The 57,617-nt window shown below is 41.1% G+C and overlaps 1 long non-coding RNA gene across 1 annotated transcript; it reads right to left on the bottom strand.

The window, feature by feature from the left end:
* Window positions 1-15,317: 15,317 nt before the first annotated feature.
* Window positions 15,318-28,075, bottom strand: LOC138763401 (uncharacterized). Its single transcript, XR_011357529.1, has 2 exons — window positions 27,008-28,075; window positions 15,318-17,409 (listed from the first exon to the last, which is right to left on the bottom strand). It is a non-coding gene; the product is annotated as an uncharacterized lncRNA (long non-coding RNA).
* Between the last annotated feature and the right edge of the window lie 29,542 nt (window positions 28,076-57,617).

Below are 57,617 nucleotides of genomic sequence, written 5' to 3'. Positions count from 1 at the left end.
TGTTTGTCAGGCAAGATTTTCCTTCAGAAAACCATGCTGAATTTGGCCTATCTTGTCAATAAGGTTAAAACAGTGCAGAGGAGATTTACAAGGATGTTGCCAGTACTTGAACTGAGTTGTAGGAAAGGTTAAACAGGATAGTACTTAATTTCCTGGTGTGATATCTGATGTTGAATTGCAGTGGGAGTCCCTCTCCCAACTGATGTTGGGCTTGAGACTTCATCCAAAACTTGCTGGAAGGTGAGTGACACTTGGTATGATTAATGGGTATGCCCAACAGCCAATCATAACATCAGCTCCAAGTATCCACAACTTTTTGGTCAATGTATGCTACTTCCCCATTTGAATTTTTACCCAAGAATATTTCTTGCAATTGTTTTTAAGACCATTTAAATTTGAGCATTACTGCAAAAACTAGTACACAAGACCTCTTGTAAGCTTTTTTTGAAGGGACTGTAGAAAGGGATGAACCAAACACTGGTGCAATTTATCCAGTGGGTAGAAGTTTGAATCAAGTCTCTAACCCAGTAGAAAACAGTGTTTTACTTCATTTTAATGTTTTAATTCTTTGTCAGCATTTCAATTTTTTTCATTGACATGATTGTTAATTTTATTAATTCTCCAAGAATAATTTTTAAATGTCTCTGACCATTGAGCTCTTTGGAAGACTGTGTTTGGTGGGGCAGGGGGATAGCATGGTCCCAGGAAACACTCTGAGGGCTGTGCACCTCCTAGAGGTCTACTACCCACTGACTATGGGGAGACAGCTCACTGGTTCTTTGCATCTAGGAGAAATCCAGATGTGTGGATGGGTACCAGGTAAGGAACAAGGTCAAGCACAGAACAAGCAAATCACTGCAGAGGTTGAACAGAAAAGAAACCAGAAAAATATCAGGGGTACTCAGCAGGCCAAACAGAAAGAGATTCAACTTTGCAAGTTAAAGGCCTTTCATCTTACTAGAAAAAGTGAGAAAATTAGCACATTTTATATTGCAGATAGGAATGCAACAGGGATTGGTCTGTGATTGAATCAAGATTAGAATAGTTTAGGCAAAATAAACATGATGCAATCAAAGAGAGGTCACTGACTGCTTCTTCATTACAGTTAATCCATGGGAATGAGTGTAAGTAGGAGATGAATGAAGAAAGTATTTCTTATTTCCACCCTTTCCTGCCATCTCAGATACTCTTTATGTCCAATCCATTCCTCTCTCCACCTTGTGTGAAAGTTAAGACTCCACAGAAACATTGTGTTCCCAGGAGCAGTGCTTTAGGATATCCTTTCAACTTTAAGCCTGTGAGAGAAAATGCAGCACAAACCCTCTCGGCTCTTTCTGTCACGCTGGGATAGAAGGTTCAATCATCCATTGTCCAAAATTATGATTTGCATGAGTTATATAATTCTTGCCAAGGATAAAAAGATGACAGACGGAGAAATGTCGTCCTGCAATAAATGCTACAATAAAATTCCATGTTTTAGTTGGTGTTTAAAGCAGTCTAGGTATTTATAATGAGAATCACAGAACACTAAGCACAGAAACAGGCTATTCAGCCCTTCTCGTCTGTCCAAAACTATTTTTCTGCCTTGACCCAGTGACTTGCACCCAGACCTTATCCCGCCATACCCCTCCCATCCATGAACCTGTCCAAATATTTATTAAATGTCAAAATTGAGCCTGCATTTACCAATTCAGCTGACAACTTGCTCCCCACTCCAACCACTCTGTGTGAAGAAATTCCCCTGAACGTTCCCTTTAAACTTTTCCCCTTTCACTCTTAACCTTCCTTTCATTTTTATCTCACCTAACCCATTGAGAAAAGTGTGCTCGCATTTGCTCTATCTCTACCCATCTTAATTTTGTATACCTCTATCAAATTGCCCTTAATTTCTCTACTCTCCAGGGAATAAAATCCTAACATTAAAAAAAAATTTAAACATACAGCGCTGTAACAGGCCAATTCGGCCCTATGAGTTCGTGCTGCTCAATTTACACCCCATTAACTTACACCTTCGGTACATTTTGAAGGATGGGAGGAAACCAGATAACCTGGAGAAAACCCACACAGATCAAAGAGAACATACAAACTCCTTACAGACAGCGCAGGTTTCGAACCCAGATCTGGTTCCGATCACTGTTGCTGTAAAGGCATTACGCTAACTGCTACACCAACCGTGACACCATTTCTAGGGAGTTAAGCATCTGTATTCCTAAATCCTTCTGTTCTAGCACACTCCTCAGTACCCTATCTTTCACTGTGCAATTCCTACTCTGGTTATGTCCTGCCAAAGAGCATCATCTCACACTTGTCTATGTTAAATTCCATCTGCCATTTTGGAACCCATTTTTCCAGGTGGTTCAGATCCCTCTGCAAGCTATGAATGCCTTCATTGCTGTCCATTACACCTCAAATCTTGTGTCCTCTGCAAACTTGCTGATCTTATTTACAATATTATCATCCAGATCACTGATGAACAACAATGGGCCCAATCCTTGAAGTACATCATTAGTTACAGGCCTCCAGTCAAAGAAGCAATAATCCACTACCAGTCTTTGGCTTCTCCTTCTACTTCCTCACCATGAGCCCCAAGTGACTGAACGTTCCTGACTAATATCCCATAGGGGACCTTGCCTTTCCTTCATCAACTTTCCTGGTAATCTCCTCGTAAAGCTCCACATGATTGGTTAAACATTACCTACCATGCACAAAGCCCTGATGCCATCACAGAGTTGTAGCTAAAGGTTGAATGTAATTGGGAGCTAAGGATATAGAGTGTATTGATAGGATAGGCAGATAAGCAGAGGGAGTGGTGTGGCTCTGTTGGTAAGGAACAACATTCATTCATTAGAAAGAGGTGACATAGGATCAGAAGATGGAATCAGTATGGGTGAAGTTAAGGGTAAAATGACACTGCTGGTAGTTGTATATAAGCCTCCAAACATTAGCTGGATGTGAGCAACAAATTACAACAGTAAGTAGAAGGGTAAAGTTACGATTGTCGTGGGGGATTTTGACATGGAAGCAGATTGGGAAAACTAGGTTGGGACGGAATCTCAAGAGAGAAAATTTGTAGTAACTCGATAAGATGGCTTTTTAGAGCAGCTTTTTGATGAGCCCACTAGCCATGAAATTGGTGTTGTGCAATACACTAGAGGTGATTAGAGCCCTTAGAGTAAAGGGACCACGAGGGGGCAGTGATCACAATATGATCGAGTTCAATTTGAGATTTAACAAAGAGAAACTAAAGTTAGATATAATAGCAAATGTTAGGGCATAAAAGGAGCCAAACATTAGTGGAAAGATAGAGGATTGAGAATGTTTTTTTTAAATTGCAGGAGATAACTAAAATAACTCATAAGGAGGGAAAAGATGAAGTATGAATGTAGTCTATGAAATAATATCAAAGAGGATACATGAAGTTCTTCAAGTACATGAGATAAAGAGAGGTTGGAATAAATATAGGACCAGTAGAAAATGACACTGGAGAAATAATAATGGAAGACAAGGAGATGGCGGAGGAATAAATGAGTATTTTGCATCAACTTTCCATTGTGGAAGACATCAGCAGTATGCCAGATGTTGAAGTGTATCAGAAATGGGAAATTGCTTTTTTAAGAGAGAAGGTGCTCAGAAAGCTAAATGGCCTAAGGATGGATAAATCTCCTGGACCAGATGGATTTTACCCTCTGGTTCTGAAATAAATAACAGTAGAGATTGTGGAGTCATCCTCCTAATTATTCTGCCCTTCTGCAGCCTCCCTGTTTCCTCAACACTACCTGCTCCTCTACTTAACTTTGTTTCATCTACAAACATTAAGGGGGATCTTATTGAAATTTTTTTTAATGTTTAAAGGTCATAGCTAGTGGGCTCATCAAAAAAGCTGCTCTAAAAAGCCATCTTATCGGGTTACTACAAATTTTCTCTCTTGAGATTCAGTCCCAACCTAGTTTTCCCAATCTGCTTCCATGTTAAAAGACAGAGTAGATGTAGAAAGGTTCTTTTCGTGGTGGGAGAGGTCACAGCTTCAGGATTGAAGGGCGTCCATTTAGAACAGTGGTGCCTAGCAATTTCTTCAGCCATGCGGTGGAAAATCTGTGGAATTTGTTTCCACAGGCTTTTAAGGAGGCCAGGTCATTGGATGTATTCAAGGGAGAGATTTATACATTCCTGATTAGCCAGGGCATCAAAGGTTATAGCAAGAAGGACAAGCTGTGGAGCTGAGTGGGAAAACATATCAGGTTATGATTAAATGGTGGGGCAGTGGCTGATATGTTGATGTGCGATAGAAACAGATTAGTGAGGTGTGAGTATTAAGACAGCTTAGGTCTCATGAATAATGTTGACTGTCGAGGAAAAATGATACGTGTTGGACTAGTTCTCTGAAATTAGCTTTCTGTTTTCACTCCATCACAAATTTTATTCCACGGGCCTTCTCCTAGTGATACTGCATAGTGGAAGACACTTGGCTTTACTTGATAATCCATATGCAGCTGGATGAGCAGAAAAAGAGAATGGAAATATGAGAACAAAATATGCAGGCACTCTCTTTTCCTGAACACCTTGGAGAAATTGTATTCATATTCAATCCACTGATAATTATAGCACTGCTCAAAAAAAAATCAGTTGAATCCAAATCTCATCAGCTGTGGCATTATCTTTGAAATATGTAATCACAGGTTTTGCAAACTGAAGCTTTAGGATGCTATTTTTTCCTTTTCCTGTGGATATTAATTATCACAGACCTTTGCAAATCCTGATATTTTCTCACACTTATCAAAATGATTCTGTAATAAATCTCTGAGAAGGCTACCTCAAGGAAGAGAAGCTTTAAGGATATCACAGTAATACCATGGTGAAGGTTACATCAACTTCTGATCTGCAATGGTCAAATTGATGCAAACAACTGTTATCATTCTCTACATGCATTTGCATTAAAGCCTGACTATCAGTCAGTAGCATAAGCCTTTGCACGCCCTCTGAACATTTTGCCTGTTTGTTATATTTCTCTTGTTCTTGAATTACAACAGTGAAAACACTTCAAAACTAAAGCACTTGGTGAATTCTGACATTGTGAAAGATACCATATAAATGAACATTTTCTTTCCCATTATTTTATTTATCCTCCAGATCTGCCTCCCTTTGTCATTTTTTCCCTCAATCTATTCTTTCTTTTTTCGTGAAAATGAAGAGGAAGTGTTTAAATGGAATCGAAAGAGAGAGAAATGATAATATGGCTGGAGAGAAATAAATGAGGGAAATTATTGGAAAAGGACTGGGATGAGGAAGACAGTGGGAAACACTGAGAGAAGCCATGATAGTAATTAATTGAATTGTTTATTGTCACATCAACAAATAATGTGTCTAAAGCTTTGTTTTGCATGTAATCCAGGCAAGTCAACCCATAATTAAGTGCAATAAGTCCAAAAAGTGCAGGGTATAATACTGCTAGAACAAAGTGCAGGATATGAAGAAAAGTTTAATCAAGCAGTGCAGGGCCATCATCTTTTACCAATGAAGGTTCCATTTAAGAGCCTGACAACTGCCTTGAACAACTATTTACTGCGCCTTGAGAAGTGCCAGCACCTTATCAATTGAAGGTAGTGCTACATCTTCTCAATCGAAGCTAGTACCAGCACCATATCAATTGAAAATAACTAGGTTGGAGCAGCATATGGCAGCACTGACTCGCAGGACCAGGCTTTGAACATGCAACAGAATTCCTTCCGTTGACCTGGTTAGAATCGTGGTGGTCGAGGATGTGGCAGAGGTGATGGACAGTGTATTTGTTGGAAGCATTGGGGATTAATTTGGTGCTGCTGCCTGGTCTTGTCAGCCACCTTGTGACTTCTACAAATGGTAGCTGGGAAATGACCAGGCCCAGCAGTAGAGGCAACTGCTGCCTATGGGCACATCAGCTGCCAACTTTTTCTCAAAGACCATCTCTCAGGTGATCAATTTCTTGTTGATTTCGATGCAGAGATTTCTGTGGTCCCTCCAGCTAAGGAGGAACACAGACACCCCAATATGTCATGTGTTCTTTCAGCCACAAATAATTCTCATATTCAAACATATGGCCAGAGGTCACTCACATTGGATTTCAGTCTCAAGAAAGCTTTTCCGAGGGTTTTCACAATTGCAAACGTGGCAAATTCCATTTTTGGAGCAGATTTCTTGTTAAATTTTTCTTTTTTGGTGGATTTGAGCACTCAGTAGCACAAGGACAGCTTCTTCCCCACTGCCATCAAATTCCTGAGTAGTCAATGAACCAGACACTGCCCTACTTTTTGTGCACTATTATTTTTATCATTTTATAGTAATGTTGTAAGATGGTTATAATAAGTGACGCTGCTGTAAAACATCAAATTTCATGACTTGTTCATGACAATAAATTCTGATTCTATCACTGGTGATAAGTATTGAAGAAGTGCAGGAACAAGGGAACTGTTAAAGTGGGGGAATGAAGCAGTTGCTGCTCCAAGCAGGTTTGCAGATGCTAGGGCTGATGTAGAATTATCTGTTTTTGTCAAGCTGTGTCAGCTTCAATAAAACAGGAGAGCACCTTTGGCTATTAGTCCAGGTTGGCAGATGTGCTGCCAGTTCAGACAGGTAGAGACATATGATGTCTCATGCTGGATTCAATAGAAATGATTGTTTATTCCTTTCACACCATCCTGAATATTGGAACATTTTCCATACAGACAATCTCATGTAGTCATAGGGCATCAGAGCATGAATGCAAGCACTCATCCACTGCACCCATGCTAACCAACAACTTGGCATTTTGTGAACATGAATAGACTTTTCATTTTATGTTGTGATTTGAACTCCGTTTAGATCCTTGCCATTTCTGATGCCATTTTTCCATATATTTCACTGCAATCAATTATGTTGCATCAACCTTGCCATTAAGCAGTACCTTGTTGATGTTTCTTAAGCATTTACATGAAAAAAAAATGATGACACAGTTTGCGTAGCAGTTATCCCATTATTACAGTGACCCGGAATGAAACCTTCGTACTCTTAAGATGTCTTTTAGTTCTCCCTATGTTTGCATGATTTACTCTGGGTGCTTCGGTTTCCTCCCACCCTTTAAAAATATACAGGGCTTGTAGGTTATTTGGTGTATTTGAAGGAGGGGGGGCACAGGCTTGTGGGTCGCAAGGGCTTACTACCGTGGTATATGCCTGAGTTTACATTTAAATTGTTTAATTTTGTTCCTCGGATATTAATTTGTAAGAATTAATCTACTTAGATGAACCCAAAAATCTGCCTTTGTCTTCAGAATATTTAGAGCATGCAGGACTTTGTTAATCATCTTCTCAGGTGATACAAAGGAAGTGAGTTGATTTAGTTCCAGTGTGGAGAAATTAATTTTGTGTGGCCTAGCAGAGAGTTTCACAGAGTGAGGGCTTGATTTATTGGCAATAGGGATGGAGAACAGACTCTGTGGAAGATTGGATCAGTCGCATCTGAAAACTAGGCAAGCCACTTTTTCCTGAAATGCATGAATATAATCTTGGTGATCATGGTAATCGCACAATGATGTGGGAAAAACATAATCCAGAATCTGGCTGATAATAGAGTAGAACATGGTACATAAAGCAATGCTGCACTGGAACAGACCCTTTGGCATATACTGTATGTCTGCACTGAACATGATGTCCAAATGAAAATCAATCTCCAAGGCTTTTACTTGATTCATACCCCTCAGTTCCCTGCATATCCATGTGCCAATCTTGAAGCCTCTCAGGTTTCATAATCTGCCAATATGTAGGAAATGTAAATTCAGCAATCCCAAAATAGATTATTAGATCACCAAGATGGGCACTGAATAGCCTCTCGTCACTATAATTCATACTGCCTGTGTGACAAAGGACTCTATTATCCAAGGGGTGTTCTCAGGGCTCATACAGAGACAAAAATCATCTTCTGGTGGAAACTCCTCACTTGGTGAAAGGCTGAGACTTGTTGGTCTTCCAGTGGTTGGAGATGCCCACAAACAAATACTGCCAAATGACTCATTCCAGGATGTAAGAGAATGCATTGAGAGATGCACTAAAGCTTAGTGCAGCCAATGCAAAGGACCTGTGGGGAAGGAGCCCAGTCCAGCGTCCATTGACGGGCTGGACCCCTGTTTAACAACCTATCAAACACTTCAGAGGTTGATTGTTCAAGTAGAAAACACGAGTAGATTGGTGCATTGTAAGAAAATTAGTTGATGGTACAATTAATATAAAGAAGGATATATACTAATTGCATTATTATGAATAAAGTGTATTTTTGAAATGAAGTAAAATGATGCTATCTGCTCATGATAAATATTTGTCTGTAGTCAGCAATAATTGGCTGTACAGATCAGCTTGCACTTCGAAAAGTTAGCCTGCCTTTCTTAAAAGGGAGGATTGTGGCTAAAGCAGGTGATGCAAGTTTCTCTGCATTGAATTGGACCAAGGTAAGAGATAGGAATAGCAGAGCATGGGAGAGGTCCTTGAGATGCTGCATGGGAAGATCTCTGTGGTGAAGGTGAAAGGTAGAAGAGGTGACCTTTACACTTAGGGAGTAGAGTTGTCGAGATTTATTCTGCCACTTCACCTCACACCACTCTGGACTGGGGGGGTGGGAGATGGGAGAGACCATTTCAACACAGATGCAACTGTACTAGTGGATGAGTGAGTAGAATGATCCTAACTAATCAATTGTTTCAAATCTGTCTGGTTGAAGGTGTACCCTGAGCATGCATAACCTTTGACCCACGCCTTGTCTCATTCATCGCCAGGAAATTCTATTTGATTCAAGGAGAAATATTCTTTCTATATCCACCTGATCAAGCATCCCCCAGGTCTTCTACATTTACTCAAATCACCCAAACTCCATGAATACAAGCCCAGCCTATCCAACCTTTCTTCAGTAGATAACCAACTTAAATTGGGCAGATCTCTGATCAGCTTCCAATTCATAAACATCCTTCTTTTAATATGAAGGCCAATACTGTACAGTTCTCCGAGAGTGGTCTCATCTATTCTCTCCATTACTGAAACACACCCCTTTCTTTTGGGTTCAATTCCTTTTCCATTAAATCTTGCAAATTTTCCTAAATCTTTGCTGTGTTTGCATATCAGTCTTTTGCATATCTTGGTCCTAGATCCCTCCTGCTCTCAAAGCTTTGCAGACTCTCACCATTTGGCTAAAGTTATCCTTTAAATTTTTCCTGACAAAATGGACAATTTCATATTTTTTTATCCTATTTGCATCTTTGTTCCTTCGAAGCCTCCTTTACCTTGCATACAGAACATATAATCCAATCAATAGTTGTGCCGTTGATAAATTTAACAACCACATCCTCAACCACATAATTTCTACAAGGAACTAAAAGATAATGCCCAGAACCCTGTGACCAGCACAGTTGGTGTAGCAGTTAGCGTCATGCTTTTACAGAGGTGCTGGCGCTGTGTGTCCATGTGGGTTTTCCCCGGGGGCTCCAGTTTCTTTCCACTGTTCAAAACGTACCAGGGGTGTAGGCTAATTTAGTGTAATTTTGGCAGCACGGACTCATAGCTAAAATGGCCTGTAATTATGCAGTATGTCCACATTTAAAGGCCATTAATGCAGCACATCTTCCAAAAATTGAAGTATAGAGCATCCAGTAATTTTGCTTTTACCACCTCAGATGTTACTTTTTCAAAGAATTCCAATCAGTTAATCAAACATAATTTCCTTTTCACAAAGCCATGCTGACTTTGCCTGATTAACCTTGAATTTTTGAAATACCCAGCTGAAATGTATTTAATAATTGCTTCCAAAATTTTCCCAATGACAGATTTTTAGCTGACAAAGCAGGTTCCAGCTTGGTGGATGGGGCGACAGTGATCATGGACTTGTGGTTGATCATAGAAGGAATGGGCTGAACAGATCAAAGACGGTGCAAAAGACCATCTTTTCAAAGTGAGGTAGAAATTTAAAGCACATCCAGTAAAAGTTCAGATCTCATTAATGAAGCTTCCTTAATAGCTGTTACCAAAGGCTTGTAGTTTTCTGCTCCCTCCCTATCTCCTCTTTTGGATAAAGTTACATGTCTAACTTCCAATTTAAGAAAAAAATCTTTCCCTAATATAGGGAATTTTGAAATTAAAATTAACATATCAATCCATCTAAATTAAAAATAAAATTACATTAAATTAAATAAATCAATCCCTTTCTGGCCACTTCTTTTAAGACCAAACTGCACAATTATATTTTTTACCCTTGAGTTTGATCTACTCCTTAGTGCTCCACTGCAGATATGACTATATTGAAAAGCCATGTCCACTTTCTTTCCCTCCCTCTTCCAGCTGCATCTGCTGATCCATGTGTCTTCTGTTTATTCTCCCTGTAATGCTCAGTGTCAAGTTGAAGCCCCACTGGGGGACACAAGTTCAAAAGGAACCAATTTGTGTACTGGCTATTCTGGTTGAAAAAAAGTGTTCATTTCCTGCTAGAGTGAATTCTGTAAATTAATAGCTATAATTTATATATACACCACAGTAACAGTCATTTTCGGCCCATGTGTTTGTGCCTCCCAATTTACAGCCAATTAACTTACATCCCTGGTACTTTCAAACAGTGGGAGGAAACAGGAGCTCCTGGGGAAAGCACATGCAGACGTGAGGAGAATGTACAAACTCCCTACAGACAGCACAGGGTTCAAGCCCTCATCCCGATTGCTGGCACTGTAAAGGCATTGCGCTAACCGTTTCATCAACTGTGCCGCCCAAATATATGGAAACATTTTAAGTGTAGAATTGCAGCAACTTTCATAGAGAAGTCATCCAACTACTCAACTCTAGGCAGTTGATAATCCCTTGTGGTTTGTGTTGAGGGGATATCATGCCTTTGAAAGCATGTTCAGAAGAAGAATCAGAATTTATTGTCATGAACAAGTCAAAAAATATGTTGTTTGGTGGCAGCGTCACAGTGCAAACCTTCATATAGAACCAGAGAACATTACAGCACAGAAACAGGCCACTTCAGCCCATCTAGTCTGTGCCAAACAATTTATTTTTGCCAAGTCCCAGTGACCTGCACCCAATCCATATCCCTCCATACCTCTCCCATCCATGTATCTGTCCAAATTCTTCTTAAATGTTACATTTGAGTTCACATTCATCACTTCAACTGGCAGCTCATTCCACACTCCTACCATGCTCTGTGTGAAGAATTTCCCCCTAAACTTTTCCCCTTTCAATCTTAACCCATGTCCTCTGGTTTGTATCTCAACTACCCTCAGTGGAAAAAGCCTATCTACATTTACTCTGTCTATCCCCTCATAATTTTATATACCTCTATTAAATCTCCCAACATTCTTCTACACTCCAGGGATTAAAGTTCTAACCTGTTTAACCTTTCCCCTTAACTCAGTTACTGAAGTCCAGGCAACATCCTAGTAAATCTTCTCTGTACTCTTTCTATCTTATTCATATCTTTCTTGTAGTTAGATAACCAATACTACATACCATACTTAAAATTTGACCTCACCAATATCTTATGTAACTTTTCCATAACATTGCATCTCCTATACTCATTACATTAATTTATGAAAGCCAATATGCCAAAAACTCCCGTTACAACCCTATCCACACATGATGCCACTTTCAGGGAATTATGTATCTGGATTCCCAGATCCCTCTGTTCTACTACACTCCTCAGTGCCCTACCATCTACCGTGCAAGTCCTTTCTTGGTTTGTCCTTCCAAAATGCAACACTTCACATTGTCTGCATTAAATTCAATCTGCCATTTTGCATTCCATTTTTCCAGGTGGTCAAGATACCTCTACAAGCTTTGTAAACCTTCTTTGCTGTCCACAATGCCTCCAATCTCGGTGTTATCTGATCCAATTTACACATTATCACCCAGATCATTGATATAGGTGACAAACAACAGTAGTCCCAGCACCGATTGCTGAGGCACACCACTAGTCATGGTCTCCAGTCTGAGAAGCAATCATCCACTACCACTCTCTGGCTTTTACTCTGTTGAATGCAGTTCACTACTTCACCATGAATACCGAGCATCTGAACTTTTCTGACTAACCTGCCATATGGGACCTTGTCAAAGACCTTACTAAATTCCAAGTAGTCAACATCCACAGTCTTTCCTTCATCAACATTCCTGGTAACCTCCTTGATAAACTCTATAAGATTGGTTAAACATGACCAACCACGCACTAAGCCATGTTGACTATCACTGATCAGATTCTGACTATCCAAGTAATTATATATCTAATCTCTTAGATCACCTTCCAATAATTTACTGACTACTGACATCAGGCTCAGCTGCCTATAATTTCCAGGCTACTTTTGGAGCTCTTTTAAAACAACAAGATAATGTGAGCTAACCTCCAATCTTCTGACACCACACCCATAACTCAGGACATTTTAAATATTTCTGCCAGAACCCCTGCAATGTCTACATTAGCCTCCCTCATGGTCCAGAGGGAATATCTTGTTAGGCCCTGGGGATTTACCAACCCTTATTTGCTTTATGACAGAAAGTGCTTCCCCCTTTTTAATCTGTATAGGTTCCGTGACCTCACCGCTTGTTTTCATTACTTCCTATGACTGTGTCCATTTCTTGAGTGAATGCTGTTGAAAAAAAAAATGATCTTCCCCCATCTCTTTTGGTCCCATACATTGCTGACCATTCTGATCTTCAGTGGGACCAGTTTTGTCCCTTACTATCCTTTGGTCTTAATATACCTGTGCACCAATAAACCATCTCATAAAAATAAATAAAAATAGTGGATGAAATGTCAAAGTAAGACAGTGTCTTTGGTTCATTGATCATTCAGGAATCTGATGGAAATGAGAAAGAAGGTCTCCTTGTGCCACTGAGGGCTTGTCTTTAGGCTCCTGTACCTTTTCTCAATGGTAGCAGAGTGAAGAGGACATGGCCTGGGTGATGGGTAACCTTGAGGATAGAGGCTGCTTTCTTCAGGTGCCACCTCTTGTAGATGTCCTTGATGGAGTGAAGCCTGGTGCCCATATGTTGCAGGCCAAATTAACAATCCTCTGGAAGTTCTTCTTGTCCTGAGCATTGATACTTCCATACCAGGCAGTGATGCAACTAGCCATAATGTTCTCCACGGTACACACCTGTAGAAGTTTTTGAGAGTTTTCGCGAACATACCTAATGTCCTTAAACACTTCTGATTAGTAGCCCTCAATGGGCTACTAATACTTCACAAAGTATAGCCGCTGATGAGCCATTTTCATGATTGCATTGATTATGGAGACTCCAGGACAGATCCTCAGAGATGTTAACACCCAGGAATTTGGAGTAGTTGACCCTCTCCACTACTGAGCCCTCAATGAGGACTGGATCATGTTCTCCACAATCATCCCCATCTAAAAAAAAAATGTTGAGCACAAAGTTGCTGGCATGACACCACTTAACGAGCTGATCTTTCTACCTTATGTTCGCTTCCTCAGTGCATATGGTGGGAGAATTGAACTCTAAACATCAACTCAGCACTGTTATATAAAAATGTACTGGAGGAATTCACAGTTCATGCAACATCCAAAGCAAGGAAAAGGTAACCATCATTTGTGACTGATAAAGGTCTCAATAAAGGATCCAGACTGGAAGTGATGAGCGACCATTTCTACCCATGTTGATGCTTGACCTGCTGATCTCTTCCAGCAGCTCTTTTTGTAAAAAAAACTCAGTAGTTGGACATGACCAGATAATTTTCTTGATGCAGAATGATGAAAAAGGTGTGAGCACTGATAGTCTTCTTCAAAAGCTTTCCTGAAATAATATACATCCATGTGAACAGGGTGCCATCTAAAACTACATTTTCTATCATATTATCCAATATTATTGAATGGATGTGTATCATGGTTTCTAATCATGTTTGAACTACCATTACCTAGAAAATCATCCCTGGTTAACCAGCAAAACCTTCTGTACTATATCATTATTACCACGAATATTATAGTTTGGAAATTCACACTATTGACTTCCATGAAACTGAATTTACGAGAAAGAACACAAGATATTGCCACAGTCACGTGGCCCATCGAGGGCTACTAATCAGAAGTTGCTCCACACAAGGCATCATGATTTAGATTGCGTTCTTTCATAAACATATCTGGAGAATAGATAGCAAAATGAAATACTGTTCCACTTCGACTGAGCTAAGCAAGAAGGTTTGCAGATGTTGTGATGGTAGTAATTAAAAGTGCTGGAGAAACTCTTAAGACCTGCAGCAAACCAACTTTTCAGGCCTGAGCCCTTTAAATTTATTTAAATTTAGACATACAGCACGGTTACAGTCCATTTTGGCCCACGAGTCTGTTCCGCCCATTTACACCCAATTAACCTACACCCCCTGTACATTTTGAACTTTGGGAGGAAATTAGAGCCCCCAGAGAAAGCCCACACAAACATGAAGAATACGTACAAACGTCTTACAGACAGTACGAGATTAAAATCCCAGTCCTGATCACTGGCGGTGAAAAGGCATTAGGCTAACTGCTACGCCCACCGGGCCACTTTGTTAAAATATGAGCAAAAAGCAGGCAAGTGCTCAAATCAAAAGGTGGGGGAGGAAAGAAGAAGGGATGGGGGGGGGGAAAGAACACAAGTCAACAGCTAAGGTGGACATGGCTAGGAGGGCAGGAGAGAAAAATTGAGAATTGATCAGAGGAGAGGGTAGCTCTGTGAGCGAGAGAGCAAGAGGATAGCTAGGGAGTTAGAGGAAAGAAGACATGCCGAGTTTCATTCATGCTTCCAAAACATTTCCATATTTAATTCGCATTGAATTTTAAGTTTGCCACCTGTTGTGGGAGACAATTTTCTCTGCAGGATTATAGAGGATTTGACTACCATACCCAGTGTCAGGGCCAACAGCAGCTGCAGGCCAACATGCTTTGGCATGTCTGAAACATTTTCCCTCTGAATAATAAGAGATTATTCTCAACATTTAATTTCAACCGACAGGATTTTCTTTTGCTCTTGCTAAATACAAGATGTATTATTCATTCCATTTGTTGCAGCAGTCTGAGCTCTCCAGCAAATGCTGCAATTTACATGGACTGCGCAAGAAGACTGCAGGCTGTATTTCATGAATTTAACATGGCTAATTAAAGAAAAGATCATTTCTGTTTCACCGTGTTCTGAAATCAAAGCCATTAAGGTGCAGACAAGGCGAGCTTGCAGGTGGAGGTGGATTCTCTTGAGGATAGTTCTGAGAGTTGGCTGAGAATTCTCCACACCTGATTGGATGATAATTGGGGTATAATGCAAAATGTATTAATGGCCAATGCACAGACAGTTGGCTAAAGCATCATCTTGTGTTTAATCAATACTTTATATTGTGACGGGTTGTTGAAAAGAGCCAGAATTTGTGATTCATCTGAACTACAAAGTCAATGTTTGTAGACATCAGCTGCAGGCCTTATTGATGGCAAACAGTTAGATGATGGACCAGCAGAATGGACAACAGTTTTGTTGCTTATTTATTGTATGAAAGATCAGAATTCTCACTGTATTTTTTGTTTCATTGCTGGTGTGTGGTATGAAACATCAGAAACCCATAGGTTTTTTTTATCATCTTGGACTATCAAACGGAACCGTGCCACAGCGGGGATATGGATGGAAAGTATTGCCTTCATTAAACCATGGATCACTACATGTTTCTTCACGTTCCACCTGACATCTCACTAACTTGATTCATGCTTGGTATATTCATCAGCAGACGTTAATGTTTCAAATCTTCTGAGTAACCATTGGTCCCCCTCCATATCATTTGTTACCACATTTCAACTCCTTTGCTGAATTTATGCCATATTACACTTTCATCACTTCCCTCAGAATGTTCAAATTTCACCTCAGCTCCACCTGCCAAAACATTTCTCTGATCATGCAAGTCCATCCCTTGTTTCTTCTGCTGAGGTCTTCCCAGTGGAAGTATATTAGCTTGTTGTTGAGAAGTTCTTCATATTCTTTTTGGAACCTTGCCAAAGGATTTCCTGTGACTTTCCCTACACAATTTTTTCTCAGTACCATGGAAGTAACCATCAGATACTGCTCATACAACATCTCTCCTTTAAGGTGTTGCTTTGTCTAAGATCCTGAGATAAAACTAAGAACTTTATCTCCTTACTCCAATTTGTTATTTTCAATCACCTGCATAGCTGATGAATGCAAAATATGTACTGTTCTTTTAGATACAACCCATTTTTGTGATTTCCTGTCCTTCAAGCATGCAAAACCATGAAACGCAACATCATTGAAAATCCATTTTATGCATTCGCACTTGGACTTTTTCCCTGCTGATCATGGTGCAGTCAGTGATGAACATGGTGAAAAGTTTCACCAGGACATTGTAACCATGGAAAAGCAGTATCAGGACAACTGGAATCCATCAATGCTAGCCAACTGTTGTTGAATCATTGACATGAGAGGCATCAGATGCTGAGTACAAACAAAAATCAGCATCAAAATATTTTTAGGTTTGTTGAACAATATGTCGGCATCATTATACAATTAAACATGTTAAATTCAATAATAGATAATTTAATGTTTCTCCAACTTCCTACAGTATCCAACAAATCTAAAATTATTTTTGTGTACAGCTTAATCCTTAATTATTTTTCTTGAACAAAACACTGAAAAAAATGTTGAGTGTTATCCATGTTCATTGGAAATAATGGGAGGAATATTTTTCCCAAGTGCTGCAGTCACACATAATCATACACCAATGTTTACTGAGTATCATTTTGTTGATACTTCGGGCATAGTTTTCCCAGTAGCTCAGCCAGCTACAATGGTGAATAATTGAAATACTTGGAGATTGATGGTTGCTTGGTCAATTCTCAGTGGGTAGTGAGTTGATTTATTTTAGCTGGTCAGGGTGACTACATTTTACCAACATGTCCCACTAAGAAAGATTGAACTTGGCTCTCGGTTGCAATTCCAAGTTTTAAACATAAACATCCTCAGGTGTAGACATTAGAAGAGGAATTAAAAGCGGCATTCTCAGAAAGAAATACTGCTGCGAAAGGTAGATATATATTCTTTGGCATTTAGGGGCCATGATAGTGTAGAACTTGACATTTTTCCACAAATGGGAGGGCCTCAAATGAGGGTGCATGGTTACAAATAAGAGGGCGATCATTTAAAATTGAAGTGTGTATGAACTACTTCTCAGAGTGTGGTGATCTTCTGGATTTCCATATACTTGTTGATTATTAAGGCTGGAGCTCTTTAAAGAGGAGGTGGATACATTTTTTGAAAGATCATGTACTCAGGGCTCTGTGAAAATGGCACAGGTGACACAATAGTCACAATCTTTTTGAATGGTGGGGCAGGTTTAAAGGGTGGAGCCCTCTTCTCCTGTTCTTGTATGCTCGCACATCAAAGATGGCCCCTGAGTGGAGAAAAGTAAAGAGAGGCAATATGAAATATTCACAATTAATATTTGACGCCCCACTGTACCGTTAAAACACATTTTTTTCCAGAATTGTTTATAATTCTCACAGATTGTAAAATTTGCTGAAATTAAACACTTATCCCATGAAACCTGGTCAACATTGTCTTTTCTGAAATCCAGTTAACCCCTAACTGCAGTTCCAGTGCCAGCATCTGAAGTACTGTTGTGACTGTATCACCACATTTAGATCAGCTCATTATCAAGGAAATCCAAAGAATTGCTGCTTATATTTGACTGGGTGTCTTAAATTACAGACAGGCTAGGTGTCTTTGATTTAAAACAATTCAAGCAGCTAGAAGTTTCTCAACACAGGAAAACCGAGATGAAGAAACTTATCCTTTCCCTCAAGAATTTAATTTGCTGGACCCTGGAGCATGTGCACTGAATTCGTGCAGAAAGAAAACATTAATCACCAAACATTGGAGTGCTCTTAATTATTTATATTTTGCTTTCACAGCAGACTATTGGATGTTAAATATCCATTAAATTGAAGTTTATTTGTCTCGTAAACTTTTACCACAGGTATTATTAATATTGTAGAGGGTACTATACCTAATATTAATAAGCCAGCTTTTGTTCGATCTGAGCCGTTATAGCAGCTCTAAACACTTGCCTCATGCCAGCAGTTCTCATGAACAAACAATTCCCAAGCACGATGATGAATAATCGCCTTTCAACTCCCATCTCACAATGCCGCAACGGCCCCTTCACAATGCAATCTGTACACTCATGCCTGGTCAGAAATTCAATTGGCTTTCGGAAAAGAGTCCATGCTTTGCTAAATAAATCAGCGTGGATCCTTAGAGTTTCTCCACTGTTTCAAATTGAAACCAAAGTCTTCTTATTTAAATTTAGACATACAGCATGGCTGCATCCCCATTCCCCCCCAACGACACCAACTAACCTACAATCCCAGTATGATTTTTGAAGGAGCACCTGGATGAAACTGGAGCAATTAAAAGAAAAATAAGCTATAAAAATAAATAATCAATTGACCTGATACGATACTGTTACTGGGTTCTTGAGTATTCTTATGTATATTCATGACATACAGATGGTGGTGAGATACAAACTAGAGGACATGAGTGAAAGGGGAAATGTTGAGAGGGAACATGATGGGGAACTTCTTTACACAGAGAGCAGTGGGGGAACGAGCTGCCAGCTGAGGTAATGAATGCAGGGTCATTTTTAAATTTTAAGAAGAATTTGGACAGGTACATGGATAGGAGATGTATGGACTGGGTGCAGGTCAGTTGAGGCAAGAAAATGGTTCAGCACAGACTAGAAGGGCCCAAAGAGCCTGTTTCTATGCTGTAGTATTCTATAGTTGTGGAGCACTGTTAGTCAGAATCAGACACACACAGGGTAAAGACTGTACAACAGGCTTTGATCCACAAAGACTTCCACAGAGTCAGGCTGGCTGTAGTTGCAGTAACTTTGAGTGAGCTTCGGGAGGCCGGAGGGTGATTGACACCCGACCAGGTGGGGTTTGATCCCTTCAGGTCGACTGATTGGCAGCCGGCCAGGTGTCCTGTCTCCTTACTCTCCTACAGGTACAGAGGATGCCCCCTGCAGTAGGCTGGCGGTACACTCCTGCAGGTACAGGTGTTTCCTCCTGCAGTAGGCCGGTGATGTACCACCACATTCACTTCTTCTTTAAAATTGTCCCGGCGAGGGGGGGGAGGTGCAGTACATATAGTGTACCCCCTATACACATACATGTACAATATTTACAGGTTGAGACAATCCGGCAGCCGCTGGGGTCTTTGTGACCATCGTAGGACTGGCTCCTGGTCACTGGTCAGAGGGGAAGTGGGGGGTGTGCTGGCGGCAGGGGTCTGTGTTACTGGTGTGGTGCCACATGGAGGTGTGGTTGGGTGGGCCGGGGTCGACGTATGAGGGTCAAATAGGATGGGTTGGGAGACAGATTCGTCTCCCAGGACTGAAGCAGGCCTCTGGTGGTCAAGGAGGTCCTGTGTGCCCCATAGCTGCCTGGGAACAGGGATGTATGCCCAGTCAGCGTCATCCTGGGCTGGATGATGGCATGGTGTGGTGGGTGCTCCTGCTGGTGCCAGGTCTCTGGATGAGACTGTGTCCTCCCTGCCACTACCGAACCTAACGTACGCGTAGTTGTGGTTTGCATGTAGGTGGAAGACCTGCTCGACCAGGGCTTCAGCCTTGTGTGTCCGTACATGCTTACACAGGAGCACTGGTCCCGGGGACGTGAGCCATGCTGGGAGGAACATTCCAGTTGCCAACTTCCTGGGGAATGAGAACAGACATTCATGAGGGGTCTCGTTGGTAGCTGTGCACAGCAGCGACCGAATAGCATAGAATGCCTCAGGCAGGGCATCCTGCCAGTACTTAACGGCCCACCTTTTGACCTGAGAGTAAAGAAGATTGCCTTCCAGACCACCCCATTTTCGCGTTCCACTTGCCCATTGCCTCTTGGGTTATAGCTCGTCGTGCAACTGGTCGCGATGCCCCTCGCTGTCAGGTACTGGCGGAGATTGTCACTCATGAAACTAGACCCCTGGTCACTGTGGATGAAGGCGGGGTAGCCAAACATGGTGAAGATTTTCCCCAAGGCCCTGATGACGTTGGCCGTGGAGGTGTCCGGGTAAGCGATGGTGAAAAGGAAGCATGAGTACTCTTCCACTACTGTGAGAAAGTAGATATTTCTGTTCATGGAAGGCAGTGGCCCTTTGAAGTCCATGCCACGACGCTCAAAAGGCTGAGTAGTTTTTACAACATGGGCCCGAGGCGGGCAGAAGAAACAGGGTTTACACTCCGTGCAGACCCGATAGACCTCGGTCATGTCCCTGATGGTGTACGGCAGGTTTCGGGACTTAATGAAGTCGTACAACCTGGTGACACCCGGATGGCAGAGGGACTCATGCAATGCCTGCAGCCTGTCATCGTGCAAAGACATGCAGGTGCGAGAGAGGCCATCGGGGGAGTTGTTAAACTTCCCGGGGCGGTACCTGATGTCATAGCTGTAGGTTGCCAGCTCTCCAGGATTTTGTCATTCTTGATCTTGCTCTTGTGGGTAGTGTTAAACATGAACGCAACGTCCTGCTGGTCTGTGAGGAGGGTGAATCGCCTGCCGGCCAGATAGTGGTGCCAGTGGTGGACCACTTCCACAATTGCCTAGGCCTCCTTTTCAATTGCGGAATGCCCTAGCTCGAAGCCATGAAGGGCCTTGGAGAAGAAAGTGACAGGGTTCCTCCCTTGGTTGAGGGTAGCAGCGAGGGCCACCTCGGAGGCATCGCTTTCCACCTGAAGGGGGGAGTCCTCATCCACGGCCTGCATCGTGGCGTCTGCGATGTCTTGCCTGATGCAGATGAAAGCTGCCTGCACCTCAAGTGGGAGAGGAAAAGTTGTAGCTTGGTTCAGTGGGCGGACTTTGTCCGAGAAACGAGGAACCCACTGCGAGTAATAAGAGAAAAGGCCAAGGCACCTGTGGAGGGCCTTTAGCGTGAGGGGGAGAGGTAACTCCATTAATGGGCGCATCCTTTCTGGATCTGGGCCGACGACTCCATGGGCCACAATGTACCCCAGGATGGTGAGGCGGATTGTGCTAAATACACACAGTGAGGTTTAGCTCCCCGGCCGTCTGGAAGAATTTCTCCAGGTTAACATCATGGTCCTGCTGGTCACGGCTGTAGATAGTGACATTATCCAGATACGGGAACATCGCCTTCAGCTTGTGCGATCCATCTCCCGCTGGAAAATGGAGACCCCGTTTGTGACCCCAAAGGGAACTCAGCGGAACTGGTACAGGCACTCGTCCACCTCAAAGGCGGTGTAGGGCTTGTCCTTCGGGTGGATGGAGATTTGGTGATATGCCATTTCAGGTCAATCGTGGAGGAAACTCGGTAGCGGCCTATCTCGTTGACAATGTCGGTGATCCTCAGCAGGGGGTAGGCATCCAGCTGGGTGTACCGGTTAATGGTCTGGCTGTAATCCACTACCATCCTCAGCTTACTTCCCCCTTTTACCACCAGGACTTGGGCTCTCCAAGGGCTGTTACTGGGCTCTATGACATCTTCCGCCAGGAGTTGCCACCCCTCCGCCTTGATGAAGTCTCTGTCTGTGGTGCAATAGTGCCTCCTTCTGATGGTGATCGGCTTGCAGCCTAGCGCAAGATGTGGGAAGAGCGCTGGTGGGGTGAGGCACAGAGTAGAGAGGCCGCAGGTTGGCCGGGGCTGGTTGGTTGGTGTACTGTGTAACGTGAGTTGAGGTTGGGGCCCCCCGAAGGCAAGGGTGACACTCTGCAGGTTACTCTGGAAATCTAGGCCCAGGAAGACTGGGACACAGAGTTTAGGCATGACCAGGAGCCTGAACTCTGTGTAAGTCTCCCCTCCCACAGTTATATTGGCCGAGCAGCACTCGAGGGTACCATAAGTCTTATCCTTGGTGGTGAGGGCAATCGAGCAGGTTGTGGGGTGGACTTTTAATCTCAGGAAGTGGGCCACACTCAGGTGTATGAAGCTCTCGGTGCTGCCACTGTCGAACAGGCACTTAATTACCTGCCTGTTGACTTGCACGTCCATCATAGAGTGGCCGAGGTCATGAGGGATGTCCTTGGTCAGCGTGATGGCAGCCAGGACAGTCTTGGAGTCAGAGTCATCACGCTCCGGTTGTGCGCAGCGATTTATGGCATCTGGAGGTGTGGGGAGCGTTGGTAGGGAGGCCTGGTCATCACTTGTGTTGACCACGTTGACATCGGTCGTGGGGTGTGGTGTGCGGTAGCCGATGGCATCTGGAGGTATGGGAAGCGTCGGTAGAGCAGCTTGATCATCGCCCATGTTGACCACATCGACATCAGTCATGGGGTGTGGTGTGTGGTAGCCGATGGCATCCGGAGGTGTGGGAAGCGTCGGTAGGGTAGCCTGATCATCGCCCATGTTGACCACATCAACATCGGTCATGGGGTGTGGTGTGTGGTAGCCGATGGCATCCGGAGGTGTGAGAAGCGTCGGTAGGGCAGCCTGGTCATTGCCTGTGTTGACCACATCGACATCGGTCGTGGGGTGCGGCATGTGGCAGCCGTTGGCACCCAGAGGCTTGGGGAGCATTTGTAGGGCGACCTGGTCACTGCCCGTGTTGATAACATCATTCTCAACATCATTGGGGGCCCTCTGTGTTGGCCACTGCCTGGACCAAGATGGCGGCGGCACGTGGGGCCTTCTGCTTGGCTGGCCTCCTTCCCCAGCCATGTTCATTGTGCTGGGGGAAGTGACATCATTGGAGCTGGCGGCAGTGATGTCATTACATCAGCTGGAAGTGACATCATGCCATGAGCCGGAAGTGATGTCGCTGTAGTTCTCGGTGAGTGGTGCTGGCAAGGGTGGGGGCTGGTCCAGGTGCTTGGGTCAAACGCTGCGACAGTCGCTGGCATGTTGGATGTTGCACCGTTGAGGTTGGGGAAGATGGAAGTCATAGCGGGGACAATGGTGCTGCACGACATGCGCATGTGGAGTGGTCCGTGGGTAAGTGGGGAGGTCATAGAGAGCCTCTGAGCTGCCGGCTGGTTTTGAGAGGAACACTTTAGTGAAGTGGCCTTTCTGGCCACATCGGGAACAATACTGGTTCCTAGCCATGCAGTTTTGACACGATCGTCGGTCTGACCCACACCAGGATCCAGAGAACTTACAGGGGTGCCAGGCGCCTACCGCAGTGATGTTTTCCTCTCCAGCTCAGTCTGGGGCTGCAGCTGCAGTGTGAGAGGGCCATGAGGGAGCTTGGGGGAACCTGGAATCGAAGGCTTTGATGTGCAGGGCTACTGCTTCCAGGGTTTGGACCACTTCCTTGTCTTTGTCTTCCTTGACCTTGTCTTAGTTAGGGCATAGATATTGTCTTGCAGTAGCTTGTGTCGGATGGCCCTTGAGCATAGCCCTCAGATGAAGGCTTCCCGGATCAGCCTCTCACCCTCCACTGCACCTACCGTGGGTTCAGCCAGACACGGTCAGGCCAACTCTCGCAGGTATCCCAGGTAAGACTCAGCCGTCTCCCCGGGTTGCTGGGCTCGGGTGTTGAGGAAGTACCTTGCACAGATCACATTCATGGGGGGTTTTTACAAGTTCTCAAGAGTGCTCTTGTACGTGGAGCAGCCTTTGGTTGCCTGGAAGGTGTGGGGACCAACTTCTTCTGATCTGAGTCCAGGATTCTATCTTCGTGTGCCTTGATGATTGCCTCGACAGCGTGCTGCCAGATCTCAAAGAGTGTCTGGGCTTCCGGGTGGCGTGGGTCGACTTTGAGGCTCCCTGTCCTCAGGAGTTTTTCCATGGCAGCCGTAGGAAAATTTTGTGGATTAAATTGTGGTGCGCTGTTAGCCAGAATCAGACACACACAGGTAAAGACTGTACAACAGGCTTTAATCCACAAAGACTTCCACAGAGCCAGGCTGGCTGTAGCTGCAGTAACTCTCAGTGAGCTTCAGGAGGCCGGCGTAGGCTTATATCCCGGAGGGTGATTGACATCCGACTGGGTGGGGCTTGATCCCTTCAGGCTGACTGATTGACAGCTGGCCAGGTGTTGTCCTGTACCTCTCCTGCAGGTACAGGTGTTGCCCCCTGCAGTAGGCCAGTGGTGTACCACCACAATAGTTCTTTGGTTCTATGTCAGAATCAGGTCAGCATTTATTGTCTATCCCTGATTGATCTAAACTGATGAAGCAGTAAAGACACAAGGAAACCTGACTTAAAGCTCCAGTTTCCACAAGTGGGAGAGTCATGAACAAGGGGTCATAATTACAAAATAAGGAGCTGCTCATTTCAAACTGGGGTGGTAGAAGCTACATCTCTCAGAGATGACTGTATCTCTGGAATTCTCTTCCCCCAAGGGAAGTGGAGGTCAGATCATTGGACATACTTCAGGCGGTTAAGGTAATGTTTGAAAGAATGAAGAACAGTGTTAAAAACAAAGTGATCTGATGGGGGAATTCTGGGGGACAAGAGCATCTGTTGAGAGAAAAAGAATGGTTAACATTTTGGGCCAGAACCCTCTATCAAGACTGATGGGAGGCTGAGGAACATCATCTTCCCACAGGCAGTGAGAATGTTGAACGAGCAAAGGAACTTCTCACACTAACCATCCGAGACTCTCATTTGTACAAAACAAAATCTATTTATCTATTTATTTTTAGAGCTATATTTGTCCTGCGTATGTATTATTTGTCTGTCTGCGTGTCACACCTGGTTGTATGTTTTGCACCCAGGACCCGAGAACAGTTTCATCTGGTTGAATTTGTACATTCAGACGACAATAAACTTGACTTGAATGCTATTGATAATTAGTGTGTAGGATTACCATTTGTGATCACTACCTGTTATTACTGCCTGCATTATTTTTTTCTATTTATTGCATACAATTAAGTCTTTAATTACTTTTTTTTGATTGGCATTAACTATTAAAGAATTATTGTCTTTAACTACAGGTCTCCTGAGTAATTTCAAATACTGTATAGGATCACTTTTTATTGTGATTATTCATGCCAACTATTGTTGAATAGTGTGGCCATTAGAACATAAAACATTACAGCAAGCTGCAGAGCCTTTGGCTCACGATATATCTACCAAAAAAACTAAACCATCCCTATCTCATTACCCTCTATTTTTCTTTAATCTATGTATTTCTCTCTTAAATGTTCCTATTGTTCCAACCACCACTACCACCCCTGGCAATGCCAGGCACCCACAACTCTCTGTGTAAAAACTTACCATGATAGAGGTCTACAAGATTATGAAAGGCATAGAAAGGGTGGACAGCCAGCCCGTTTCCCAGGGCAGAAATAGCAAACACCAGAGGACATGTGTAGAAGGTTAAGGGAGGGAAATTTAGGGGAGACATCATGGGTAATTTTAAAAAAATATATTTATTTATTTTTTACACACACACACACACACACACACACACACACACACACACACACACACACACACACACACACACACACACACACACACACACACACACACACACACACACACACACACACACACACAGGGTTGTGGGTCCCTGGAATGCCTTGTTGGGATGGTGGTGGAAACTGAAAAATTGGGGGCATTTAAGAGACTCTTTGACAGACACATGGATGAAATAAAAATAGAGGATTCCAGCATCTGGAGTTTTTGATTTTGCCATGTGATGGTTATATTCAATTGTAAGTTGTGATGTGACAGCTTGTTGCCTGTTCGGTCTCTGTCACCCTTTGGTTATGGTGTTGTGCGGTTGGTGGGAGTTTTCCACCAAGTCATCCTGTGATGGGAATGGGAGGCAAAGTGCAACCAACCCTTTCAAAGCATATAAACATTCCAACCCCATGGAAGTTGGAGAAATTAAAGCCTTCTAACAAAAGCTGTTGGCATTAGGTAAGCAGCTGGCAGAGAAATGTTTGGCAGAGATGGCATTTGACAGTTCCAACTCAGCATCTGTTTTGTAAGGACTGTTTTGGGTTACTTTGATTATCTGTCCTGGTGAGTAACAGCAGCACATACAGATGTTTCCCTGCATACCATTGACCCCTGGCTCTTGCCTTTCTCCACAGAAATAATACATGAAGAAAATTTGAATAATAAAAATACTTCACCAGGGCTTGTTAATCATGCAATAACCTTTGGGGCCATTTGGTTCCACAGCAATCTGAAGCTCTTCTTTCTGCTATCTTGGGAAATCAACCTTTCATTTTACCACAGCCTGAAGCCTTAAACAGCTGAATCCTTCTACTCAAAAATCTATTTTTTTTTTGGTTTGCATATTTCAGTACCTGACAATCCCATCAATTACTTACTGAAGATGATGCCCAGTCATTTTGCTGGACAGTCATGGATTGAAGTTCAAAAGACCTTGTGTATTCTACTTGAACTGCAAAAGGCAATTGTAATTCAATTGCTGTCTCAACTTGATGACAGAACAGTTCAGAAATTGTCCAAAACACTCACATCTTTGCAGTCCCATATCACATCTGCCAAATTGACAGGTTACAAAATAGGAGAGATAATATTACAAACTAGATTGAGAGAAAGTTTACACCTCAAAGGCTGACATTTTATCTTTGCCAAAATGTTGTCTGTAAGTTGGAAAGGATTGGAACCTTTTCTGATTGACAAGAATCACTTCATAATCTACATAGAGAAATGTAGACGAAATGTCCAAGGCATAGTAAATGTATGTAAGAGATTTGCGACAGTATATTCAGTTGAAAAAGAAACATTGAGCAAAGTAGAGAATTGGGGGTGAGCAATAAATATTGAGCTTACCCCTTAAGGCCACACCCTGGAAAATAAATAACATAAAGGCAATTAGCACATAGTCCCTTACAGCTATCTCACACATGCCCAGTCACCAGAAAGTCTGCTGTTTTTACCAATCCAATATAAATTCTTTCATCAATTAGTACAACAATTCTTTGCCCATTTAGCCACTGAGTCATTTCACAAGCAGGCACATCAAAGCATTTACAGTCAACACACCAGGTCCTTCACCAAGATAGTCCTTTACATCAGTTAACATAGATCCTCTCAACACATACCTGGGCTCTTTTACCAAATTGCATGTGAAAACATGTGCCCCTTCACCAATTGATACACAGATATTTTCATCACTGAGTATGTCTACTCATTGATGTAGTCAGCCATGCCTCCACTAATTTACAATTAGTGGCACCAGCCATTCCATCAGTTTGCACATCATTCTTCTCCCACTGTTGGTTCATTCACCATGGAACTCGCAGACTTTTGCACACAATTAATTTCACCAATCAGTGTGCCACACCGTCAGTGGTTCACATTCTGATTCTTTCACAGAAAGTGTGTTCCTTTTTCACAATTTGTCCACTAGTCCTTTCATGAGCTTCAGCACTATTTTCTTCATTAATTAGCACATCGAAGTCAGCAATCCTCACGCACATCTCTTCGATGATTTGCACATGTCTTCGCAGAATCAAGCTTTTCATCTGTTGCTGAATATTATTTGGACTGATAACGACAAAGCACAGTTTGAGTCTCTTTAATGTGGGGCAATATCCATGTTAAATGATAGTTCCTTGTTTAACAAGCCTTGGGGTAAGAAGCCTTACCTCTGCCTTCAAAGGAGTGAACCAATTCAATGACTTGGAGATTTGAATCTTTGGCAGTAAAATGGTTCATTCACTGCTGAATACAGCTGATGCATCAGGAGAATGAAACAGGCAGTCTCTAGGTTATTCTCTTGTCATACAAAATTATTCAAACTTTATGCTGGTTGTTGAGTTTCATGTCACTATCATATCACAAACATATGACTCACTTAATTTCCTCAAATATAGTATGTAGGAATAATAACCACAAGCCCACATCACATTATCAAGCCCACATGATCTCGTCAACTCGACTTAACCTCATCAATTGTGACCTCGTCAATCATTTGTGACCTTATCAATCGTTTGTGACCTCATCGATTGTGACCTCGTCAATCATTTGTTTGTGACCTCATCAATTGTTTGTGACCTCGTCAAGCTCTCATCGTTAATGTGACCTCATAAAGTCCATGTGACCTCATTAAGCCCATCTGATCTTATTAAACCCATGCAACTTTGTTAAGCCCATGGGACCTCATCAAGCCCATATGAACTTGTTAAGCCCACGACCTTGTCAATGCTATGTGATATCATCAGCTTCGCATTACCTCATCAAGTCTATGTGACCTCATCAAGCACTTGTCAAGCTCATGTGACCTTGTTAATCTCTTATAACCTTGGTTAACGTAGCAGTTAGTGCAATGCTGTTACAGTCCCAGCGACCTGGATTTGAATCCCACACTCTCTGTAAGACATTTGTGCATTCTCCCTGTGTCTGCTTGGGTTTCCTCTGGGTGCTCTAGTTTACTCCCACCATTCAAAACATACCAGGGTGTAGGTCAGTTGGATGTAATTGGGCAGCATGGGATGGTGGGCTGAAAGGGTCCATTGCCGTGTTGTATATCTGAAGTTAATAAAAAATCTTTGTCAAGTCCATCTGAACTCATCAAGTTCTTGTTAACTTCATATAACCTTGTAAAGCTCATATAACTTTGTCAAGCCGTCATCAAGTCCGAGAAACCTTCTCAAGCCAAAATAACCTCATAAAGTTCTCATCAAATCTATGTGATTTTGTCATGCCCACGTGACCTTGTCAAGTCTATGTGACCTCGAAAAGACCATAACCTCATCAACCCTTTATCAAACCCACATAATCACGTCAAGTTCAAGTTATTGTAGTTCAATAGTGGGTCAAAATATTATTTATTTGAACCAGTCATATGAGTGTAGAACATTGTGACCCACTTAGAAAATCAGCAAGCTAACCTGACCCTTACCTCTGCTGTGGCTCTCCGATCAGAGTTCCTAACTCTCCATTTCAGCCTTCAGTTTCCTCACCAAGGTAAATATAGAAAATGCTGGGTACACTATGCAGGTCAGAGAGAGTGGAGAGAGAAAAATGGTTAACATATCTGATTGAGTTTTAATGAATTCATTCAAGCCTTTCCCCAGCTGAACCAATATAATGCACTTTATTCACTCAGCATGAACCCTAATGTTTTTCATCAACAAAAAATCCCTTCACCATGAGAATGAGTTTAATCAAGTGAAGGGGAGAGGAGGGGAACTGATTGAACTTCTGTTTTAGGATGAAGCTGAAGGCCTTCAGCTGTCATGATGGACAAGGCATTTGTAAATGGATCAAATATTTATGAGAGGTTGGGGGCAAAGGACACAAGGCTGTGGAAGTCAGGAGTGTAGTAAATGCTATGAGGAAGAGATTGGACTCGATAAAGAATGTTCTGAGTACCTTAAAGACAGTAACAGTTGTGTCAAGTAAGACTGACTTCCAAGAAGATCATTTCAAAGGTGTATGGCTGTGAGATGGGAGGTTGTGGAAGGAAAGTATCTAGAGGAGATTAGATCAATAAATGGGAAATAGTGTTCTGATTTCTGGTTGATGGGGTTCATGGTCCACTTGGAATTATGAAGCATGAATTTTGCCATTCAGCCTCCACAGGATAGGAGTTAGTGTGTCAAATAGCAAAGCACTACTCTGTAACATGTTATTCAAGATTATTTTATTATCATTAATAAAACAAAAAAGTGATATTACATGAAATTTCCTTTAGCTACACTAAAGCAAAAATTCACTATCAGCACAAATTGCTTGGCGCCACTTAAAGTCAGAAAAAGAGAAGCAAATGAGAGTCCCCTGAGAGTCACTGAGTGTCCATGGATTTGCCTCCAAAGCTCCTGCAGTCTCCACAGCCACACAGCCTTCAGTCCAAATCATCAGCCACTCGAGTTCCAGATCCAAACCTCTAACATGATCAGGAAGCCCTCCACGCCCTTGGCATCCTCTCACATCTCGGTTCCAATAGCTGATGCCCAGTCTTGAGCCAGTTTTCAGGCTGGTGTGAGTTCCTTGACTACAGACACCAACAGACTGCATGGGTTCTTTGCCTTGAGTTACCAACAACTCACCGCCTTTGTGTTCTTCAACTTGAGAGCCCCTCACTTGGTTGCTGCAGTTGGCTCCATCCCATGGGTTGACTCCTCTGCTTCTCCTTCTTAAATGGGGTGGGGGGGGGTGGTTTGCAATACTGGTAGACCCTGACTTATGATCGCAAAGGGGACCAAAGTATCGATTGCATCTTGGAATGAATGTAAGTCAGAATTGTGCCCATGCACATGGAGTACCGAAGTCTTAAAGTAAAATTTTACTTAAATCTTCTTTTTCATCAAACATCTAATGATAACAACTTAAAGCTTCCTGAATTTGTCAATCAATCTTGGTGAATCTTTCCACCTTCTGGTCCATGTCTACTTTGCTAGTCGTCGTTCTGCGGTCCCAGGGCTGGGCATGACCATCTTGATTCCTGTGCGCAAGTGTGAGCCTTGGTGGTTTCGCATATTGGAGTTTGGTTGGCATATGCGCGAGAGTTAAGCTCACTGATGATATTGAATTCGTACCCTTAACTCTCGTGCTTGCATCAACTGAACTCCAATACATGAACCCATTGCGCAGGCACCTACCAAAAACTTGTGCGTTCGCACAAGAATCAAGATGGCTGTGCCCAGTCCTTGGACCCTGGAATGCCGACTAACGACGTATGTATGCACATTTTGGATCTAACATGCCTTGTATCCCTGCTATAGTTTGTGAAATACAGCATAAACAGCGTAAATTTTATATATTTATATATATATTTTTTTAAAAATTGGTTGCAGTGTGGATGGTTGTAAGTTGCATAGGTTGTAAGTTGGGGACTATCTGTAATCTATAGGCTTGATGGTGACCATCAATGTGACCATTTAATAATGAAATTCCCCAGCTACCAACAAGCAATATAGATCACCAGCAGGCACACAGGAGACTGCAGATGCTGGAATGTGAAGCTAAACACAATCTGCTGGAGGAACATTTTGGGTTGGAGCCCTTCGCCTAGATTAATGACGTCTAGTTGAAGGGATCTAACCCAAAATATTGACCACTCTTCGCCCTCTCTAATGCTGCTCAGTCCATTGAGTTCCTCCAGCAGATTATGTCCTGATCAAAAGCTTTGGTTATGGGATTTTTGTCCAGCAACTTAATCATTAGGCCTCCTTATCCAAGACTCTGTGGCTTTGTAAGTATTTTGATTAAGGGGTGGGGGGGGGGGGATGGGAGAGAGAGAGAGAGAGCCTTGATTAGAACAGAAAATAAGGAAAAGAAAAAAAAAATCTTTGGACTTGATTGTTGGAGCAAAGAGCTGGTAAAACCTCAATGGGCTGAACTGACTCATTTGCTAATATAATGGACAACAACATTTTTCATAAGATTTGCTTCCTTAAAAATATTGGGGATTATGACAGACAGTTCAATCTGAACACAAGTTGGAAAAATATTAAATGATTTTTTATAGAATTTAGCATATTTAATTGCAAAATAATGCTGACACATTGCATTAGTTCAACAGACCTAAAATGCTTTCACTCTGATTTTCATTTGTACTCAGCATCTGTTGCCTCTCATGTTAGTGTCCAAAAATAGTCAGCCCGTATTGATGGATTCCAGTTGCCCTGATATGGGTTTTCCATGGTTGCAGTGTCCTGGTGAAACCTTTAACCATGTTCGCCACTGACTGCACCAAGATCAGCAGAGAACAACTCCAAGTGCGAATGTAGAAAAGGTTATTTTCAATTACATGTTGCACTTCATGGTTTTGAAGGAGACTTAAAATATGACAGGGAATCACAAAAATAGTTTATATCTTCTAAATGTTATGTGGTAGGAACATTTTAATGTGATTTTTGTGATCAGCAGCTTAAAATCTATAAAATACACCAAAAATGTTCAGGAAGCAAAATCTTTGTTGTCCAGTGTTATTAATGTCTAATCTGATATTTGAAAATTTCTATAAAGGCAACTGATGATAACTTCACACAATCTAATCAGTGGGAAACAGAAGCAAAGGTAAATACTTAATGTATTATTAGTGCACTGATATAATGTTATCGGTCTTCAGTTTGACCGCATCATCACTGGCCACAAAACTGACATGAATAAATCTGTTTTATGAAGTTAACGAGACATTTCATGGTAAATCACAAGCATCACTTTTACTTTATCTGTCTAAACCATTCTTCCATACATTTTGAAATTATGGGCAAGGACATGGGGAATCAAAGGATTTTAGTTATTTTACCAGTTCATTATTCTTTTAATTATAACTTGAGAATTGCCATGCTAATTTAGGGAAATGGAAAGAAAGAAATTTCTAATTCAATCTAGAATTTAAGTCTCTCCTACACACAATGAAAGTGTGCCTGTGTATTGGATGATAAATAAAACCTGACAGGTCTGACTATACATGAGTGCACAGTTGCTTTGTTGATACTAAAATATGTGTGTAATATGTTTGCTTCTTTGGAGTTGATCAATAATCTTGAGACTTTTGAGCAGAAGATGGATTGTACTAACCTGTTAGGACTAATTGAGAATGTCAAATCTGTTGAAAAGGAGGGACATAATGGACGTTCACTGATAACGGCAAAACATCCAGACAGGAGATGCATTGTGCAAGCAGACTGAAGTAATCTCTAAGATACAGCATGTTCCTTGCTTCCTCTGGAAAATAAGAGCAGTGAACACTCAGCTGTTCACATATCTCCAAATAACAAAATAAAAAGATTTAACCATGTTCACCAACATGAACAGTTATGCAGGACAGAAGGTGGATTTTTAGCTCCTGAAAAGCAGAGATAAAAAATTGTCACTGATTGTTGGCGACATTACTTTTGAGTCTAACACCCTACTTTTCTATGCCTTTTTACGCATTTCCCTGTTGCTATGGTGCAGCATTATTCCTTATCACTGTACATTCTTCCACAGAATAGGCAATTGGTTCAGTGGTAAAGGAATAAATGTGTCTTAATGATATTCTTGGATCTATCTATTCTTTAAGATTGAGTTGGGCGGTGACTGATATTTACTCGGCTGGTTTATTTTTATCCCCTTTCTGTGCCATCATGAATCAAAATGGAAGGTACACATTCGACATTGATTAGCGTGAGCACTTGATCAGTTTGGTTGAAGATGAAATGGTTGAATGGCTTGTGAACAGAGATTATCACAAAATGGTGCTGATTGCAAAGTGAAAAAAAAACAGCTCAAATGAATATAAATGGAAGAATCCCAACTTCATGCTGTTTATTCAATATCCAACATTATATCAAGGGAATTACAAGTAGTTAATCTTGTGGATATTTCCAAGAGAAAATGTAAGGATCTTTTATTAGATGATGCCGACTTGGTAATAGAGCAAAACACAAGTTGAAGTCTAAACTTTGCTTCTTTGGTCATTTTTGATATCCAAATCCAATATTTATGCACAGCCTAGAGTCCTTCTCTACTGGATACTGCGGGGCTGAGACCAGAGTGGAAGCCCCTCAAACAATAGACAGGGCCACATGGAGTGTCAACTGTGCTATGTAGCAAATTTGAGAATGATTGTAACAATATACAGTAGTGGGATGTATGAATATCAAGATTCAAGATTCCTTTATTGTCATGTTATAAAACAGGAGTAATATGAAATTTGCTTTAGATTGTGAAAAAGGCAGACAGATTTGCCATCAGCAGAAATTGCCGTGCGCCTCTTACAGTCAGAGAAACAGAAGCAAAAGAGCCCTCCCCCCCCCCCCCCCCACCCCAACAGCCACCGAGTGTTCATGGATTCACCTCCATTGCCCTTGCAGCCTCTGAAGCAATCTGAAGTTCGGATCAGAACCTCCGACACAGATCGAAAGGCAAGGCCAAAAGCCTAAGGGAACTGTGGTTTTCTGGAAAAAAATAAGGAAGTTGATTCAGGATAAGAGGGGGGCATTTACTAAATTTAAGAAGCAAAAAATGGATAAGATGTACGATTATTACATAGATTGCAGAAAAAACGTGAAGAAGGAAATTAGAAAGGCAAAAAGAAGGTATGAGGTGTCAATAGCTGATAAGGTAAAAGTGAATCCTAAGGGTTTTTACAGATATGTGAATACTAAAAGGAGGGTTAAGCATAGAATTGGACCACTGGAAAATGAGAGCAGTGAACTGTGCGAGGAACCGTATCAAATGGGAGCGATATTAAATGATTTTTTTTCTCATCTGTGTTCACGAAGTAAAAGGACATTGGACTATGTGAGTTAAGTGAGGCAAATGGCTTACTTATGGAAAAGATAGGGATTAGTAAAGAGAGGGTTTTGGAGCTTCTAGGGTCAGTAAAAGTGGATGTCTCCTGGTCCTGATGGGATTTTCCACAGGACGTTAAGGGAGGTCAGGGAGCAAATAGCGGAGGCACTATCAGTGATTTTGCAATAATCACTGGAGGAGGGTGTGGTGCCGCGGGATTGGAGGGTTGCTAATGTAGTTCCATTGTTTAAAAAAGGCATGAGGTGTCAGCCAAGTAATTATAGGCCTATAAGTTTGACTTCAGTGGTAGGGAAAGTTATGGAGGGTATTCTTAGAGATGGTGTGTACAAATATCTAGATAAGCAGGGATTGATCAGGAGCACTCAGCATGGCTTTGTGAAGTGGAAAGTCATGTTTGATGAACCTTGTTGATTTTTCAAAGAAGTGACAAGAAAGGTGGATGAAAGTAGGGCAGTTGATGTAGTCTATCTGGATTTTAGCAAAGCTTTTGATAAGGTTCCACATGAAAGGTTAGTAAGGAAGTTTCAGTCACTAGGGATTAATAGAGAAATAGTAAGATGGGTTCAGAGGTGTCTGGAGGAGAGACAGCAGAGAGTCATGGTTGACAACTGTTTGTCAGCATGGAAGCCTGTGACGAACGGAATACCTCAAGGATCAGTGCTAGGTCCCCTGTTGTTCATAATTTATATTAATGATTTGGGTGATGGGGTGGTTAACTGGGCAAGTAAATATGTAGACGATACAAAAATAGAGGGAGTGGTGGATAGCGAGAAAGGTTTTCAGGGATTACAGAGGGATTTGGTTTGTCTGGAGAGTTGGGCTGAAAGATGGCAGATGGAATTTAATGTAGAGAAATGTGAGGTGCTTCATTTTGGTAAAAATAATCAAAATAGGGCATATGTAGTAAAGGGGAGGACATTGGGGAATGCACAAGAACAAAGAGATCTTAGAGTTATGGTGCAACATTCCTTGAAGGTGGATTCCCATGTTGACAGGGTGGTTAAGAAGGCATTTGGTATGCTAGCCTTCATAAATTATAGCGTAGAGTATAGGAGCTGGGAAGTGATGCTGCGACTGTTTAAGGCGTTGGTGAGGCCAGGTTTGGAGTATTGTGTTCAATTCTGGTCTCCAAATTATAGAAAGGATATAGATAAGGTGGAGAGGGTGCAGAGAAGATTTACAAAGATGTTGCCTGGCTTAAAATACCCAGAGTACGGAGAAAGATTGAAGAGGTTAAAACTTTATTCATTGGAATGTAGGCGGTTGAGAGGGGATTTGATAGAGGTGTTCAAAATTATGAAGGGAATAGATAGACTAGATGCAAGTAGACTCTTCCCCCTGAAAGCAGTGGAGGTTGAAACAAGAGGACATAAGTTGAGGGTAAGGGGGCAAAATTTTAAGAGAAACATTAGAGGGTGCTTCTTCACTCAGAGAGTGGTGGCTGAATGGAATAATCTTCTGGAGGAAATAGTTGAGGCAGAGTCAATTCTTTCATTTAAGAGGAGGCTGGATATATATACGGATAAGAAGAGGGTTAGCGGGTTATGGTCAGAGAATAGGTGGGGGGAGCTAGCGAATTTGTTTGAGTGAACCGGTGTGGACTTGTAGGTCCGAGATGGCCTATTTCCATGCCATAAACTGTTATATGGTTATATGGTTACAATCAGGAAGCCTACAGCTCCCTTTGGACCCTCTTGCATCCCGGATCTGATTACTGGTACCCCTTCATCCAGTCTCAAGCCAGTGTCCAGCGGTCCACAGTCTGGAGTTAGTCCTTGCACAGCTGTCGCCAGCAGCTTGCAGCCTGTGTGGATTTCTCACCGTGAGTCGCCAAAAGCCTACCAACTGTGTATTCTTCAGATGCAAAGCCCTCACTGGTCCGTTGCCATGTTTACCATCTCTTCTGCTTCTCCTTCTCAAAAATTGGGTGGTCTCCCCATTTTCTGGTGCCCTGTGCCAGTCCTCCACTTCGCCAGAATCTGCAATCCCTTGAGGCCGCTGCTGAATGTAGGTGCCACCATCTCGATCCCAGACTCTGCGGTTGCAAGATTTTAAAATAATCCTCTGTTGGCTCATTTGACAGGCCTTTTGAAGCCTTTATGGAGCTCTCAGTAGTTAGACCGGGCAGTAGAACCCTAGAGAGCTGCACTGTATCTCCTCTTCTCACTCTCCGCGGGTCCGCACCATCGGCAGTGCAGCTGTTGCAGCAGCTCTGGCAGCATTGCCATTAATTTTTTTATGAAATCAATGACTTGAGAAAATTTTGGGCAGTTTTACTTTTGCATGTAATTTTATTGTGAATAAACTTTAAATTTTATTTTTGGAAAAAATATGTATGCAATATTTGCATTGTATCTTCAAAGGCATAAAGAATAAAAGATCCCTGCACCTGCTTCAAGGCTGTGGCACCAACAATTCTGAGCTTAAGCACATCATATAGTGACTTTCTGGAAGACTACTGTGAGAGTATTGCACTCTCAGATATATTTTTTTTTGGAAAAGATAACAGACTGGTATTTTACTCTTCATTTGATGTTAAAGGTCGTGCTTGCGGCACAAGCTGTTACCATATAATCACTTACAGCACAGAACAGGCCAGTTCGGCCCTACTAGTCCATGCCGTAGCAAATCCCCACCCTTCTGGTTCCACTGACCAGCACCTGGACCATACCCCTCTAGTCCCCTCCTATCCATGTAACGATCCAGTCTTTCCTTAAATGTAACCAATGATCCCGCCTCGACCACGTCTGCCGGAAGCTCATTCCACATCCCCACCACCCTCTGCGTAAAGAAATTTCCCCTCATGTTCCCCTTATAATTTTCCCCCTTCAATCTTAAACCATGTCTTCTAGTTTGAATCTCCCCCTTTCTTAATTGAAAAAGCCTATCCGCATTTACTCTGTCTGTCACTTTTAAAATCTTAAACACCTCTATCAAGTCCCCTCTCAATCTTCTATGCTCCAGAGAAAAAAGCCCCAGTCTGCACAACCTTTCCCTGTAACTCAGACCCTGAAATCCTGTCAACATTCTCGTGAACCTTCTCTGCACTCTCTCTATTTTGTTTATATCTTTCCTATAATTTGGTGACCAAAACTGTACACAGTACTCCAAATTTGGCCTCACCAATGCCTTGTACAATTTCATCATAACCTCCCTACTCTTGAATTCAATACTCCGATTTATGAAGGCCAACATTCCAAATGCCTTCTTCACCACACCATCTACCTGAGTATCAGCCTTGAGGGTACTGTTTACCATAACTCCTAAATCCCTTTGTTGCTCTGCACTCCTCAATTGTCTACCATTCAATGTATATGACCTATTTAAATTTGCCTTTCCAAAATCTAGCACCTCACATTTATCTGTATTAAATTCCATCAGCCATTTCTCAGCCCACACCTCCAGCCTTCCTAAATCACCTTTTAATCTACGGTAATCTACCTCACTGTCCACAACACCACCAATCTTTGTGTAATCCGCAAACTTGCTTATCCAATTCTCCACCCCTACATCCAGATCGTTAATATATTTCACAAATAATAGTGGACCCAGGACCGAACCCTAAGGAACTCCACTAGTCACCAGCCTCCAATTGGACAAACAATTTTCTACCACTACTCTCTGATACCTCCCATCCAACCACTGCTGAATCCATTTCACTACCTCTTTATTTATACCTAATGCCTCCACCTTTTTTCCTAACCTCCTGTGGGGAACTTTGTCAAAAGCTTTACTAAAGTCCAAATAGACAACATCCACAGCTTTCCCTTCATCAACCTTTTTTTGTAACCCCCTCGAAGAACTCAATCAGGTTTGTCAAGCATGATCTACCCCTGACAAAACCATGCTGATTACTCCCTATCAATCCCTGTACCTCCAAAAATTTGTAAATAGCATCACTTTCCATCAACTTTCCCACCACAGACGTCAGACTTACAGGCCTATAATTCCCAGGTTTGCATTTGGACCCTTTCTTAAACAGAGGAACCACATGCGCCACCCTCCAATCCTTTGGCACCACCCCCGTGGCCAGTGACATCCTAAATATCTCTGTTAATGGCCCCACTAACTGTCCACTAGCCTCCCTGAGTGTCCTAGGGAATATTTTGTCTGGACCGGGAGATTTATCCACCTTTATCTTTTTTAACACAGCCATCACTACCTCCTCGGTTATCCTTATATGCTTCATGACCTCCCCACTATTTTTCTTTACTTCAACTGGTTCAACATTTTTTTTCCCTAGTGAATACCGAGGCAAAGAAATCATTCAAAATTTCCCCCATTTTCTCAGACTTCTCACTCAGCCTACCCTCGCTATCTACAAGGGGTCCAATTTTATCTCTCACTAATCTTTTATTTTTAATGTACTTATAGAAACCCTTTGGATTTATTTTTACTCTGTCAGCCAAAGCCTCTTCATGCCTTTTTTTTTTTACCTTAGAGTTGTTTCTTCAACGATCCTAATGCAGGCAATAGGGATGAGAATCGATGGGAAAATGGATCAGCATAGACCAGATAGGCTGAAGGGCTGTGTGCCCCACACCTCTTTGATTCTACAGCTTTTAACGATTCTATTTTGGGAATAGATTTGGAGATACATATACGATGTTCAATGGGAATTGTCAGGTTTTACACACCTGTCGGTTGGTGAATCCTTTGGTTGCTAGATTTAGTAGGGAGCTGTGTTGTGGTTTACAATATAGGCTTAAGGGAGTATTCAGTTTCAATTATTTTCTGTTGGAGCCAGCTTCTTGAAATCTCATTCATTTCCTCAGTTTCAACCACATGTTCCTGCACAATAAATTTCAGCCCATAATCCACTCAAGCACAGATGTGCATTTGGTAGTTTCTTAGGTGAGAGGTATTGCATTTAAAAATAGAAATAAAGAGAAAGCTTGTTTGAGTATATATTTGAGGCTATATTTATACAACTGTGGGCAGCATGGTTAGCATATTAGTGAGACACTATTGCAGCACCAGTGACCTGGGTTTTAATCCAGTGCTGTCTGTGAGAAGTTTGAATGCTCTCCCTGCGTCCTGTTTGGGTTTTCCCTGAGTGCTCCAGTTTCCTTCTACTCTCCAAAGCATACAACATTGTTGTTTAATTGGGGGAAAATTGGGCGGCACGGCCGAGGGAGAGGCCTAAGCCCCGCAGATGGGTCAAGCGGGCACTAACATCGACTGAGGAGGATGAAGAAGAAATTGTCGGGATTGAAGAGGAATACATTGTACTGCATCAGGATAGGCCCCTACCACAGTATATGGCTGAAGGTAAATCTGGTGCTTCAGCAATTCCTCACTATGTGGATCCATCAAGTCAGTTAAATTTGTTATCTGAACAAATTCAAACATTATCAACTCAAATGAATCAGGGCTTTATGTCTATAAAGATCAACTAGAAACAAGATTTCGTGGTATGAAAGAAGAAATGCTTGCTTTTCAGACTGATGTTTCAAAATGAATGAAAATGGACAAAATACGGATGAAATTTCAGAAAATGGAAGATAATTTTCAAGATTGTTGTGATGAAGTAGAGCAATGGAAGGAAACAGTTGGCAAACTTGAGGATTCCTTTACTGCTTGGGAAGGTCAGCGAAATGACCTGTTGAAAAAGATTGATGTCTTGGAAAATGAAAGTTGCAGAAATAATGTAAAAATTGTGGGTTTGCCTGAATATTTTGAAGGCTCTGATCCAGTACAGTTTTTTCAGACATGGATTCCTGAAGTTGTGGGAAAGGAATTTTTTCTGAATGGTTTGGAGTTGGATAGAGCTCATAGAGCTATTAGGAATAAACCCTTTCCAGGTCAGCCGCCATGCTCTATTCTGATCAGGTGTCTGCATTATCAAGATAAGTGGATGATTTTGAAAGTTGCAGTGCAAAATTTGAGAAAACATCAGATTCCTTTACTGTTTGCAAATCATAGAGTCTTCTTCCATGCAGATCTGAGTGAATTAAATGTCGTAAGGAGTTTAATCCTGCCAAAGCTGTGCTATGGAAAAAGGGTTATAAATTTGCCTTTAAATATCCAGCTATACTTAAGGTCTTTTATGGAGAATTTCAATTGCAATTCTTTGCTGAGGAAGATTGATGCTCTTCTATTTGTTAACTCATTGCTTGACAATAAGAAGGGCTACCAAGATCAATTTTTTCAACAAGTGAAGATGGCTCGAGAAAAGAAAGGATGGATCGCAAAAGGTGGAATGTCATGAACTAACTGAAATTGATATTGATGATGATCAAGTTAATAGAGGCTTGGAGGCAGATGATCAAACTTGAAATATTGTTAATTACTGTTGTTTCTCTTTTGATTGTTCTGTTTGGGGGAGGTGGTTTTGTTTATCTCTCCTTCTGAAGTCGGTGGCCACTTGCTGCCGTTAGTTGCTTCCTGTAAAAGAGAAGGGGTGGGGGGGGGGGTGGATTTACTGCTTAAACAGTGCTTTTTCGGGGTTTTTATAAATCTTTTTAGGGGTTTCCTTCTTTACTGTTGGGAAGATGTATTTTATTCTGCAAGAAAGCCATGGATCGAAGTCCCATCGTGGCAGGTAGTGGGAATTTGACGATAACAGGATTAAATATGTTGACAACTAATTTGAATTTTGCGACATTTTATGTTAAAGGGCTCAATAATCTGATTAAAATACATTTTTGCTAGTATAAAGAAAATGAATGCAGATGTTGCTTTTTTGCAAGAGATGCATTTGACTGTAAAAGAAGATCAAAAGTTAAAAAGAGATTGGGTTGGACAAGTTATAGCTTCTTTTAATTCAAAGATGAGAGATGTGGCTATTTTGGCTAATAAGAAGTTACCTGTTAGATCAGAATCAATTATTAGTGACTCAGCTGGCAGAATTTTTGTTGTAAATTGTCAGATTTATTTGGAATTCTGGACTCTTTTCAATATTTATGCTCCAAATACTGACGATGAGAAATTAATTGATTCTTTTCTTAATTTGGCCCAATCATATGGTGGAGATTTTAATTGTTGTTTAGATCCATTATTAGATAAATCTCTGAAGACAGTGACTAAAACTAAAATGACAAAGCAAATTTTATCATTAATGAAAGAAATGAATTTAGTTGATAATTGGAGAAGATTGAATCTTAAGGAGAGGGATTATACATTTTATTCTTTTCGATATGATTTTTATTCGAGAATAAAATTTTTATTATTGGTTCAATTACAGGCACATATAACATCTGCTGAATATAAAAATTGAATATTATCAGATCATTCTCTTTTGCTAATATCATGTGTAGGTTCTGAAAAAAATAGACTACTTATTGATGGAGATTTAGTTCCTCATTGTTGAGAAATGTTGAGTTTTGTAATTTTTTAAGAGACCAAATACAGCAATACCTGAAAATAAATATTTTAAGAGACCAAATACAACAATACCTGAAAATAAATATTGATTCAGTTGATAGCAAACTTATTTTGTGGGATGCTTTGAAAGCATATTGAAGAGAACAAATTATTAGCTTCTCAACTAAAATTAAGAAACAATATACTAAGGAAATAGATAAATTAGAGAAGGCGATAGATAGATTAGAAAGAGATATACAGAAAGAATCATCATAGATTAAAAAGATACAATTAATAAATAAAAATACATTAGAATTCATTGCAGACTTATAAAACAATGAAATTATTGCAAAGAACTAAACAAATAATTATGAATTAGGAAAGGGAGCCCATAAAAAATATTAATGTGGCAATTAAAGACAGAACTGGTTTCCAGAACAATTCATGCCATTAAAAAAGATTCTAAGACTACATACAAATGGAAATAAATGAGGCTTTTAAGGAAATTTATATGAAATTGTATATATCTGAGTCAGAAAATGTGGTCAAAATTAATGATATTTTTACCTCAACTTCAGTAACCTTCTTTGAATACTCAAGAGCATGATGAATTGGACTCTCCTTTTATATTTAGAGAAATTATTGATACACTTGCCAAATGGGAAGTCACCTGGTGAAGATTGATTTATGTCGGAATTTTATAAAAAAATTTCAAAATTTATTAATGCCTCTCTTAATGGAGGTATTGAAGCGAGCAATGGAAGTTCATTCTTTACCAGATTCTTTTGCTAATGCAATTATAACAGTTATTCTTAAGAAAGATAAAGATTTGTTTAAAAACTGAGTCCTATAGACACATTTCTTTATTAAATGCTGATTATAAAATTGTAGCTAAGGTCTTAGCAAATTATTTACCGAAGTTAATTCATTTAGAACAGGCTGAATTTATTAAAAATCATTATTATGCAGACAATATTGCAAAATTAATTCATATTTCTCAAAAGAAATCCAACTTACCAATGGTCTTATCATTAGATGCCAAAAAGGCATTTGATAGAGCAGAATGGAGTTTTTTTTTAATTTAAAGTACTGGAAAAATTTAAGTTTGGACCAATCTTTATGAGTTGGATTAAATCTTTATATAAAAACCCTTCTGCCAATGTGGTGATAAATGGCCAAATATCATCATCATTTTTATTGAAGATATCTACCAGACAAGGATGCCCTTTGTCCCTGACATTGTTTGCACTAGCTATTGAACCTTTATCGCAATCGATAAAGATAGTAATTTTAAGGGTATTAAAGTTCATTCTGATGAATTTAAAATTAATTTGTTTGCTGATGATGCACTGATTCAGTTACAGAACCAGAAAATTCTTTAACATCATTATATGAGTGATTGAAGGAATATGGACAAATGTTAGGTTATAAGATAAATTGGGCAAAAGTGAAATTATGCCATTAGTTATTGGTGATTATACTCAATGTAAGAAAATAGCTCAATTTAAATGGTCAGAACAAAATAAATAGTTAGGAATTAAACTTGATAAGGATTTAGATCATTTATATAAGTTAAATTATTTGCCTTTATTTCATAAAATAAAAAGATTTAAATAGATGAAAAAACTTACCTATAACATTAATTGTATTAAGATGAATGTTTTTTTCCAAGAATTCAATACCTTTTTCAATCTATTCCTTGTAAAATTCCTCAAAAATTCTTTAAAGGTTTGAATTGTATAATTGGAAAGTTTTTATGGAAAGATAAAATGGTTAGGGTTTCTTTACAAAAATTAACTTGGAAATATGAATTGGGAGGTTTGCAAATCCCATATTTTCAAAATTATTATAATGCAGCACAATGTTTGATTTGGAAAGCTTGTTAGTATGGGCCAATATTGAATTATCCACTATAGGTGGGAAGAATATGATACAATTTATTTATAAATGGAATAATAAGTTGTTAATTGTTAATAATAATCTACCTGTTTTGAGGCATTTAATTAAATGATGGAATAAGATAAATATTGAGATAGGTGCGCATGGGGAAAATTTCACTTAAAACACCTTTATATCAGAATAGACTTTTTCCCTTTACTCTTAATAATCAGTTTTTGAAATTATGGAATCAGAAAGGAATTAAAACTGTTGGAGATTGTTATGAAGCCTAATATTTTATTCCTTTTCAAAGAATGAAAGAAAAACATGAAATTCCAAATAATATATTTTTTGTTATTATCAAGTTGAGGCTTTATTGTTGGATAATTTTGGACCTTCTTTAAGATTACCAAGACAAACTCAATTTGAAATTTTGCTTATGGAGGGTGGTACAAAAAAGTTCTTTCTGAAATGTATAAATTATTACAAAGCAAGATGCTTAAATTAGATATTCATAAATCAGATTAAAATGAGAGAATAACTTGGGAATATTAATTGACCAAGATGATTGGAAATCTATACACAAGGATAGTATGACTAAGATTATTAATGTTTGATATAGACTAGTGCATTATAATTTTATACATTAATTGTATTTAACCCCTCAGAAATTAAAGAGATATAATTTAATTGTGTTAAGGTTAAATCTTTTTGGATATGACTTAAGGAATATTTAGAGAAAGTTTTAAAGATTCAATTATCAATGGACCCAGCATTATTTCTATTAGGTAATGTTAAAATGTTGAGTTTGACTTTGAGATTGACTAAGTATCAAATGGTGTTTTTTAAGGTTGGCAATGGCTGTGGCAAGAAAATGCAGAGCCATAACTTGGAAAAATTCGATTGATATGGGGTTGCAGAAATGGCATTCGGAATTGAGATCATGTACCCCTTTGGAAAAAATAACATATAATTTATGTGATAATTATCTTTTTTTTCTAAAGTATGGAGCCCTTACTTAGACTATATGGGTTTAAAATGTTGAATTCCCTAGAGCTCAGTATGGTGCTGTTGCTTTAATTCATGGTGGTCCTTTTTGTGCTTTGATGGTTTAAATCTACTGCTTCTTTTCTATTTCTTTGGGGTTTATTTGGGGTGGGAGGAAGGTGGGTTATGGGGGGGGTGTGGGTAGGGGAGGGGGAGGGGAGGTTTTGTTCATTTAATTGTATTGTGCATTGAAAATGTTTCAATAAAGTCATCAAAAATTAAAAAAAATTATATATGTAAAGCCAAACAAGACATGTCATTTCTTCCATTCAGTAAGATGAATAGAATTGAACAGCATATGGTCATATGCACCAAGACAGAGTGAAAAGCTTTGTTTCACGTGTTATCCAGGCACATTAACCCATACTTAAAGAAGCTCATGCAATAATAAAATAAAATTGCAGGGTGTAGTGTTGCAAAGACTACATGAAGGGTGCAGTGAACTGGGATTCACTGGTATGTGTTGTGCTGATGGCTGGCTCTGCCTCCTGGCTCTGCCTAATTTCCTCACATATAACCCTGGTTTCTTGCCTAAACCCAGAACCCTTCTGAAGATTACTGTGAAAGGCTATCCATAGTTATAAGGTAATAAAAGAGTTTGTTCTCCTTCCAGTTGTGAGAGCTTTTATTTGTGCTACAATTTTATTAGCTTATTCCCTAAATGATGGAAGAGCTACTCAAGCCTGGTATACTGCTGAGAGAATCTCTGTCCCCCGACACAGCTGAGTAGTTCACATCTGGCTAGACTCCTTCCAGATCTACCTGAATGCGACCAGAGACGTCTTCCACACCAATGAACTCAGGAGGTCCACACTTGTTTCGAAGGTAGGAACGAAAGGGTATGCAGTCATTAGGGACGCTGCCATCAAAGTGATGAAGGTTTGGTTACTAAAGTCGCAAATCAAGGTCCTAGCGAGGCAACAATTTGCTCAACGTTGCCAATGGCAAAAAGAGACCATCGATGACTGCCTGCTGGATCTGTGGATGCTTGCCAAATGGCTATGGGTCATGTTCATGAGGAAGAACAGATCTGGGAGAGTCTTGTCGCAGGGGTCTGCTCAAGGAACAAGAGACAGCAACTGCTCAAGTCGGGAAAAAAGGATTGGACCAGGAGTTGTGAGCCAGGTTAGGAGTGTAGTTCCCGATGCTGACCTTCTTTTGAAATTGAATAGGAGATTGTGAGGAGTAGTGTCAGTCATGGTACATAGTAGCGACCAGATGGAATGGAACTACATTCCTAATCTGGCTCACTATTCCTGGCCCAGTCCTTCTCAGGAAGTCCTTCCCCTGGTGGAAAAGGTGAAACTGCTCCATGCCAATGCCACAAACACCTATGTGGAGTACCCAGATGGCAGGGAGGACACCATCTCCATCAGGGACCTGGCACCCACCAGAAAAGAGGGTCCATTACCTCAAGTGCGCAGAGAGCCATGGAGCTCATTCTAGCTACTCCCAGTCAGGCCCTCAGGGAATCCGGTTCAGGAGGAAAGTGCATCCCCCTCCACCTTTGAGCCAGAGACCCAGCCCGCCTCTCCTCCCTCAGAAGGGGATCAGGAGACCCAAAGATTTCAAGGCCCCCCAATGCTAAGGTACTCCACCAGGACCGCCAGACCCCCGATCCACTTTAATCTGTAAATCTGTAAGTGACTGTATATTTTTTAACCAGTTTTGAACCCATGTTCTCTGTCTTCATTCACAGACCCTAAATTCTGTAGGGAGGGGTTAATGCAGTGAACTGGGATTCACTGGTATTGTTTTGTGCTAATGGCTGGCCTCAACTCAACCCCCCTCCCACCCACCCCACAATCTGCTCACATATAGCCCTGGTGTCCTGCCTAAACTCAGAACCTTTATGAAGACTACTGTGAGATATTACCCATAGCTATAAGCTAATAAAAGCATTTATTCTCCCTCAGGTTGTGAGAGCTTTTATTCGCGCTACACAGGGTATAGAGAAAAGTGCAGATAAAACATTGCGAAGCAAGATCTCATATCTTCTGCCTGATGGAAGGGAGAAAAGAGTGTGATCAGGGTGGTATGTGCTATTTGATTCGTTGGATGTTTTCCAAAGATAGCAGGTAGTATACTCAGGATTTATGAAGGGGAAATTGGCTTGTGTGATAGCTTGAGATGCATCTTCAACCCTCTAAAGTTTCTTGTGGTGTTGGACAGAATGAAAATTCAGAGTGGAACCAGTGCAGGGAAGAACAATGAGTGAGGAATGGGGTGACAGAGAGATACAACACAGAGGAAATGCTCTGGCCTGAAATATTGATAATATATCCTTACCTCCTATGGATGCTGTGAGACCGGTTTTAATTTTTATTCCTCCAGTATTTCTGTGTTTTTGATACAATACAGAGACAGGCTATTCAGCTCACTGAACCCAAGCTTCAACATTTACATAGATCCTACTCCAATTCCATTTTTTTTGTCCCACATTCCCATTAACACTCCTTTGCCTTCCCCTCCCCCCATCCCCCACTCCCCCAACCTCCCAATCGCCAGATTCTATTTCTCACTTCATTTTGTGCAATTTATAGCGTCCTATTAACTAATCAGCTCACAGGTTTTGGGAATGTGGGAGGGAACTGGAGCACCCAGAGGAAACTCAGGCAAATACAGGGTAAAGGGGCATACTCCACAGAAATAGCACCTGAGGTTAGCATTGAACCTTGGTTGCTGGAGCCAAGAGGCAGCAAATAATCCAAGGTTAGTAGGTTAATTGGTCAGAGTAAATTACCCTCTAATGTATAGGTGAATGGTGGAATGTTGAAGGTAGGGGTGGAATGGGTAGTTGAAGGGAATGGAAGGACAGGGCCCTCGAGGCCCAAATCCAGAGATCTCTTACTATGTAGGTTGATAGGGTAGTTAGGAAGGTTTATAGTATGCTGCCCTTTATTAGTTGAGGGATTGAGTTCAAGAGCTGTGAGGAAATGTTGCAGCTCAAAAAACTCTGGTGAGACCACACTTGCACTATTGGATTCAGTTCAATATTTCCTCATTACAGGAGGGATGTGGAAGCTTTGGAGAGGGAGCAGAGGAGATTTACTGGATGTTTCTTGGATTGGAGAACATGTTTTATGAGATAAGGTTAACAGAGCTAGGGCATTTCCATTTGGAGTGTAGAGGGATGAGAGGTAATTTAATAGAGACCTACAAGATTATGATGGGCATAGATAGGGGGGATGGCCAGCACCTTTTTCCCAATGCGGCAGTAGCAAATACCAAAGGATGTTTGTATAAGGTCAGGGGAGGAAAGTTAAGGGGAGACATCGGGGGTAATTATTGTACTCAGAGAGTAGTGGGTGCCTGGAATGCATTGCCAGGCGTGGTGGTGGAGTTTGGTGCAATAGGAATATTTAAAAGCCAGTCACATGGATGCAAGAAAAATAGAGGGTATGGGGTTTGAGGTAGGGAAGGTATAGATTATTGAGTAGGTTTATATAGGTGGGCATAACATTGTGGGCCGAAGGGCCTGTACTGTATTGTTCTATGTTGTATCATTGAAAGAATAAAACAGGGGATTGATGCAGGGGTTAATAATTTGTGCAGTCTTGAGGGGCCAAAGGGGCTGTTTCTGTGCTGTATCACTTTATGACCCCATGACTCAGAATGAGTCAAGAAACCTCTGACAATGGGGCCTTTGACCTGAAATATGAACTCTTTTTGTCTTCCCACTGATGTGAGCTGGCCTGCTGAATATTTAAAGAATAAAAACATGTTCTCAACTATTTTGTTACCTCATAATCATTGATATGTCACTGAAGATGAAACTGGGTGCACAATTTTCACTTTCACAGAAAATAATCAATCTTTGCTTTCAACACAGTGTGAATGCATCCAAGCATTACATTTGGTAATTTAAGTCAATTAGTTGCTGCATTAGCTACAAGGTCACCAGTCACAAAGCAGGTTGTGTACTTTGTGCAAGCCACATTCTTTACTTAGCTCAGTGCTAATCAAAAGATGGCTCAACTCATTATAGTTAATAACAATATGGAGTTCCTGCAGTGTGTGTGTGTGTGTGTGTGTGTGTGTGTGTGTGTGTGTGTGTGTGTGTGTGTGTGTGTTTGTGTGTGCGCGTGTGTGCGCGTGCGTGCGTGCGTGCGTGCGTGCGTGCGTGCGTGTGTGAGAGAGAAACAAGAACAAAAACCATTCAAAATCAAAACCTATAAAAAGAAAGGATGTTTTTCAAGTTTCAGCCAATTATAATATAAAATTTCAATTTTATGTATTTTAAATGTAGACATACAGCACAGAAACAGGCCATTTTGGCACATAAGTCAGAGCCGCCTTATTTACACCCAATTAACCTACATCCCCGGTATGTTTCGAACAGTGGAGGAAACCGGAGTCCCCAGGGAAAACCCAAGCAGACATGGGGAGAACCTGAAAACTCTTTCGAACCCCGGCCCCAATCACTGAAGCTGTAAAGGCATTGTGCTAACCACTGCACCAACTGTGCCACCCCACTTATTCTCTTGAAATGTATCTTTCACATTTACAATAAAATTAGAACAAGAGATTTTTTTTAACAAAATAATCAGACAGTTCATCCAGTCATTCACCTTTTACAAAACTGGGAAGGCTTATCCTGAACATCACCTGATCATCACATTTCTGAGAAATATTTGAAAATGTCTCAGATAATGGATAGATTCTGACATGGGAGTACCCTATAATTTCAAAATATTCTTCCCTCTAAACCATGGACAAAATGTTTCATCCTGTTACATGAAAGGAAATTGCCCCAATAATGTTGGTGAAAAGTTATGTGGTCGACTTTAATTGACAAGCCCAGCTTTAGAGAAATGCTACACAGCACATGACACCAAGTTGAAAAGAAAATTCGGAAGAGAAACAAACAATATATCTGTAAGGCAATGACAAGGGAGCACCTGAAAGGTTTACAAGGCTTCGGTGGCTCCTGGGGCTGCAGAAGCACTTTCGTAGATGAAATTAAATTCTTGAGAAGCTTGGAAATTTTGAAGATGGTTTTCTCTCAGAACATCCTCACTTAAATCTTGAAGTTGCTTATTTTCATCAGGAAACACATAAAGTAAAAAAAAAAGAGATGCAATTGTGGGACCTCTCATAGCCTTTGTATTTTCCCTTAAGTCCATTGTACGTATTTTTCTTGAACAGTGTGTCTCAGAATGTGATTGAATAGTCCCTGAATTAAATAGTATGAGACAGCTGTGCTTAATTAGAGAGGACTTACTGTATTAATGCTGGCAGATCCAGAGGTCCTACCATTTAAATTCAGTGTTAATTTGGCTCCTTTACACAGTTGATTTATGCACCAAAGACAGAAAAGAAATTTCCTCATCCCACAGAAATTATACCAATATAAACCTGAATTATCAGAGATGTGCTTTGGGTGTGGTCTAGAGGTTGGTTCCTTTTTACATTCTACCTGGCTTTGCACGAAGGTGAGTCCCTTCTCGTATGACCTCTGTGACACCTTAACCAAGATCACGGGTGTCACCTTCCCAGTAGATCCAGAGCTTTGTCTTCTGGTGAACTTTACTATGGTTGGAAGATCACTATTTAATTGCCTTATGTGTGGCCAGGAAGTGGATAGAAGTAACATGGAAGTCTGACTCCCATCTACTCATGGATAGATAGTATTTAGAGATGAATAGCTGAATCCCACTTGAAAAGGTCACATACAATCTTAAGAAGGGATATAATACCTTCCTAAAAATCTAGCAGCCTTATTTAGAGCATATAGGTACTTCAATGGTGCCAACATAGGGTAAAGATTGCTATTGGTTAGCTAGTAGACCTCTGTAAAAATTTTAACATTGTGGTATTATTGTGTCTCCATATGTTTTACTGTGTGCACTGACAATGGGATGCTCTTTTTTGTTTTTCTTTTCATTCTTTTTCTGTTTAATAGGACTTGTATTGAGGGGAAGGGGTGGAGGGAAGGGTTGTCTTGATGTTTTGTATTTGGCATGATTGTTGATTGTTAAATATATTTAAAATAATAAATAAAATACAGTAAAACTTCAATTATCTGAAATGGTCAGAGCCAAACCTATTTCGGATAAACGTTTTTTCGGAGAACCAGTCATTAAAAAAAAACCAGTAGCAACAACAAATCACACATAACAGTGTTTAAACAACATCAAACAACAAGGTAAGGCTTTTTAAATATTAAAATAATGTTTAACTCTCATTAAAAAAAAAATGCTGGCTACTGCTGATCAACGACATCTCCCCACTGAGGCCCTGCTCATGCTGGGAGCCCAAGGGTCCCGCTCCTGCTCAGGAGCGCTGCCAGCGCCGGGAGCCCGAATACCGCTGAGCTGCTGCCACTGCCGGGAGCCCCATGACCCCAGTCAGTTCGGCTTAAAAAAATTCAGATAACTAAGGATTTTGGAGAATCCTATTTCGGATAATTGGAGTTGCATTACAAACAAAAAGTGGTATTTTGTCTCACTTTAGCTTGTTTAGTTGTTGAATGAACTTCAGTGATTCCTGGACCTGATATTGATGATATGTACCATTAAGTCTGCTTGAGGAGTTAGTTAAAACTACCATTTTAATTGCCCTTCCCATTCTCACACCAACCTATCAGTCTTCAGCCTCCATTGCCAGGATGAAGTCAAATGCAAATTCTAAGAACAGCACATTACACCTGAGTAGTCTACAACCCAACAGCTTGAACATTGAATTCTCTAGTTTTGAGGAACCCACTCCCCCTTCAATCCCTTTCTCTCTCTCATGTTGATCTTTTCTTTCCCACCCTTCTTTCCATCTCTCCCCATACTCCTATTACTTTCCCATTCACCACCTTCTCTGCCTACCACTCCCACTGCCTTCTCCCGCATCCACCATTCTCCCTCCTTCTTCCCCCTGGCCTCCCCTGTCCTGACTTCACCTGCCCCTTGCTCCCACACGTCCATCTCCCAACACTCTCTCACCTGGCTTCATCTATCCATTACCCACTTTGGCTCACCTATTACCCACACTGACCCCTCACCTGCTCTTTCATACTGCCCGTGTCTCTGCTTATTTCTCAATCCTGAAGCACGGGTTCAATCCAAAAACCTCAGCTGCCTATCATCCTCTGTGAATACTACCTGATTGATGAGCTCCTCTAGGATTTTGCCTTTTGCTCTAGATTCCAGCATCTGTGTCTTCATTTGAAGTAAAGCCTGCATTACACATTGCTTTTGTGTAAAACATTACAGCACTGTACAGGCCCATCGGCCCATGATGTTGTGCTTACCCTTTTTAACCTACTTACAATCTGAACCTTCCCAGCCTCACACCCATAACCTATTTTTCTTGCATCTATGTGCCCGACTAAGTCTTTTAAATATCCCCATTGTAGCAACTTCCACCACCACGCTGTAAAAAAAACTTATACCTGACATCATTCCTAAACTTTCCTCCCCTCGCCTTATACAGATGTTCTCTACTCTTTGCTACTCTCACCCAGGGAGAAGGGTGTTGGCTGTCCACCCTATCGATGCCTCTCATAATCTTATAGATTTCCATTGTTACTTCTCCTCCTCTTTTGATCAAAAGAGAAAAACCCTAGCTCCATTTACCTTGTATTATAAGATAAATTCTCCAAGCCACATCCTGGTAAACCTCCTTTGTACCCTCTCCAAAGCTTCAACATCCTTCCTCTCATGAGGTGAAAACAATGAACGTAATTTGAGGCAGCCGAACACCACCCTCTGTTTTGCAGAGATCTAATGATACTATGAGTGGTCAATGGGTTGGTTCAAAAGTAGATCTCAATGGAGGAGAGGTGATGAAATGGAAATGTTGAATGAGGGGATTCCAAAATATAGTTAGCCAAGAGAAGGCCATCAGTGATGAGGAAAAGAGTGGAACTAAGAGACAAGGAAAAGAATTGGAGCCTATGTTACAAGACACAAGAGATAACGGCAACAGAGTTTCTGATCCATTTCCATTACGCTGCATAAAAATTCAACTTAAACTCATTTGAAAGTTGATTTAGTATTAATCAGAGACACTAACTGTGTTTTGGCGGAGTCAACCAGTCCATGTTCCTCTGGGTTTTGATACAACAGACTGATCCAGCAATGAGTAAAAGATGGTGAGGCACAAAAAAACACAGATGCTGGAATCCTAAGCAGACCATGAGGTGCTGAATGAATTCAGCAGGTCAAACAGCATCTGTGGGTAGAAATGGTCAGTCAGTGTTTCGAGTCTGGGCCATTTATCAAGACAAAAATAAAATAGATAAAATAAAAAGGGACAAAAAAGCTGGGGAGGAGCCCGTAGGTGACAAAGTATGGGACAGAAGGTTTGGAAAATGGAGAGACACTTACAGGGAAAAACCATGAGGAAGGTGGGGGGGGGGGGGAGAGAAAAGTTAAACAGAGCGAAAAAAAAGTACCATACATTTTAGCATAAAAATTGAGTTGTGAAACCCTCGAAAATCACTCCAAAAAATGGGGGTCAACTTATATGGCAGATATACTTTGACCTTAAATTCAGGTCAAAAATGTTTGATGCCAATTCGATACATAAGTTGACCCTGGAAGCACCTCCTTACCACCAGTGCTGCCGTTGCCCGGCACCTCCCCACCACTGGGCACCACCTAGACATTCTATAATTATAGAACCCGAGGTCTCTGCTCCTACCTGGGAGCCTGCCCAGTAAGCTGACATTGTCACTACTCCTGCTTGGGAGAACGAGGTTGCTGCTCCTGCCTTGTAGGTCCGAGGTTCCCATTCCTGCCCAGTAGGCTGAGGTTATTTTTAACTGTATTATTTTTTTACTTGCTTAATTTATAGTTTTGTTACTTGGTTATTGGGGTGCTGTAAAACATCTTGGGTTGTTGCTGGGAGGTCTGGACAGCCCGAAAATGGGGGGTCAACCTACATGCCCGATATACCATAAAACCATTAAACTGAGGCTAAAAAGGTGGGGGAGGGTAGGTCAGTCTATCTGCTGGTCAACCTATATGCCAAAATATATGGTCAATGCAGGAAGAGGTAAAGAAAAGATGGAAGCAGCAGAATCCGATGGGGGTGAGGTGCTTAAAATTAAAAGTCATGCCGTTAGGTTTAAGGCTGTACTGGGGGAATATGAAATGTTGTTCTTGGTGTTTTCATTTGGCCTCAGACTGACAATGGTTAAGGAAGAGATTTAGGTTTCAGATTGATTGTCAGAGTACCTACATGACTTCACATACAACCCTGAGATTCTTATTCCTGCGGGCCAGGCAGAATTACCACTAATTGGTAGTACAAAAAAAAAACTGTACACAATGAACACATGTAAATGAATAAAAAAATCTAAACAAATGAGTGTGCAATAGAGAAGAGAAAAAAAAACAATAAATTGCAAAAGTAAAAGTATGTAAATGAATCGCTGATTGAGTTTGTCATTGAGGAGTCTGATGGTGGAGGGGTAGCAGCTGTTCTTGAACCTGGTTGTGCGAGTCTTGTGGCACCTCTACCTCTTCCCTGATGGCACCAGCAAGAACAGAGCGTGCGCTGGATGGTGTGGATCCTTGATGATTGCTGCTGGTCTCTGACAGATGTCCTTGATGGTGGGATGTCCTGGGCTATGTCCACTAACTTTTGCAGGGATTTACGCTCGGGGTTGTTGGTGTACCCATTCCAGACCTTGATGCAGCTGGTAAGCACACTTTCCACCACACATCTGTAGAAATTTGCCAAGGTTTCTGATATCACACCAAACCTCTACAAACTCCTGAGGAAGTAAGGACAGATATATTGTGGGAGTGGTTGGGGCAGTTGATATGGTTGGCTTCAGGAACCTCAAAATTAGCATGGGTGTTTGCAAAGTGGTCACGCAATCTGCATTTTGTTTGACCGACATAGGGGAATCCTCACCAGGTACAGTGAATGCAGTTGATTAAGTCAGCCGATTGGCATGTAATAGCAATTGTGAGCTGATTAGGTCCTTCTAGAGCTGGCACAGGAGAGTTGAGGCCAGCATAGATCAGTCACGATTATACTGAAATAGCAGGGCAGGTTTGAGGTACTTGTTACTTATTTCCTTGTGCTCTTGTATTCCAATAGGAACATTTCAATTGCAATCAATTTGGATGCACATCCCCTGAATGTTCTGAAATTTTGCTCTCTGCACCTTAGCCAACTATCTCAAATCCCATTTTTTTCTCTTCAGTTAATTTTAACCCAGAGCACCCAATCCAAAATAATATCAGAGTTATCAATTAAAAAGAAACATTTTCACCATCAGTCATAGCAAAGTCAGTGGGCTGAGTTACTCTGGTCTAATAGTCAAACTTCCTAACAAATAAAAAAAATTGGGTTTGAAGGGCTAACAAATTCACTTCTGTTATCTGTGAAATTCAATGCACAAACACAATATTATTGTCAGTCCTGGCTGACCGTCTCTTAACATATTATCTTCTGTCCTTCTGAGAAACCTTTCACTTCAAAAAGTTCTTTTTTTCCCTTTCATTGTCCAATAAATAATAAAAAAATTGTTATTATAGATTTACATTTCGTTACGGACTTAATCCTAAGTTTCTCCGTGTGTCTTTAGCATGTATGAGTTAACTCAATTTTGAATAATTGTTCCATTTTAACAGATGTAATAATATTGACCATTCCATATTTTGAGAAAGAGTACTTAATCAATCCATCGAGTTCTTCCCATCAGACACTTCACTGACAGAGGACCATGGAAGGATGGGTTTGCTCGGCCATACAAATTGCGTACTCAAAATATACAGGGGTTGTAGCAGGTTGTAAGTTAATTATTGTATATCAGGGCCTGTTACCCCGTGCTGCATGTCTAAATATAAGCACTTTAAAATGTAATGCTTCAGCATCATAGAAGGCCCTTCTGGCCTATGAGATCCGTGCTACCCAATTGCACACAATTAACCCACCAACCAGTATTTTCTTTGGAGAGTGGAAGGAATCCAGAGCACAAGGAGAAAACCCACTCAGGTCATGGGGAGAATGTACAAAATCCCCAGATACTATACCAGATTCAAACCCAGGTGGCTGGTGCTGTGATAGCATCAGGCTACCTGCTATGTGAACTGAGCAGCCCAACTTCTATTTCCTTGTGCATGTTGTATACAAGATGTACAGACACCTCTTTTTATTGGCTGCAGCTTTCAAATCTTCCTTTTGGGAAACTTCCAAAGTTGTCCTGAGGGACAGCTTTGTGAAATGATTCCAACCTCGTGGCCGGGGTGGGTGGGATGGTTCTGTGAGATGCATGTGCTCCACCTCTGTCTGGTTCAGTGGATGGCTGCTGCATTTTGTCAGGCTATTTGCAAGGACTTAGTGTGGCTTAAGGAAAAATTCTGAATCATGGCAAGGATGTGATGTTACTGGAAAATTAATTTCAGGAAACTTAGCAGGTGAGGTGAAAGCATGAGCAGATAAGAACGCAATCAATCATATGAAGTACCAGAAATTGTTAAATGAAATACTGAGCACCTTGGTGATAAGTTGAAATGAATAAAACTAATACGCTGAGTTAATCCTCCATCACATTCATAAAAGCTTTCTTCACTCAAATAATTTGTTTTACAATTGTTTCTTTTTGATCAGTAATTAGTTGAGGAAGACTCATCAGCATTCCACTTTCCCCCATCAATTACATCTGTCCAAGGTAATTGCTGTTTGGGGAGTTATGAGTGAGATGCCTGATTCAAGGTTAGTCACAATTTTATGATTTAGTCGCAAAACCACTGAACAATATTTGCAACCATATCTGAGCAACCCAGTTCAAAACTGGGTGCAGAATTGAAATGGTTGGCCATTGGGAGGTCCCTGTTACTGCTGTGGAAAGACCGAAGGTGCTTAGTGAAATGATCTCCCAGTCTGCATCTAGTTTCTCTGATGTAGAGAAGACCACAACAGGTGCACCGGATAAATTAATATGAGTTAATAATATAATAAAGCAAACTGGGTATAAATAAAGGATTTGTGAGCAGGACCTTGTTAGATCAAAAAGACCAAAGAGAATTTACAAAATTAAATCTGGAGAGACATGATGGGAAGCAAGGCTGTTCTGAGAGAGAGGTATGGTCTTACTGCATCTGATGTAATTTCCTTCCATTCATAAAATAACTTAAATTCACTACATAACTATTAGGCGCTAACAATGAGTGGGGCTGTTCCACGTTTGTGCTGCGTCTGCCACGATGGGTAGGAATCATCCACCTTCAGTACGTGAAAGCTTTTTGTGTGTTTGTTTGCTTTCATCCATGTGATCGGTGAAGGTGTAAGCCCAATTTCCTGCTGCTTTCCATTTCTCCCACGGTGCCATCTGTGAGGCAAAGGCAGGAATGTGCTGAAGATCATGATGGAGACTTTCATCAGGGGCCATCAATTCATGTTAAAAGAACCTCCTGGATGGCGACTTTCTTGGACTAGCTTGTGACAAGGTAGCAAGGAAAATCTGATTTTATCACCATTATTAATTCTGCAGCTGACATCATTAAAACAGATGACTATCCCACTAGTTCAAGGTTACAAACTGCTAACATTAATACAGATAAATGTGAGGGGCTACATTTTGGAAAGGCAAATTTAAATAGGTCATATACATTGAATGGTAGACAATTGAAGAGTGCAGAGCAACAAAGGGGTTTAGAAGTTATGGTAAATAGTACCCTCAAGGCTGATACTCAGGTAGACGGTGTGGTGAAGAAGGCATTTGGAATGTTGGCCTTCATAAATCGGAGTATTGAATTCAAGAGTAGGGAGGTTATGATGAAATTGTACAAGGCATTGGTGAGGCCAAATTTGGAGTACTGTGTACAGTTTTGGTTACCAAATTATAGGAAAGATATAAACAAAATAGAGAGAGTGCAGAGAAGGTTCACGAGAATGTTGACAGGATTTCAGGGTCTGAGTTACAGGGAAAGGTTGTGCAGACTGGGGCTTTTTTCTCTGGAGCGTAGAAGATTGAGAGGGGACTTGATAGAGGTGTTTAAGATTTTAAAAGGGACAGACAGAGTAAATGTGGATAGGCTTTTTCAATTAAGAAAGGGGGAGATTCAAACTAGAGGACATGGTTTAAGATTGAAGGGGGAAAATTATAAGGGGAACATGAGGGGAAATTTCTTTACGCAGAGGGTGGTGGGGATGTGGAATGAGCTTCCGGCAGACGTGGTCGAGGCGGGATCATTGGTTACATTTAAGGAAAGACTGGATCGTTACATGGATAGGAGGGGACTAGAGGGGTATGAACTGGGTGCTGGTCAGTGGGAC

This window comes from Narcine bancroftii, chromosome 5 (genome assembly GCF_036971445.1).
Source record: "Narcine bancroftii isolate sNarBan1 chromosome 5, sNarBan1.hap1, whole genome shotgun sequence".
In the NCBI taxonomy this organism is placed as follows: domain Eukaryota; kingdom Metazoa; phylum Chordata; class Chondrichthyes; order Torpediniformes; family Narcinidae; genus Narcine; species Narcine bancroftii.
Note: the sequence above shows the minus strand (reverse complement) of the source record. Positions and strands in the feature narration are given on the sequence as shown.